The sequence below is a fragment of the Vanellus vanellus genome (genome assembly GCF_965231255.1).
Source record: "Vanellus vanellus genome assembly, chromosome: 17".
Taxonomy (NCBI): domain Eukaryota; kingdom Metazoa; phylum Chordata; class Aves; order Charadriiformes; family Charadriidae; genus Vanellus; species Vanellus vanellus.
The window spans coordinates 7,758,367-7,815,510 of record NC_138922.1 but is presented as its reverse complement, the minus strand read 5'-3'; the positions used below and the strand labels follow the sequence as shown (position 1 = coordinate 7,815,510).

The following is a 57,144-nucleotide window of genomic DNA, read 5'->3' as shown; positions in this document are numbered from 1 at the left end:
CCAAATCTACTGTGAATCCCTCCCTACCCCTACACTTTGATCCTCACAACCGCTTTGCACATCCACAAACATTTCGCAAGATGCGCTGTGCGTACGGGAATAAAGTTGCACAGCGTGGTACCTGATCAAAGACCCGTTAGGACTCGTTCCACAGGAGATGCTTGCTTTGAAAGCACACGGGAGAACAAGGGGGCTTGAGACTATGGGTACCAAATACAGAGTCTGATGAATGGAAATAAAGACAGATTGAATTTTCGTGTGTATCTTGTGAAATTTCTGCACTTGCTCTGCACTTGCCAAAGACCAGACTCAAAAATCAACTGACGCGGATTTACAGCACTCTTGGGTTCAGAGGTTATATGAGATCTAAGGGCAGGCCTTGTTATACAATCACTCTGTTTGTTGTTATCAAAATCTTTCATGACTCTTAACCAAGGTCAAAGTAACACGGCACAAAAGATATAGTACACAATCTAGGTTATTGCTTCTGTTCCTCTATAAATCAATCCCATTAGCAGTGTGGGTTTAGGATCAAAGCCTATTTATGGGTTGTTTTTTTTTTTGTGATTCCCTTGAAAAGTAAACTCTCTCAAGACAGTAATAGTGACGGCAGCTAGAAACTCCTGACCACACACATCCCACTCTCATAAGGATTCAGCGTTCAGGCAATAATAGCACCTTTCTGTGAAACTAAAAGTAAGAACAATTGCATGAACGTGAACTTTGCCCACTAAGTGGTTTTACTTAGGCCTGTGTCAACAGAAACATGTCATGAGAAATAACAGCTGGATAAATTAGTCTCCAATACAGTTATTATTCTCATTTCACAGTTTATACCAAAGGATCTACAGGAGACGCATGCCAAGGTCTGGCCCTTTCAAATGATGGACGGGACCTCAAACCTTCTTCCTAGTTACTGACAGCCTGGGGACAAGCAATAATGTACTTCATGGGCAAACCCATGACCTGGATTTTACCTGCAGTGTAATGGATAAAACACTGCTTACGTTACTGTTACTGAGACTCCACTGAGCAGGTGACTTTGGAGGTCTCCCACTGAGACATAAATACTGTCACATACGTACTACACACAAGTATGGACTAAAGCAAAGTCAGCTTGTGATTTCTTGCTGGTAAACAGGAGGGACTACCTGAGTACATGATTAGCACGAACAGGAATGAAGCCCACCACCTCCAACTCTTATACATAGCCACTGTAGGTCAGATAAGTGCTGAAGGCCCTCTGTGTCCTTTCCCAATAACACTCAGTTCTAACACTGCAGATGAAGGTAAGAAACACCACAACGGGCAACAGTAAAAGCACTCTTCCAGGCCAAAGAGAAATGTGGGGTCCAAAGTTTCAGCCCTTTCACTTTGGAGGGTTCTAGTTCTACATGATTCAAGCTCTGGACTGATTTGTGGCTACCTGCAGGAGGTGTAAAACCATGAGTACACAGTTTGTGTGAAATTAAAACTGACTTCAGCTCCTTCACTAGGCTGACAGCAGAGCTGGGGACAGCACTCTGAAAGCCTAGTGAGAAGCGAGGTAGCCATGACTCCTGGATCTGACACAGCCATGACATGTCAGTGGCCCACCTGCTCCTTTTTCAACTGCCATCCATGAATGACTTCCCAAGCTCTCCCAGGGCCAGGGTGCCTGTTTTATGGGTCCCAACTGCACAAAGGTTTTGGTACGCAGTTCACAAAGTCAGGAGACTTTATCCTGTTTGATCTAGTTCCTCTACTTGTATGCTTTGAGGCAGTTGCCTTGGATCGTGTCTCAAGCCATAAGCACAGAAATGGCCAAAACCACACAGTTCAGGCTCATTTTCTAGAGTTCAATCTTCATTTCCGATTACAAACAAAAATCCACACGCTGCAGAGGAAGCCAGCACACGGTCTCCTAGTAGCACAAATGACTCCAGCACAAGACAAACAAGATTATAAACCTCTCTGGGGAAAAAAAAAATAAGCAACCAACTGCATGTTTCAGATAATCTTTATCTTTCTCTCTGTAAGTAAGCAAATAGTTTACAGTGCAAGTTGATTTCCACAGAACAAGGATTAGACTCCAAACACCAAGAAACAAACAAAAATGTTTCCAGAAAAATTCACAAAGAAACAAAGCAGAAAAGAGAGGACGGAAGAGATCATGAGAACCAGCAGATCCATGGGAGGGAAGAGGCAAGCGCGTGGGACACAGGATGCCCCATTCCAGCTGTGAGGTGCAAGTGCCATACAATCAGAGGCTGGCCCCACCAAATCACATTCTGATATACGAGAGATTCCAAGTAAAACACAGACCTCCCCCTGTTTACATCTGAACAGAGATGGGGTCAGGATAGGAGTAGTGCTAGATGGCAAAGTGGGTTAGAGATGTGGGGGGGAAAATAAACCTCTCTATTTCACGTATTTCTTATCGTTCTGAAAACCATTCAGGTTTTATTTCAGCTTTCAACTGTCCTGGGCCTCCAGTCCCCTTTCAATGCCCAAAGGAGGAAAACACCTGACTACAAGCCAGCAGTACACCAGAGTAACATTCCCTCTAGGAGAGAATGGTCACGTTGCTATCACTCTAGCTTCAAAACTTATACAAGGGTTACAAGACACAGAAGTGTGTGCCATGCCCGACCCCTTACTTTAATGTGCGAGACCAGTTTCTATGGAGTGACATCACTGGTTCTAAACTGTGGCAAACAGCTCATGGCCAGTGATCCTCCTGAGAGCCTGAACACCAGAGCACCAAGGACTAGGCTTTGGTGGAGAGGGAAAGGTCTTCGTTCACGACAGGACCCCTCACATTTCATTGTCTAAAGACCACAAGGTCTAAGACAGCAGCCCCTCTCAGCAGAACATAAAATCTGACTGAAACCCCTGGATGTCTCCACCTACCAATGCGCAACCCCATGCAGCCGAACCAAGCCAGCAACAGCAGGTCTCCCACCAGTTCTAATTCCGGCTTCCTAGACTTCGCATGCTTGGGACCCAATACATTCAAGATATAACTCGGTCACTAACAAAATGCCCTGAAGAATCGAACTTTGCCTCAGCACTCTCCACTCCCCAGTGACATGGAGGTGCTTTTCCTCCTACAACTTCCAAATTCCTCCTACAACTTCCCTGAGTGCCTCCCCAAGTCCCCTGCCCTAGGCAGTAGTGTGCAAAAGACCCTTGTACTCCCTGCGTTGCATCAGCCTGCCAGGCAAAGATGGAAGGATATGGTTCCTTTCAAACCCAAGTGACGCTGTCCTTTCACTCAAAGGAGAAGACTAAGGGAGTTTAACAGTCACATCTCTTCTTGTTGCTCTCACTGAGCCAGTCCCTTCCTCCCTGTGTACTCACGTGGATTAAGCAGGGCTTTCCAAGGTGACACACACTCCACTGCAACAGCCCACCATGGAGGACAGGCTGCCGGGCCTGAAACCCAAGGAAAAACTTCTTATGCCACACTAAAGCACCAGCTACTACAAAACTTCTTAAGCAGCTTTCCAGGAAAGGAATAGAGAGATTCAGAACTGAGACACAAAGTTTTCCTTCAGCAACTTCTCCTTTCGTTTGGATAGGAAAGACTTCCCTACCAATATGCTACTGAGACACCAGGGAGACACCTGCAGCCAGAAGGGATGCCCCGGAAACTTTATACAGAGCCACATGAAAGTAACTGCAGTTTCCAAACCCTATCTCCTGCAGGAATAGCAGCTTCTCCCTTGCACCCAATTTACAGCTAGTCTTTTTCAATTAAATGCTTACTCTGACCAGGGCAAGGACAGGGTCAGATTGGTTTCCAAACCACATCCAAGAGCAAAAGAGGAACAGAAGAGCTAAGAACGGTCTGATTTCTAGTGCAAACACAACAATGGACAATCCCTTAGACATCTTTCACTCAAGGTTCATGGTGAAGGGTGAGGGGAGAGAAGTGAGCTGGGGGGAGGGATGTCCAAGCAGGTCCCAGTTAAAGCTTTAAATGACGGGGAGGTAAATGAAGTGATTGTCCTTTTGGTCTCTCAGCTGGATGTGAAACGCAGGAATAGCTGTGACAAAGCAGCACACAGCAGTCCTTAGATCCAGTGTGTTTCTCTTCGTAGAGGTAAGTGCTCTCTTAGACCCGTTGAATTTCAAACAGCTTCACATCTGTGTCATACCAGATAGGGGGATCCACATTCCTAGGAGAGAAAGACAAGATCCACTTTACTCTCTGTGGCCAGGTACATGAAACTCAAATCTCAGAGCCAAGATTACAGGAGCTGGCTACACAGAATGCCTTCAACTTTGCAAAAGAGGAAATCACCGGTTGAGAGACAATGGGCCTTAAAGGGATGACAGTATCTACAACATCTCACAAAGCCAGAGCTTTGCACGAAATCTCTGCACCATCCCCTCTAAGCAGCAGCAGGGAATAGAAAAGCTGCCAGTTCCCAAACAAGCAGTGCTCCCAGAACAACTCCCTTCATGTCTTCTGCTCAAACAAAGTTTTGGAGCAGCTGATTCACCCTAGTCTCTTCCAAGGGAACAACATCTTTCTATCCTGTAAATACGAGACAATCCAGAGCTGGTCAAGTGCATGCGATTCTCTCTGTAGGCCCCCACAATAGTTTGGAAAAGACAGAGTTAAAACTGCACCCAGCTGGTTTACCTCAAATAAATAACTCCCCACATGTAGGTCCGGAACCACATGGCAGTGCCCGAGTTAGCCTGGTACTTGCGAATGAGGATGGGATGAGGGACAGGTAGCAGCCCCACCAGCGTGCCATGCTGCAAGAACTTGAGGATCTCAGATTCATCAGTAAGACCCCTGCAAAGAGACAGATCAGGAACATCCTTAGCATGTCCCATAGATACCCCCAAAACTGCTGCAGCACAAAATATCAGTCTAAACACACACAGACACAGTCAGTGTGGCTGACACAACCATGTCCACCAAGAACTCACTCTCTCCACTGAAAAAAAAAAAAATTGAGAAGGGATGAGACAAACAAGAAGCTTGGCAAGCAAAATAACACTTTTGCTGAGACTGTGATGCTTTCAGTTATACTTTACAAGGTTTCCCCTAGAGGCCCTCCAAATTCATCAAACTCTGCCAACCTCACAGAGCTCTTTACACACTGCACAGCCCTTTCTCTTCAAAAATGTACTTACTTGTCAATGCAGATCTTCTCCACCTGAGGGACCAGCACCTGTAAGAGCCGCATGATTGTCTGCAGGGGAAGCTTTGACTTCCAAGACATGACCTGTAAGTAGGAAAGCCCACAGGGAAATCAGTGCACTGCATTAATAGTTTTTCTACAGTTATCTCCACTATCTCTACAACAAATGAGGTTTACAAAACCCATGAACTGAGTGCACAACAGCAATACAATAAATCCTGAAGCACTAGAATTATGAGCCACTCAATGAAACTAGCAAGACATTGACTTAAAACAGGTAAAACAAAATACTTCTTCATAGATGGTAGTAACGTCTCAAGTTTTGATCATAAGTCAAAGGCATTCCCCATGGGGAAATCCTGCTCTGGAAGAGTCTCTGCTTTGGGGTGGGGGGAGAAGGAAGGCATTTCTGCCACAACTCTTTTTCCTCATTATTTATTTCCTCTGTCCCAATTCCCTTACCCAGTCAGGAGTTGGGGTCCACTGTCCACTGGAGGATGCACTAGAGAGACGCCTTCGATCTCGTCGGGGATGTGATGCCTCCTATCAATAAACATTATTTTAAAAAAATACCACCAAAATGCAAATTACACAACAGCAAGAAATAGAACCCATTTTCTGCTGATTCTCCCCCCCCAGCTTCTCCAGAGCACTGCTGGGAAAAAACATCTCAGCCTGCTCCTGGAACAGGTCGAAGCCACCAGACCTTCTTTCACTGAAACCACATGGTTTGACCCAATGAGTGTCAATATTTGATGGTGTTAAGTTGAAAGACCCTGTGGCAATGTCACAACTCCAGTCACCATTGCTGACACTCTGTTGAAACAATCCACAGTGGGAGAGTTAAAACGGGACTGACAAAAGACTGTCCAGGCATGTTTCTTTCTTCTAGCATGGAGATTAAATAGCTAAAGGTCACAGGTTATCAGAACTCTGCCTACTGAGTATCTCTATGATTTTTGGTACCCATCCTGGAATATTTTAAAGAGCATTTTTCCAAGGGTGAGCTATCAGCAGCTCCTACCTAAACAACCCCTGCCTCTTAAGGAAGCATACACTAATACCCCCATACACCATTGCCAGTCACTTTTTTGAAAGCTCTGGTCCAAAGTCCAAGACCAAATTCTCTCATTATTTTTCCCGCCATCACTCTCTTTTAAATGCTCTTATACTGAAGACATTACTACCACCCTGGCTTTCCAGGTCTGCCAAGGAAAGCTCAGAATATTCACGGTGAGAAGGAAGGAAATAACCCTTTAAAATCACTATCAATTTCTGCATGAGATAAAAATGGAGAAGCTTTTTCCTTTTGCAATGCTCCCTGACCATTCATTACTGCAGCCTACTTTTCTACTACTACAGCTGACTTTTCTACAAAACAAATGGGAACAGCACTTCCTTCCAACAGGCATCCTGCACCTCCACATGCATGGACTCATTCACATGTCACTTTTGCAACCAGAAACAGCAGGCTTGGGACAGAGCTGCGCTGCAATCCACTGGAAGCTGACAGTGCTGTACCAGTCTTTTTCTGACTGGGGAACAGCTCAAGCCAGCTGCTGGACACAGAGATGTAATGACCTGTGATTATGTTTCATGGGCTGCTGGAAGGAAACCTTTCTTCTGCAAGTTCTCAGCAAAGATTCTCACTTAATAGCAACATAGTTGTGTGCTTAAGACATTCTGCTGACCATGGGCCTTCATCTGGTACCAGGGAAGGCCAGGAAGGATAAGTAGAACTGGTCCTGGGATATTCAGGAATTCTGTTCATTCCATTTTTTTTTTTTCAAAGCCTGAACAGCAATATTATTTTGCAATGTTTGCAGCTACAGCCTTATCCTTCAGTCTGTTCAGCTTCAGTGCAGTGTCTTCATCAAGCTTCTAAAAATAAAATTCTTAAAAACATAAAAAAAACTCTGATTTCCTTCAGCTGACCCCAACTTCTTCCTCTTTCCTCCTCACTCTCCCACAGCCATTGCCCCCTCACAGCAGCCATCCAAATGCTGGCAGTTAGCTGACAAATTTAGGATAGGCAAGATGGAATTACACTGAAATATGAAGGCTGTTGAACATTTCACGAGACACTTTTGAAATGGTTATGGCTGACAAGGGGAGAACATTACAACAGATAGAGGAAGGAAATTAAATCAGTCATAAGGGTGGCTATCCTAAAATTTACCCAGTACCGCTTATTAGTTTATCTTTACTCAGTAGGTTGGAATCAGGTTGGAACACAGAAAGACAACAATGTTCAGACAGTCTGAAACACCGCAAACCCTAGAGATAGGTGTGTGCTACCTAGAGCGCCATGCGATAGCAGTGATGATTCTCCCCACAGCATATCCCACACCCATTGCTTTATTGCCCTTCACCTCCTGTCTGCTTTTTGGCCCCCACCCACAAATATTCTGACATGCTGGAGCCAGGTGGGGCAGCTAATGGGCTACTGTCTGTCTGAGACCAAAGGCCCACGTGTGTATATATGTAAGCAGAACAAGCAGAGAGGGTCAGGACATAAGGGTAGAAATACCTTCAGCCTGCTCTCCTGGATTGTGATGCCTTTGCAAACATCCCCTGTTTGCAGCCTGATTCTGTGGTACCATCTCAGCCAAAAGCATGTCGAGAGCAAAACAGGCTGAAAGATTCTTGTAGCACCACCACAGTCTATAGCAGCCCATGATAAAATTCATCTCATCCCAACTCACTGCCTCCTGTCCAGTTTGCTCCACACCTGGCAAGAACTGATAAGTCAATTTGGCCATTCCAGAGAAAATTAAGAGAGGAAAAGCTGGGAATGTTATGCCTTTCACTACCAATGCTTCTCTGTTTGAATGGATGCAATGTTCTCTCCGCAATGAAATGGCTCAGTGGACAGTAAATGCTTAGGCAGAGCACGAGGCAGCGCTGGGTGTACAAAAGGGGCCTTGCTGAAGGAGGAGAGGATGTGCAGGACAGCCCTCCTAATACACTTCCTACAAGACCACCTGGAGGTTTTTGATACTGGCCAGGAAAGGACATGGACTGAGAAGCTATAGAGCAATAAAAGACTGCTGCTCCACTGAATCTGAAAGACAGCTGTTTTATAGCTCTTGATGGGGAAAAGTAGCAAATACCAGAAGGCCGATGTTGCCACCAGAGCCTAGGAGGACAGCACAGCCTTCATTCACAGACTGCAAAGCCTCTGTGTCAACTGCATGGCAGCATCTCAGCCAAGCCCTCACGGGGCCTCATTTTTCACAACACCCGCTAGCCAGAAGATTCTGGTAGAGCTCTCCATCCCAGAAAGGAGGGAGAGGAAAAAGAAGCAGTAGTCAGAACCTGAGTTGAAAGCCTCTGGATCAGGAATACATCCCTTTGCAATTACGCACTTGCTGCTCTATCAGTAGCTTTCAAGGTGGAGAAAGCTCACTCCTCTAGTGTCCTAACTCTTGTGTCACTAGCACAAACATGAAACACCCAAGATGATGCAACAGTACTTCTGAACCATGGTGTTTTCCAGCATAGCACCTGTGTGCATATTGCCTCTAATACGATGCCTTTCTTCAGAGGGCCAGCCAGACCTCACCTAAAGTCCCCAGTTTTAGTTCTTTCACACCAAGCCCTAGACCTTCCCTACACACTAGAATGTCTGCCCTTACCCCGCTCCAGGGCTCCCCATCGCTCACAGCTGAGGGCAGGTTACCCTCTGGTGAAGGCTGTGAAGACTCAGGCTCCAGCGAACGCATGGTCCCATCCTCTGATACCTGTGACTTCTCTGTGAGCTTGTCAATTCCTGTGTTTAAAAGATAAAAAGCTCAAAAACATAAGTGAATTAAATACACGTAAAAGTAGGGTTTTTTTTCTCTGCCCTACCGTGCACAGACCCTATGCATCTGCTGGCAACTGAAACGTTCTCCTTTCACCAGGAGAAGCAAGATCTAGCCTTGATCTCATCATCCCAAAGGAGTGAGTTTGTCTCTAGGAAAACGCTCCCGGATGTAAGAGGAACACAGGTTCACATGGATATACTTAAACTAAGCCAAGAGGTCAAGATGAGGACAAAAGACTGTGTGGACACTAAGTCTGAGAGAAGAGAAACTAAAGGCAGTTTACTTTGACTTGTTTGTGATCAGCTTGGACAAACTGATCTAAGACTGAGAGGCAGTAAGTTATTCACAGATGTAAACTCTTAATCTCTCCCACGCCCAGCGAAAGGGTGAGTCGACACCATATCTAACAGAGAAAACAAACCTCTCTCCTGTTAAAACCAAAGCTGACCTGGAGTAGCCACCAAGCTTGTCTTCAGTGTCCCCGGTTCAGCAGGGGCAGCAGGACGTGATCCTTCCATGGAGACCCCATCCTGGGAGTTGGTGCGAGAAATAGGCTCAGGAGTTTTCTTCTTGCGCTGCAGACCTTTCTGGATGGACTGTGAGTCCGTGGGTAAGTTGGCCAGCTGGTGAAATACGTTCCGCTTGCGAATAACAGCATAGACCAAATTTGAGTTCCCTGGGAATCACAGCAACAAAATGAGGAGAGAATGAAGACTTAAAGAGCTCTGCCAATACAACACAGTTCACTGGGTATGTGAAGCACGACTGCAGAGACCCTGCAGGTTCAGAAAGCCATGCTTCCACCCACAAAGGCCATGGCACAAGGAAAAAAGAGCAGAGCTCAATATCTTCTTATCCATTACAAAGCAGTACAGGAAATTTGGTGAAATCCTTCCTAGGCTGGAAGGCTGACAAGAAATGGCTTAGGAACTGACATTCAAATAACTGAGGGGGAAAAAAGGACAGTTTAAACCACATATTAGCACCTATTTTGGAGGAAAAGGTTGTTAGCCAAGATTCAACATTTCTCCACCTTCAAAAGAGCTCACAAAACAAATTGGGGGCGTTCCCGTCAAGGAGAAACAGGCTTGAAATAGGAAAGCCAAAAGGCCAGAATTCTTTCTGTCTGCAAAGTGCCAGAGAACAGAATGAAACCATCACCTAAAATAACACACAAATCACAGCCACAAAGGCTGTTTTAGGATCTGGCAACCACCACTTGCTAGATTTTCAATAGGGAAGCAGAATGGCCACTCTTGAATTGCAGCTTTAAAGTAAAACATTATATTTTGAGCAGAGACAAATAACAGCTCCTAGCAGGTTAAGGGACCTCACTCTATTATTTCCTTGAGATAAAAGACTCATACTTTTAGGAGTGAAAGGATAAGGCATTTCCTGGAAAGGTAGCAAGTGCTAGAACTTTGTTTGGATTGGGACTTTTTGGTCTTCCGCTCCAGAGACCTGCCAGAGCAGAATGGAGAGGCACTTTTAACTGTTTAAGGAGATAGAAGTTGTTCTGTGCCCTCACCTACATTGCTGAGCAACATGGGCAGTTTCACAGCAGCATCCAGCCAGTCACAACTTCAGCATTACACACTCACTTTCTCTTCTCCTTCCTCTACCCATTTCATTTTCTGGTCTGCAGGAGGCTTATGTTATGTTAATAATTAGCTGCCATCTTGTTTTGCTCTAATGCAGCCTGTCAGGGTCAGGACCCAACACTAATTAGCTACCAACCCAACTTCTCAATCCTAGGCAAATCTCCGTGTAGCTGGTTTCCACACTTGTCCCCTTCTCTCATCTGCTTAGACTTTCTCTGAACTTCCACTTCATGTTCTCTTGGACTAAACTACTGCAAACCCACTAAATACAGTAGTCAGGCTCTTACCATCAAACTGGTACTGAATGATGTTGTTGAAAACTTCCAGCAAGAAGAAAACAAGATGGTGGTTCTGGACAGCAGAGAACAGGAACCAAGTGGTGGAAAAAGCCTCAAGGAGATGCAATAACTTGTTAGCAGCCACCATGGAGAGAGACTTCAGGTATGGAGACACTGTGGAAGGCAAACAAATGAAAACTGGAGCCACTAAAAATGTTGCTCTTAAGCACCCTGCACTTCTGGGAAAGCCTCATGGAATAGCTGAGCCCTGTTGGGTTCCACAGAAACACTTCCAAAAAAAAAGTTAAACAGAGATATTGCCTAGTAAAAGCAGGCATTTCTGCTTTTAGAGGGTCTTATGTAGTTTTAGACTAGTAATATCATCTCTGGCGTGCCTCCTGAAAAGCTTATACAACTGGAGCAACCTGGACACACACTAAGCCCAAGGGAAGCCACTGCCATCACAGAGAGGTGGCACACCCTGCTGGAGAGGGACAACACTGCCACCACCCTCACCAGGCCTTCTGGCAAATGCCCTTCTGCCACCCCAGCGGGGCTCTGCTGTCCCACCCTCTGCCCCATCTGACTGAGACCAGGCAATAACGCTGCAGGCAGGTCTGATCTGCAGCACAGACTAGAAAGGATCAGTTTCCAGCAGCAGTCACTGACGCTGGTCAATGTTAAGGGGCACAGGAAGGAGCACAGGGAGAGGGGAAGTGAGAGGCAGCCAGAGCTGTCCCCTCTGTTGGCTGTGGTTTCACACTGCACACAGTGCTTACCGTTCACAACGATGGTGAGCAGGCAGTCAAAGAGAGGTTGCAGCCGCTGATGCCCGCTGGTTATGATCTTGTGAAAGACCTACAGTAAGGAAGGAGTTCTTGAGCAAGGTACCTTACTGAAAGCACCTGCTCAACCAAAACCAGTGCCACCCCCATACTAATCGCTTCCTGACACCATTCCTTCCTAGGCAGGGCCCTGCACACTCCACAATTACACAGGTGGGGAAGGCTGCTCTCACTGCAGACTTGTGCTCCAGGAGCATAGGCTTTCATTTACAAGGAATCCTTTGGGGACCTGATTAGGGCTCTACAACACTGCAAACAGAAACTGTGAGCTGTTCCAAAATGCACAGGCATCTTGAAACAAAAATAAACCACCAGGAAGTAAGAAACTTCTTCACTTCCAATGGATTTTGACTCTGAACCCTAATGACAGCTGCCTGAAATGCCACAGAACTAATTATTTCCCATTTTATTTTAGTGCAAACGTTTAACTCAAATGTTTGTCCTACTTTTCTTAACTATACTCTATGACATGGAAAGATTCAACTGCCTCACAACCAGTTCAGACATTCCCAATCTTGGCCTTCCCACCTCTAGCTGGCATCCCTGTAGAGAAGACCTGCAGCATAATTAAAATACAGAGATGATCTAAGATTAATGGAACGTAATAGCAAAACACGTAGCATTAGGAACTGTTCTGGTGGGCACATTTCTTCCTACTCCTTCTAACGGGAGTCTCCTTTTGGAGGTTTATCAGAAACTGCTGAGAGACTCTTCTCTGGCAAACACGCACTAACATGACAGGAGGGCACCACCTGAGGCTGGTACTGGAAAATACACAGCTGTTTGTAGGCAGTGTTGTGACCCTCAGCACTACAGACTGAAAGACAAATGAAATCTTGCAGCAACCCAAAGCTACAGGGTTGAGCTTTGTATCACTGGAGTTCCTATTCTGACAGAGGTGCTCCACGCAACTCAAGTTACTTGGGACAGAGCCAGCAATGCAGTCAGATCTCCTGCCTTCCCCACCTGCAACCAAGTCTGGTAGAGACTATGCACACATCCCACTCATGCCAGTCCCAGAGTCCTTTGGACACCAGTCCAGGACCATCTGGCATCCTGTTCTTTGGGATCATCTCATGCAGACAGAATTGCACGTCATGCATATGCACCCTGCCAGACACATCACCTCAGGTTAACAGCATGCAAAGATCCCACCAGCGCTTAGATGCATCCCACACACTTTCTAGCTACTCAGTGGGCTGGAAATCTAGGAAGGATGAGTATATTGAAGGAGGAAAATTATTTGTGGAGGTATGAAACAAGAGTTAGGAGGGTCAGAAAAGAATCGCTAGAGCTATACTCACTATGATGAGCAGATCTGCATGTGTCCCAGTGAAGACAGGGATGTCCATAGGCACTCGTACAGAATACGGCTTGTTCAGTCGAACCCCAAAGTTACGCTCCCCACTGAGAAGCAGGAGGATAAAAACGCCAATATGCATCAAGCCCACTCGCGCTGCAGGAAAAAAATTAAAAAAAAAAAAAAACAACAACAAAAAAAAACACACATCACAGTGAGGCCAGTGGACTCTTAAATTAAGACAGAAGGGCAGTGAGGAGAGAGGAGAAACACTACAGGACTGAAAGAAGCCTGCTTCTAGGCTGTTACAAACATCAACACCCAGCTACCTGAACCATTCTACTTCATGCCTCCAGAAGGCTAGGAACACGCACTTGAGATGCTATCACATCTCAGTAGTAGGCAGGAAGCATCTTAAAAACATTCTAGTTCAACTGTCAAGCATAGATCATCCTAAATATTGAAAATAACCAACTTACACTGGTCTGCTCTGGCATCATTGAGAAAATACAAGATTGGGACAAGGATGTCCAGAACATCACTGCTCTTCAGCACAAAGAAGAGGAATTTCTGGAAGAAAGGGGAGGATTTCAGACAATCACAAGGATATTTGGTTTTCTGCACCGTCCACAAAACTCAGGCCAGGTAGCCTTAAGTTAGTTAGTCTCTCAAGAACATTAGAAAGGCTGGTGTATGCACCAGCTCTTCAACTCCAGTGTTATCTGTAGAGCTGTTATAACATCTGCTCCTGCATTTACCTCAAGCACTGACCTTCAGGAGCTACAGCCTGTCACAAGCTCTTCCTGGAGCCAGACCCGACCCCCTCAACCCACCCAGCAGGGAGTAGTGCTGCTGACCAGAGTACCACAGCGTCACTGCTAACTACCTGCCTACAGCTCTTAACCAGGGCTCGGTCCAGCCAAAGCCACAACAGGCTCTGAGCAACAGGCAGAGAGCTGATGGCAAAGCTCAACAAGAAGCAGATCCACACCTTGTTGAAGTCACAGAGTTTCCAGAAGAGGACAAGGAGTTCCTGATGGAATTGGATCTTCTTGGCAGAGTTTGGCAGGTAGGTCTGGACCAGCGGGTTTGATAACAAGCGTGCCACTCCTTTCAGGATGAACTGGAAATCCTGCCGACAGACCAGGAAAGAGACCATGGTGGGCCCAGGGCTAATGCAATCAACATGAAATCAGACTGGAAATAGTTCAGGATAAGAGCACATTACCTCCTCTCGGTGTATTCTTGAGAGGTAATTCACAAACAGATTGTCTGGTCCAGGAGGCTGTGTTCAAAGACAAGGAGTGAAATGCTTACTGGCAGCAAGGTTTACTCAGGAAGTCAAAGCATAACCGCTGGCTCTGAGGGCTAATGCCTCTCATTTCAGATTTCATCTCTGAATGATCCTGTTTTAAATGCTAGGAGGCAGCGCACCTCAGGGAACAGTAAAGTTGGGGGCTTTTCACTTACATGCTCCTGATTCAAGTCTGACCAAAACCTAGTGGTTTGGTCATCTACAGCTGTTTAGTGACCTACAAGAAAGAAGCAGGACTCAGCCAGAGATGGCAGACTGCAAGGAGAGCAGCAGTGCTGGGCCCTAGAGGTCAATATTCAATGCAAGCTGGCATAAGACGACCACAGGGAGTTCAGGAGAGGAGCAGAGACCCCAGTGTCACTCACATCCACGTCATCCATGGCTGTGCCAGTGGTTGTGCCATCCACAGTGGGACTTGAACTGGTGGAGCTGTCATAGTCCAAAGTGACAATCAGCACCTGGGCTGCCTCCTCCACCAGGGGCTCACGGTAGTCAGAGAAAAGCAGGTGATTGTAAGGAATCCCATAACCCACTGGGTCGTAGGCACAGACGACGTTCAGAAGCGAGGTGAAGAGTGGTAGTGCATGTCTGGGGAGGTGAAAACATTCTCAGAAGGCAGAAGCAGGAAGCAAAAGGTGCTGCCTTGGAAAGGGACAGTCATCTCTTTCCCCCAGAGTATGGGGTCACAACAAAACACTAGCATCTTCTCTAACCTACAACAGTGGCCCATGACTGAGCAGTCCAGAGACAAGAGCTGACAGCCCAGCTCCCAGCTGGTCTCCTAGACTACAGCTGAGAGGGAAGGGGAGGTGAAAAAAGCCATTTGGCCTCCCAGAGGAATCCTGTGCAGCAATGTGAAAAAGTGGACAGGATCTCAAAGCTCTCTAGACTCTGGTAAGACAAAACTGTCTGCCTTCAGCCAGGACTGTACTCCTCCAGATAAGCAACTGTCACCTGAGGAGCCGAAAGTCCCAGAGAAGACAATGTCACTAGAGGGCAGCATTCACCCGCCACCAACACCACAAACCACACACTGCAGTGCCACGCCACCATCCCCACCAGGGAACAGGGTCTACAGCAGGGAACAGGATCTGCTATTTCACACAAGACAGGGATCAGTCCTGCATCAAATTCCAGTAAGCATCACATTCAGTCTCTCCTTTTGTTGCTGAGGAACAATTCTCACTAAACAGAGATGCTAATGGGGTGTAAGCAAGACAGGGACAAAGAAAAAGGACAACAGCCCCTAGATGTTGGGGGAAACAAGTGCTGTGATCCCCCCTTACCAACACACTCCATGGAAGAGATTTGAAGGTATTTCTCCCCCTGGCACCCAGTCCCCCACCTTTCACCATCACCTGTTCTCCGTAGAGCAGAAGAACTGCACCCAGGGGTTGGCGTTGCTGCTGTCTGAGGAGGGAGGCAGATACATGGCCTCAGAGAAACAGGTCAGCAACAGCTTAAGCAGCTCTGTCCTGAAAGAAAGGAACAAGCAGTTAAAGCCTGGAGCCATTCAGGAGCAGGAACTGGGCACAGGAGGCACAATCACTTACCACAACAACATATAAAGAAGGCTCAGTCCCATCTAAAAAGTCCTCCCCACAGAGAGCTAAGGCTATTTCATTTCACAAGCAATACAGCTGTCACCAGCACAAAGCTCAGCAAAATTGCTGCCTTATGCAAAAGTATATTACAGAGCTTAGGCATTTTCAAAGCAGCAATGTTTTGCCAGTTCCTGTTGCAGACACTCTGACTCCCATATCATATTATAAAAAGCTATTCAACAGGTCAGCTGTTTGGTTTTTTTTCACGTTGTCAGTCCTGTTAGCTCAGAAAGGAGCAAGTAGAAAGCCCCTTGGGAATCACAGATACCCAAGGAGGCAAGGAGAGCCCACTCCCCCAAATCCCCCTCTCCTGAGCCCAGTTTCTTTCCATTCTGCCTTTGCAGATCCTCTTACCTATTCAAGTCATGGATGTAGTTAGGCTGTGGAGAATGAGCAAAGCCCACTCCTGCCTCCCAGATGTACTCACAGCTGTCGATGGAGTGGATATCTTCTGCTGTGTCCTGTGGGGAAAAATAAGAGGTTGGACCACAGAAGGCAAAAGCAAGAGTTGACAGCGCTAGTGGTATCCAAGGCAGTTCAGCTGCTCTCTTTAGCAATAGCAAAGAAACCAGCAGAGAAGCACCCAAACACTCAGACTATACATACCAGCCCCACCCACGAAGCACCTCCAACCAAGGGCCTCTCATCTTCAACAGGTACTGAGCACCATGCAGAATGAGGGCCTTCCTTTAGCATGCTAAGGAGCAATGCTAGCCACCCCCACTGGGACGTGTCATCTAATGCCAAAGGATCCAAAATACAGAGAGAATAGTTTCATTACTGAATGCATCACTGTCTCCTCTCTTTTCCTCCACATCTCATAAACACAGCCCAGGTCAGGGCTTTTCCTTTGCAGATCAAAAGCACCACATAGGGTTTCAGTCCTGCTTGACACCTCAACCTTATCTCAGACCACATCATGTTGAGTTTACCCACATATTGGTGACTCGCAATGGCTGCAGCCCAAAGGCTGGAGAAGCACAAATTAACCCTCATTTATAATAAAAACTGATATGGCTGTGACTTGCTTTTCAGAGGGTAAAGCAAGAAGGTGACTGCAAATATGTTATTTCTCCTAGTAAGAACAAGGAGATGAATCGCAGCAGTTTGCCCTTCTTTGTCATGGTTGGTCAAGTCAGGGTTGAAGCAGCTTCAGAGACAAGCAGCCATTGAAAACCACCTGCCAACCCTCCAGGAATGACCAGGAACAAGGGCCCAGATGAATATGTTTGCACCAAGTGCATTCGGCACACTTCGGCTGTCTCTTTTCTGGGGTTTAATTAAGCGGATTCTACTGTCTACCTTTTTTCCTCTCTGTACTTGGGGAAAGCAGATCAAAGGACTGTTTCTAATTGTTCTGGGTTCCCATTGCATAACCTTCCTCTCTTCCTCCCTCCCACGAAGGCACTGATCTCAGGACAGCAGGGCTTGAGGGCAACCCAGATTTACTTACCACCCCAACCACGACTCCCACAAAACCAGCATGTTGACAGCAGCTACTGCTGACACGGAAGCTACTGCAGCTTCCTCCACAGTCTGGGCTTTTCCTGCCTTGCTACTCACTTCCTACAGATAGGCCGGAGCTCACCTGCTGTCAGGTTTCTCACCAAGCTCCTCAGAACAACTCTTGCTGAGACTGGAGTGCCCAAGACCTCCCTGCACAACCAAATCTTGAACACCTCCTGCCAGGCACAGGCTTCATGGAAAGAAATGCAATTACATCCAAAAACCTGCTTCTACCACATGTGACTAAGTAGGAACACTAGGAGGAGACAGAAGAAAGAAAAGACAGCTAAGCAAAGTCTGCAGAGGCTGCAGGCAGCAGACAAGCAACTAACAGCAAGGAACATAAAGCATTCCCAATCCCATAATCTAATTCAACTTGCCCAGAGCTCTGGAAAGCCAGGCTGGCTGCTGCTGAGGGAGAAATCACAGGTGCAGTGCGCAGGGCTCTCCCAGGAAAAAATGTTGTCACCCCCACTTGTGCAATCCATCCCAAGTGACAACACCAAGACAAGACCATGTCTTTCACTCCCACTTGCTTTAGCACAAACGCATGTGGCTCTGATCTAGCCTCACCCCTTTATCCCCATATCCCCAGGTGACAGACCCCATTTCTACTGCCCAGAAACTTCAAGCAAGCAACTTAGTGCTCAGGTTTGTCAGGGAATTTTTCAGCCATGAAATACACAATGGTTCAGCATGTTCATTTCTAATTTACTACATAGCTACACAAAAAGGAGGGCTGCTCACTTTTGTTTATAGACTGGACCTACATGAAACACAGAGTCATTGGGGGGGGGGGGGGGGGGGGGGGGAGAGAGAGAGAGAGAGAGAGAGAGAGAGAGAGAGAGAGAGAGAGAGAGAGAGAGAGAGAAAACAGCTGCTTCCTGCCCCAGACTACACCAAACTGGCAGTGAAATGAACAAGGTGCTAAAGGTCTCTGCTCCACTGGCAACAATAGAAGAGCAGTTGTTTGCCAGCACAACCAGATTTTCCTGAGGGGTGAGCTGTAGTGCGGGGGTAAGTGCCAGCCACTCCAGCTAAGGTTCACCCAGCTGCCTCAGAACATGTTTTAGATGACACAAACACCACACAGTGAACCCAAAGTGTTGATCAGTATTAGTCACTGTGGGTTCAAGCTCAGCAACTCAGTATTTTCCTGCATGGAGGTTTGTAGGAAGCTGATGAGTTTTTCCAAAGTAGCCCCCTCCATGCAGCTAATTTGCCTCTATGCAGATAATCTCATGATTCAACTTACCACCGTGCTCCTCCGGTGGCTCTGCACAGTGAAATCAGGACAGAAGAGCAGATCTGCGACAGCAAGGAGCAACGACTCAGCCAGTGGCCGGGCATTTTCATCGTCTTCATCTCCCTAGAAGTGAGAAACATTGAAGAGTATTGTCAGCCCAGGGTTAGTAAAGAGCACACGGTAACATTAGTATAACACAGCAAAAGAAGATATGCTCCCAAAGAACATGCAGGGAAGCAAGAAGTTACAAAGGAACAAAAGGGAGAAACACACAAAACCCAGACAGTCGAGGAAAGAAATTCCCTCCTGGAAGGTGATAACTAAATAGGAACAAGCTCTTTAATGACACCAAACTTAGCAGACAAACGCCTAGAGATGTTGGCAAAACAGAAGAGTAGCAGTGGATCTTGCCACATGGAGATGCTTGACTTACTGAAGACAAAAGGAAAGGAAACCATTTACAGAGAAGAGGGTTTTGCAGTCATGAAGGAGGGCAATTTGGATGGTGCACAGAGACAGCAACAGGAAGAAGCCAGCCAGCAGCAATAAGGTGTAAAATCTCTCAAATTCCTGCAGTGGGCTGCCCAGAACTAGAGATGACAGAACTGGGAGAGGCTGCGTGCATCACACAAGGGGCCACCTCAGCCTGCCATGGTGAGGCAAGCATGACAGCAGAGGGGATTTTGCTGTCTCCAGCATTCAAAGCAATCACTTGAATCATGCATGGCTACTCCTCTGCAGCCGTTGCCACAGGAAACCTTGCCAGATCCTGCCTGTCAAAGAGCATCCTGGATGGGAGTCCTTCCCCACCACGCACTGGTGCTGGAGGGAAAAGCAGGGAACAGGAATGGAAGGAGCTTATCTATCTCAGCCAGGCCTCTGTCAGCCTGTGCACAACACATGGCTCTTAAATCACAGCAGGCAGCTAACAGAGATAATAGCCTGTATGGCTCTGACGTCTGTCTCTGCGACAGCAGGAAGATTAGTGTCAAACAGACCCCGGATGTAAGGAGAAGCCCAGAGAGGATGGATGGAGCTAGCACAGCAAAGATGCTTTTACTTGTGCTCACAGAGATTAAATGACAATTATTAGTGTCCAAGGGGATTTCTTTTCCAATAATTATCTTTGCTAAAATCACCTCAGCTACCAGAAAAAAGTTCCTGCAGGCTCTGGATACCACCACATCCAAAATGGGTGACACACAACAAACCAACAGATCTGTACACAATACAGACTCCCTTACAGGAGGGAGGCACCCATGCTCCAGGAGCACTGCCATCCATCACTGCATCATGAAGCAGGCAAAGGATAATCGCAGAGATATTTACTAATGGTCCAGGCATATCATCTTCTTCCCCTTCAATTCCCAGAGAGAAGTCAGCCTTCAGACAGCAAAGCTGTTGCCCCTAGATTAGGCATGACCCCTGCTTCCCTAACATCTCTGGGCTTTATCTGTTATCCCCTGCCAGACAGCTCAGCCGGCCTTACAGCTGCTTCTGCACATGGTAAAACGTTGAAGTATGCTGAACCACAACAGCTCCACTGACATTCAGGAGGCACAACGCAGCAGGAGGGCTCCTGAACCCAGCACATGTATACTGGGCTGGATCAACTTGGGGTGACCCCAACACTCTAAGGCTGAGAAACTCTCTCTTCCAGGTGCTGAACAAGGTGGAAAACAGTAGTAAGAGCAGCCTGGCTGGATCAGAGCACCAGGCACCCCACATGTTCTTTCCCAAAACAAGCTCCTCCATTGTTAAGCCTCTCCAGCACTCCCTGGCCCCTGGAGGGATGAAAGGATGCACAACCACCACCCTCCCAATCACACAGATCACATAACACAGCAGGGCTAGCAAAGACTTCTCTTTCCACCACCCAGAATTTCCCCTTGAAGTGGCCTCAGGCACAACAGATTAGAGGTGACAGGCAGAGACAGCACAAGGTGCAAGGTTTGTACTATACCAACCACTGCCAATCCTATATCACCTTCCCCAAAAACACCACAGTACACTTAACGTTCAGAGGAAACCACATTCTTCAAGCACAGCCATGCTGACCTGCAGATTCAGAAACTCATAGGAGAGTGCTCTCTATGCACACGCAGATGTTCCTGGCCTAATTCAACTGTGTTTTCGACACTATTTCTTCTAGTTGCAGGAAACTGTAAAGCACTTTCAGCCGTTCATCTGAGAGACACAGAAGAGCACTATTGTGCCTGCTCTCCAGACAGAGAAAAGTAGGGAGGTTCAAAGACTCCCCTGAGGTTATACGCATCACTGAAAGCCAGAAACAGTACCTAATTCTTTAACCACTCTTGCTCAGTTGTGGGCTTCACCTATCAGGCTAGGCGCTGGTTAAAACTGTATCACTCAGCTCATAAGCAGGGTATTGAGTCATGATGCCGAGAGCATCTATTTGTTTTAAGTGTGACGTAAAATCAGTACAAATTACACCCTATTTCAGTTTGACTTAAAACTTAAATCAACTTTAGTAAATTGAAATGACTTTATTCTATTAAAGAAAGTCACACAGCTTTTAGTACCACTCTCATTATCGTGGTTTGGCCTCACCCAGCAACAAAGAATGACGCAGCAGCTCGTTCGACTCCCAGAGCCGTGGGAAAAATCGGCAGAAAAAGGCAAAACTCGTGGGTTGAAATAATGTAATTTAACAGAACAGTCAAAGGGAAGAAGAAAGAAAAACAATAACACCGATAAAGGAGTATAAGAACGCGATTACAGTACCGCCGCGCAGCGCACCAACCGGACCCGCACCACCGCAGCCCGCCCCCGAGTGGCTACTGCCCCCCTCTCCCCGGCTAGCGCCTCTTATAGCCGGGCATGGGTCACGTGGGATGGAATACCTGCCTCCCCTGCCGGCTCCCTGAGGAAATTAACCCCATCCTTGCTGGAACCAGGACACTCATGTTCATTTCAGTTCACACCTTCAGTTATACTGGAGAAGTTTTCCCTCATACACCAGCTCTCTCCTACAGCTACACACTCAAGTGAAATATTCAGATGATACAGCAACCTGTGCTAAACAAAGCAGCTGAGGATGAAGAGTAGCAAGAATTAAAGGAAGGAAAAAAATTTAGAACATGCCACCTAATTTCTGACCAAATAGAAACAACTGGAATAAAGTTGCCCTCAAAAGAACATAGGATCTCCTTGCTGCAGCCTCCCCTTCAACCCTCCAGAAAGAAGAATAAGTGCCAAGAGACAGACCCCTCCTCGGCCAGCCCCAGGGACGGTTGACCAGAAGAAACCTCTCCAGTCTGGGTCCTCAAAGATGTAAGGCAGGATACGGGTGAGAAGCCGGCAGCAGTTCAAGACGATTTGCCTCTCCTTCTCCGTGTGGCAGCCGCTCTCTGCTCCCTGCACCAGCTTCTCCACAGCCTGAAGGAAACAAAACCAAGGCAGGTAGCATTAGCCTGGACACAAGTTAGCAAGAGTTAGGCAGGTCCATCCTGCCACTGACATCCTCACATCGTTATAAGCAGGTTTTGGAGCCCATATTCTCCGAGTTCAACAGTACAGGCACTGTTGCTCTTTGAAACACTGCAGAAATAGGGTTAATGATCTTAAACAGACCTTCTACTGTCCCACTGCAAGAGACTCGCATGCCAGGGCTAATCCATGCAGCACATGTGTTGCGCCACGTGAGACAGAGAGCCACAGCACCAGAAGGCTCCTTCCAGCTCTGCTCCATGACACTACACACTGCAAAGAGCGGATCAGATTAATCAGCCACATCAGGTACACGAGATGCAAGCAGAACCAAGGTAGCAGTGCTGTGCTGCACAGTGTCAGGTGCTGGCAGGGGAAGATTGCACAGAAACACAGAGTCTGACAGATCTGTATGTGCTGTTGCGATTGCAGCAGGGACCTCTCCTGACTCAGGAGGTGGGAGCTAAGCTGCTGCCTGTCACTATTAAGTGCACAGATACAGCCTTCTGCAGAGCCTGTCAAGATCCTGCTGCAGATGAGGGTGGTAGCCCAGGTTTCCCCCACCCACCCTGTGAATAGGATTGCTGTTCTGGAAAGGGCTTCTGGGCTGAGTCTCTGCAGTCCACCCAATCACTCCTGAAACAGCCACACTGGGTTTTTCAGAGTAGGATGTGGGTCTTGCCAGGCAGCAACCATACCCCCAGGAGGCAGCAGCAGGAGGTTTTACCCGCAGATAGAAAAGGGCAGCTCCTTCACCCAGGAGCTGCACCCACTTGCTCTTACTCCCCAATCCCAAGGGGAAACAGAGGGGGAATGAAAGACAAAACATTTACCAAGGAATCACCTTGCTGCTTTTTAATTCATGAGGTCATGTATCCCTGCTTATTTTCATAGCAAACTGTCTGGGTCACTGACTCTGCTAGCCTGCGTCATTGCCTTAATGGGTATTTAAATGCTGTTTGTGTAGTCTGTCCGTCCACACACTACTCTATGACTGAGCTTAACTATTTTTTCAGGCATATTTATGACTCTGTACAGTCTGAGTCTCCAGCCATGACTGCAAATGACATTTCAGCCATGCTGTTCTGCTCTCCACAAGCATGCAGCATTGCTAAGTCCAGTGGCACACTGCATCTGGCACAGGTCAGGGTCCTGAGCCCGCAAAAGCACTGCAGGAGTCTGCAGGCTCCTCTGACCCTGATATCCCAAGATCTAGGGCTCCTGGATAAACAGCCCTGCAATGACCAGGTCTCCCAAGACATCTGTTTCCAGTAGGGAGAACAGCCCATATTTTAAGTCTTGGTTCGGGGGGAAAGAGGACACAGAGACAAAGAGGTTTTGTGGTCAGTACAGGTCTCCTCGGCCTTTCTCAATTCCCAAACTGCTGATTGCCAGGAGACAGCACAAGGGAAGAACTATTGCATTTTACCTCATTTTTCCTTTTTTTTTTTTTTATTCTTTCACAAGTATCCACTACAGGCATCTGTCTGAGGCACAATTCCCAGTCAGAGGTACCTTCAATATGATTCAATAGGTCTCATTCACATTTTGTAGAGCAGGAAAGAAAAACAGGATAGCAATAACCATTTAAAACTGGGAAAATGCCATTCCAAATGTTTCCAATACTACAAATTCAAGGATAGAAGCATTATCTTTGCGTGGCTCAAATCAGAAGCATTATCTTTGAGTGGCTCAAATCAGGAGGCTTAGCATCCTGAACTCTCCCAGGCAGACTAAGTCTCAGGCTGTTCCCTGAGCACCATCAGCTGTTGCTCACCAGCTTGACATTTTGCCAAACCTGGCAGGGTAAGAAACATGACTCAGTGTCCCTTGTGCTGCACATAAAGACACAGCAACACCAGAAGCAGCATCAGAGATGTTCTGATGTCGCAGCAGAATGAAAAAAAAAAAGTCTTAAGATCTCCCTCGAACTTCATCCAGTCTCTTTTACAGTGAAAAACACCACATCCCTCTGGGATCTATGAGCTTGAGGCCAGACTGATGCATGGTGAGGAGCAATTAGATGCAGACAGGGAATCTGATGTTTCAGCCTTGCCAAAAACATGCAGGCTTGATACAAAATCACCTAAGTAGGAAGTAGTTTACATAGCAGACAAGACCCAAGAGGACAGGGTGAAACACAGGAAGGGGACAAGATGAAAAAGGCTCCATAGTGAGCAAATGCCAGCTGTGGTCAGTGCTAAACCAAGAGAGTATGGGCTGTTACCATCAGGAGGAGACACAGATAAGCAAGCACTTCATGTGATACAAGGAAATAATACGGTACCTGTCTCCCCTTGGGAGCCATAGGACTGCTGATCCAGGGACACTCCCTTACTAGCATAGCACCAAAGAAGACAGCACCAGCCTTACCTTATAACACAAAGTTGCCAAGTTTGAAGGTGATTCTTCTCTCACTGCCCGGATCTCTGCAGCTGGTACAAGGGCAAAGACATCCTGCACTGAAGTGGCTGTGTCCGCCCAAAACTGGTCCCAAAAGGCATCATCCGTTGCCTCCACAGGCTGTGGCGACAAAAACACAGTTACAGATGCAGAACTATCGTTCCGTGAGGTCCAAACTTCAGTGATTAAGCCTGGCTCAGGGATGGGACCAGGCACAGAAGAGGTTCACTAAAACATACTGGGACTGGGTTTGTACCTCAACCTCTTTGTTACCAGGGCTTTGGCCGATTTGATGTCCCAGACAGAGCATTACCTCAGCAAGAGGGTAAGCAGCAAGACATTTATGGGACCAACTCTATCAGACTGACTCTCCAAGTCTTTCATGGAGTCACAACATACACAAGGCCTCCTGCTAGTCTGCAACCTAGGGCACGTATTACAAGATCTTTACCAATGCGTGGGGGCAAGGCTGCTGTCATGCACTCTGTCACCTTCAGAGCAAGCCAAGGACACCCTGAGTATGCACTGGAATTGTTTCTATTGTAACCGAAGTCTCGAGGAAGCAATCAGGGACATCTCACATTAGGCATGAACAGACCCACGGAACTGACAGACCCACCCCAAAGCACTTACGGATGCAATGGAATTGATCATTCTGAATCAAATATTTATGGGGAACTGGACTCAGTGCAGCTGGTCGCTGCCAAGGCTTTGTTCTTAAAAAGCACTAAGCGTGCAATTCAAAGAAGAAGATGGAAGGAGGAGACTGATATACCAAAAAAAGCAATCCATTTCAGACCTGTGGTCTGAGAAGCCCACATGCCTGGAAACATACCTCTCCGAATTACCTCTTCTGGTTCTGCAGGTGCAGACAGCCCCCTCTTTTACCAGCACTGTTGTCTCCTTTTCACAGTGAGAGAAGGAGGATTCTTCTCACACCCACCCTGAAGCCCCAGTGCTAGGGATGTTCACCGTGAGAATGGTCTGTTTGCCAGATTGCAGCTGGAAAGACAGCTCTGTACAGCTGGCTGCAGTGTCCCAATTTTATTTCCCCTAGCTTCCTCCTAACAGTGTGGCATCAACTTAGAAATCAAAGCAACAATTATGACATTCCAGGCGTCAGGTTATATGTGGCTGAACAAAGCAGACTGGACCTTGTTTTGCCCTTTATGGCTTTGCAGAGCCAGAGAGCGGTGCTGGCCACTCAAGGTGAAGCAGAGGCTCAGACGCATGGGGCCAGGGTTGCCTCCAACCCTGCGGAAGCCTGGTGATGACCTGCCCCTCCCCAGAAGGTGAAAATGCCAGCGATGTTTGCTGAACAAGAAGGCATCTCCATTACACAACACCTCAGGCATACAAAGCCTGCAAGCCCTTAACAGCCAGGAAAGACTTAACTTTTCAGCCAGCCTAAAAAAGAACACAGCTCTTCCCATCTAAATGCTGATATCTGCCAAGAGATAGGCATTGCCCAAACAAGGCTGGGAGTGCTCATCCAGCCCACGGGTCCTGCTACAGGGCTGGGATAAATACATGCATATTTATGCTGAGCAGTGTGAAAGAGATGGATCCACGATTTCAGTCAGAAGAGGAAAATGGAAGCTTTTCCAGAGGAGTTTTTCCAGCCGTGCTGAGGTGTGGTGGCACGCTCGGCAGGTCAGAAGAGCCTTCCGCCTGAGCACCCCCAGCGCTCGGCTTGGGGTGAGGGAGAGCCTCCTACCTGCAACATGCAATGGCTCTAAAGCAAACAGCAGCTCTCACCAACTGTGATAATCAGCACCGTGGGCGGGTCTACCATGTCAGATGGGAAAGGGGCAAAAATATGAATGTGTGTTTAACTTAAACAATTCCTGCCCACTCCCAGCTCTGCTGTAGTAGGCAGAAAACTTGCCCAGCTCTATACTGTTGCTAAATGCAGCCAAGGCGTGACTCTAGGGAGAACATCTCATTCACAACTCTGACACCAAGAAGTGCTGCACTTCCCCCTTTGCTACCACCTCTTGAATTAACAGCCACAGTCTTCGAGCAGATGGTATGTCACTACCACCCAAAGGGCAAAAAGTGAGAGGGGCAGGCAAGCAGTCCACCCCCAAACTGGTATAGCAGGTTACTGCCCTGCAGCTCTCTGCCTTAACGCTCCAGTGCCGTGGAGGCTGAGTATTCTTGTCCAGGTCCTTCCAGCCATGCAATGAATCAGCCCAAGTGACTCCCCAGCCTTTAGAAACAAAACCAAAAAAAAACCCACGCATGTTTAGGCACCTTCTTAAACTCTAGTGCTGAAACACTCTTCGTTTTATCATGTGGCCACCAAAGCAAGTTCCCAAACCTCTTTCCAAGGGAAGAACAACTTTTTTTTTTTTCCCCCAGAGTTCAAGACCACAGCTCCCTCAGAGGGGATCTGTAGGAACAGACAAGTGTTTACAGCCTGACTTTTAGCTTCCAGATTGTGCAAAGGAGCTGTTCTCTTTGTAACCTGGGCATTAAATGCTTAATTGGAAGCAAAGCTATTTTGAAAATCTCATCTCTAATAACACTCCTTAGAAAAAGCCAAGTATTTGGAAATCCAATCTATGTAATGCACGAAACATCCTACACTTCCTACACCCCCTTTCAAACCATGTACCACAACCACATGTATAATTGCCACATGTACCTACTGGCTGCCTGCCACAGCCACTCCCAACAACAACAGTGAGCAGCAATTGCTGCTAATTGGAGATCATGCATAAATGATGGGCTTCACTCTCATCTAGAGGAGAAGGAGAAAGCCATTTCCCTCCAGTAGACACAAATCCTTTTACCTCCCACTAGCCTGAGGCCTCCTTTGAGGTTGAACACAGCCGCTATTTTACAGATGGTAACACAACAGCGAACATGGATTGAAGAACACTGTCTCCGACTAAAATTACATAGAGGTAAAGAAGCATAGCAGCAATTACCCAAGCTGCAACATTGGATGCTGCAGCCACATTAATGTCACGGCTGCCATCTTGGCAAGCAGATTACACTAAAACACCATTTCTTTCATTTTTAATAGCTGCAGCAAGTCAGCTCCTCATCCAACAGATGGTATCCCATATACAATCCTGGGACATGGATTCAGTACTGAGTCACTCACATCCTCGCAGCCCCTCTGTTTTAATTAACCGTCTGGCATCATGAAGCTACTCAATCCACGTAATATTCATCTCCTTGATAGAATATTACTGGATGTTTTTAAGCTGATTGTATTCTGCACACAGCATCTCTTGGGATCTAAATATCCATTTCCTCATGCTGAGCTCACCCAATAACCTGCATCTAGTTCACAGAGAAGGGAAATAGAGAGACCTAGAACAGTCTTGTTCACCAGCTACAGATATCTTCATTTGGAATTGTCAAGATTTAGTTACAAGTGTTGGTACTGCACGTGCTGCAGTAACAAATCCCACAACACCGCAGCTAGCCTTGACAGCACTTTAACCAGAAGAGCTCACAAGGAGCTGAATCCTCACTGGCAATGCTGTAACCTGGGGCCCCTCCAGATCCTCCAAATTAGCACAGATGTGTCCTCTCTTGGCAAGGGAGCTGCAGCACACAGATAAGAAAGAGCCTGATGTTCCTCCAACACAGTGCAGACAACCAGCTCTGCACCAGCGATGCAATGAGAACAAGAACTTCACCGTTGCCACAAGAATCAAGGGATTGGTAGCGCAACTCTACTCTGAAAACACAACTGGCACATCTGGAGAGCAAAGGAAGTTCCTGACCCCCCACGCACCCCACCACAGAGGCTTCTGAAGTTACAGAGCTAACTGGCAGACAGACACTGCTGCCTGAATCAAGCTCTCCACATCAAAGGAAAGGGATGACTGTAGTGCAGAGTGGTCTCTGAGAGCACAGTGGGCAGAGCTGAGGTGATGTGACACCTCAGAGTGGGCAGAGAGGGATACTTCTGCCTTCAGTTCACCTGGGCAAGGTGTAAAGACCTTCAACCTGCATGCTGGCCACACAAAGGTAGAACCAGTCCTACTGGACAACTCCAGGTTTTATTTCCCAATAATTAATAAATGTTGGGTTTCAGGTTCTTTAAAGCACACCACAGACATACGCTGCTGTAGGAGTCAGAAAAGAAAGATGCTCGGTTTGCAAGCATCTTACCAGTTACTGAACAGAGAATCATAGTCCCAACCAGGCAATCCCCAGGCAAACAGGATACGTCACAGGAAACAGGAAAACAGAGTGGAGCTGACCATGTCCTATAAACAGGAAAAGGTCCCAAGGCACAGCCTCCCCCATTCAGTACTGTCATCAACTAGCACCACCTTTGCTTTCCCTTTCAGATAAAAGGCCTCACAAACTCAGACAGGGTGAGTGTTTGCACCCTCCTCCCAGTCAAGAGCTCTCTGCACCTTTAAATCAAATGCCTGTTCCCAACAATTCCTCCAACGTGTCCCTGCCAGGGGACTGTCCTTAAACCAATTCTGAGGTTGCTGAAAACTGCCAGCAGACAATCAAGGGGGCAAGCAGCCACTAGTCTTGCGCACTGTATTCTCCTTTCGCTTCTTGCCAACACAACTGAGCATCCCATCAGTTGAGGTAGTGAGGCGTTTGGGGCAGGGACTATCCTTTTTCTGGGACTCGTCAGCAGAGCCAGTCCCTCGTCCCTCTCCAGGGTTTCTAGCCAGTACTACACAAGCTCAGATAATATGTAACAGCAGCGTGCTCCTTTCCACCCCAAATGAGGCAGAACCGTGGAGTGTAATGACCACAGAGCCATTCATGCAGCACTTGGTCCAGCTCTAGGAGATCAGGAAACCCTGCAGGGCCAGCGGGTTAGTTTGAGGCAATTCACACAGCTTTGTACCACCTGTTCGTGAGCCATTGTGCAAAAAGAAAGCCTGAGGACAGATTTATTTAAAACATTAATAACTAGCAAGATTTCATCCCTGCTGCCAAGGACAGCAGCTCCACAGAAATTTCAGAGCAACAGTAATGTTTTCTATAGGACCTTTGCAGTCAGCAGTGCAGAATCAAGGAGAGACTCCACACGAGCGCGCCACCAGCTCTCTGCTCCCACAGCAGATTGTGTTGCAAAGGAAACTGGAAAATGGGATTTGTGGAAGTCTGGCAGGGAAAGCCTAGGACAAAAGTCAGCTGGGTGAAGCGTTAGTTACAGCTCTGCTTTTAAGACAACAACTTTGCTTTTGATCACCCTGAGAGACTTAAGATACTTGAATCAAGCTTGAACGCTATCAGAAATAGGCTACCAGAAACCGACCTCTCTCTAAGCTCAAGATGTACTTTTATCAGGTTCAAATTAACAGCCTGTTGTACTACTGCATTTGCACATCAGGGATAAAGAAAGGACTGGAGTTTGTCCTTGTGTTTGATCCTTCCTGTCTCTTTAAAAGCAGAGGCATAGCCAGCATTAAAATCTAACAAGCTAGTTCACAAGATCAAAATGTCTTATCTTCCAGTCAGTTGCTTGCAGAAACCGTTTAATCACCAACTGGCTGAGAAAAGAAAGTGTGTTTCTCCAGCAGTTAAGACTCCCAGCTTCAGTTCCCTGCTCTGCCACTGACTAGTTGTTGTGCTTGCAATCTATGTTTGCCTTCACCTGTTAAGTAGGCAGCATTTTCATAGGCAATTTGGGTGGGCTCACACATTCTTTATGATAAAGCACACTTGTTTTATTATTGAAAGGGTGGGCCCTATCAATGTAAAGGTGTGCAGGGTAATGTAATATGTAAGTATCTCAAAAATCCTAAAGCCCATTTATCCATGTGCAACTACAAATATACATCTGTAGCATAAGCTAATTCCTTCCTTCTGGTATGACTGCCCTTTTTTAATCACTGCAATAATACTGAAGTGTTTTTTCTTTTTTAATACTGTTACACCTTCAGAGTTTCTCTTTGAGAATTAAAAAAATCAATTAAGTCAATTTCATCTGTGTCCGGGCACTTTGACTTCCAAGTTCCAGGCTTCACGTGTGCATACAAGCATTCAAGTGTTATGTTCCTTACAGATTTATTTATTTTAATGTTCACATGGGAACACTCATATTTTTTAATTCATGAAAGCCTGGAGATTATAAGAATTTATATTTTAAAAAAATTTAACTTCAGTGCCAACTCTGAACCTTCACCAGTGAGTGAACAGTGCTTTCTGCTCAACCACTTCCTTCCATCAGAGCCTTAGGAAACACCGCAAAGTGCATTACTAAAGTCACGGTTTCATGTTACCAATAATCTGACAAAAATCTATTTGTCCAGCCACCTAATGTCAGAGGAGAAGGCTGCAAAAAAGGAGACACGCTGCTGAGAAAGCAAAGCATATTTTGAGCTAATAGGGTTGAAATGGGGATTTGACTCCGTCCATTATTGCAGCCTGGTTTTGAACCCAGGGTCTCATGGACTAGGAGGTTACACAGAGGTTGCTGCTGGTACAAGCTCCGAAGGCCCCAGGAGAGTCCAGTCACGCATCCTGCACAAGCAAACACCAGTGCCCTTCTACAGTATGTAAATATGGGAGCGCCAACACCCCACCCTTTTTCCACATGGCAGTTAGTCTCACCTAGACCACAAAGAGGCAAAATGAATCCAGCCAAGAATGAAGCTTTTTCTCCTTCCTTTATTTGGGGCCCCAGTAAACCTTCTTTCATTACACACATCGATAAACCGGGGGAGGGGAGAGCTCTCTTCTTGGCTGGCTATATGAAGGATTGCCTCATACAGGATTTTCTTTGTGAACAGCAGACTGAGAAGAGATCCCTATAGCTAACACAGGCATGAGAAACTAGGCTTAATTTTATTTTTTCCCACAATCTCACTTTATAAGCATGTTTCTCAGTGTAGGAAGGACAATCCAAATCTGAAGACACTCTGAACTATTTGGCATCCAGAAGACACTTTGGAAGAATCCCTTCAAACAGTAATTCATCCACTTGTTTTTGCCTAGGGATGCTGTGGAACATCCACAACTGGAGGTTTTTAAGAGCATGTTCACAAAAGCTATTCCTGAGCAATGCACGCAGTAGTGATACTGCTTTAGAAAGTATAAACATGATATCTCAAAGACTCTTCCAGCCTTACTTTCTAGGATTCATTTCCTATTCATAGTCTTCATTTCTTGAGTTTTCACAGATTTTCTCCTATTACATTTTACCCCTTTTGCATCCATACCCTTTTCTTCTGAATTCATACCCTATCATTAAATATCTTTCTGCCATCATCCCCAAGTTTTCTTAGCAGCTGTTATTCCCTTACCACCAAAGGCAGCTCAGAACAGCAGTTCTCCACTGTAGCTCAGAAGAACCTGAGATGCAATTTCTCAATAGAGCAAAATCCCTCTGCTCCTTAGACAGAAGGACAGTCGACTAATTTTCTGTCAGCATGCTGCTGAGCTCCCAACTTAAGACAAGAACTCAACTAGCTCCCAGGACATGAGCAACATCTGTTAGACCTCTAGGCAACCACCCTTCCTATATACAGTCCTGACTCACTTTCACTTAACTCCTTCTCCTCTTCAGCCTGCAGAAATAAAGCAGTATTTCACAGGTCACGGCTAGAAGCTGCTTCTGCTGCAGAAAGCACTCTCGAACAGCATGGCTGGCCAACAGCCCTTTCGATCTCCACTAATTACTGGGGGGAAGGGGGGGGTGGGGTAAGATACAGAAAAGGGGGCAATGCCAAACCTTGTGGTGATGTAAACCTGCAGCTGAATACATTAGGAGCTGTGGACATCCCTGACAACAGCAGCGTCTCAGTCTGCTACCACAGGACGCTGTTCAGCAAAGCGCAAGGTGTCAGGGGAGGCGAGTGCGCTGCTACAGGCCCCGAGGCAGAGCATGGCCTTATGGCGTTACCCGTGCCCCTCCAGAGACACCAGCCTGCCCACACACACACACACAGACCCCGCCATCAGCTCCCCATCCTCAGGGCAAGGCCTCACCGCGACGGCCTGGAGCAGAGCCAGCCGTAGCTGAAGACCCCGGCGATGCTGTCACCTCCACCCCGAGCCCACCGGGTCCCCCCCAGCAGCGTGCAGCGCTGTCCCCCACACACACAAGGCCCCGCTCAGCAGGGTCGGGCTACGGGGGGCAGCGGCCCGGCAGCTCCCTTCCCTCAGCACCGGGGGTGTCTCGGGGCAGGGCCGGGGGAGAAGGGCCTGTGAGCCCGCCCCGGCTGCCTCCGAGCATCCCCGGCTCCCTCACAGCCGGGGGAGGCCGCGCCTCAGGGCAGGAGGGCGGCTCCTGACATGGCGGGTCCCGTCGTCCCCCCCGCCTCGCCTCACCTCACCCCCCCGCCCGACATGGCGGGCCCTCACCTGGGTCTTGGTGGTGAGCTGGATCACCGCCTTCCTGAAGTTGAGCTTGGAGTCGGCGCTGCCCATGGTGCGGTCCGGCGGGGCTGCGGCTTGCCAGCCGCGGCGGGCAGGGCCGTCCCCTCAGGCCGCCGATCCCGCCTCTCCTCCTCGGGCCGCCGCTGCTGCTGCTGCTGCCATTCCCCTTCCCCGCGCCGGCGGCTCTCCCTGCCTCCCCTCCTTCCCTCCTGTCAAACCCGGCCTCGCAGGTCCTGGCTCTCCCTCCCCTCCTCCCGCATCCCTTTCTCCGCCCACGGCTCCTCCTCCGCCAGCCCTCCATCGCGCCCCGCCGCCACCTTCCTCCTCTCCCTGCCCCAAGCTTTCCCATCTCCGTCTGCCATCCCTTCCCCTCTTCACCCGTTCCCTCTCACCCTCCTCCTGGCAGCCCCTTCCCTCCCTTCATTCCCTTTCCGCCCACACTTCGCTGCCCATGGCCGTCCTCCCCCTGCACCCTCCCTTGTCTCCCCTCTCCATAAGGGCCCATGGCAGAGCTCGGCTTTCCTCATTTCACCCTCTTCCTCCAGCCCTTCCTCGCTTTCCCTCTGGCCTAGGCTCCCTCCATCTTCTCTCCGCTGTCCCTCACCTTCCCCAACAGCCCCCTTCTCTTCTTTCCCAACCTTTGCCTTCACCCCCCCCATCAGCTCCCGCTCCCTCTCCCCCATCTTGCTCCATTCTTTCTCCCCTCTGCCCACACCTTTTGTCTCCTGAACGCCCTTTGCTCAGCTGCTCTCAGGCACAAGCCCCATGACAGCTCCCGCTAGCCACAACTGGAGAGCCCATCAGCCTGGCCTAGAGCCAAGATGGTCGGGAGGTACTGCAGGATGCGGGGGAATGGCTTCTCCCTGGTCCTGGGTTAAAAGGAGCCAGGAGGGAGCAGGCTTGTAACAAATACCCTCCACAAGCACCTTGTAATCAGCTCATTGCACGTGGTGGCCCATTAACCCTGATTAAATTCTACCCACCTGCAAGGAGAGGATGTTTTATAACCCCGGGGACCGGGTATTCAGGATTTGGCCCTCAATGAACACCTCAAAGCAGCTGTTAGAGGCAGATCAGTGTTGCCTTTGAAGCTATCACTATTTTCTGCACCAAGCAGCTCTATGAACTGCAAGCAGGTCTTTTTGGTGTCGCTGAGTTACATTTCACATGTTCAGCTCTGCAAACCTCCTTTTCTTCAGAGGAAATGAGGTAATTCTAATCGTTTTGCAAAAGAAAGCAATGTGCTGACTCCCCAGCTGGGGCAGACTGTGGGAAATCTCATTTGTTGGCATATAACCTGTACAGAAATCACCAATGTTTGAGTCTATCGAGTGACAGGTCAGATCTGAGACATTCTTGTAAAACCTACAGGAAAAAAATATTTTCACAAAATCATGTCACCTGGCTTTTGCTGCCAAACAGCCTAGGGCTTTGCATCCATGCACACACTCACTCAGGATGGCTACACTATACCTATAAATGAAAATAATTTATTCTTAAGAACAGAATATTTTTCACAGGCAGTTATTTTTCACAATTAATACAATAGTTCGGTTAGAGACATACAACAACCATCTAATCCAACTGCCTGACCACTTCAGGGCTGACCAAAAGCTAAAGCGTGTTATTAAGGGCATTGTCCAAATGTCTCTTCAATACTGATAGGCACAAGAAAGTCAAGATTTTTCCCATTTCCATATTAAAATTGCTTAGAAAAAGATCTTGGAGCCAGTCAGAGATGGCTTTCTCCCAGACACACTGAAAGTGCTTGATTATCTTTGCAGAGTTATAAATGCCAGGTTAAAAGAGACTGCTCAACTCTGGTCTGCGACTGCATTAAGGCAGAAGATTTCCAGACAGGCACTGAATTTTGGGAGTATGTAGATGTGTATAGAGAGGTCTGTGAGGATAGAAGAGAAGAAGAATCATCTATAATTTGTCTCATTCCCTGCTTCATTTCCCTCCTCTGCTGCTGTACAGGAGAGCCGACTACTAGCTGTTGCTTTAACCATTGAGGGGCTCTCAGCTGCCTGTCACTGCTGGATTGAACAGAGTTTTCTGACACAAATCCCATCTTTTCTGGATGCACAGTCTGCTGCTCTTGCGTAAACATCTTATATTGCCTTTTCTGTAGGCACCACTGCAAGGTAATGCCATCAAGAATAAATCCAGGGAGTTCCATCACACAGAAGGCAAAAGAAAAAAAGAAATCATCTAAACCCACTGTCACATGAGTTAATTTGGACCTTAGAATCTCTGGTGGATTTCAGGGCTGACAAGGACAAATACACCCCCTTGCACCAAACCCCCCTTGGACTTGTCCTGTGAGGACAGGCTGAGAGAGCTGGGGTTGTTCAGCCTGGAGAAGAGAAGGCTCCGGGAAGACCTTATAGCAGCCTTTAAGTACTAAAAGGGGGCCTACAGGAAAGACAGGGACAAACTTTTTAGCAGGGTTTGCTGCAATAGGACAAGGGATAATGGCTTTAAACTAAAAGGGGGAAGATTTAGATTAGATAAAGAAGACATTTTTTACGTTGAGGGTGGTGAAACCCTGGCCCAGGTTGCCCAGAGAGGTGGCAGATGCCCCGTCCCTGGAAACATTCAAGGTCAGGTTGGACAGGGCTCTGAGCAACCCGATCTAGTTGAAGATGTCCCTGCGCATTGCAGGGGGGTTGGACTAGATGACCTTTAAAGGTCCCTTCCAACACAAACCGTTCTATGATTCTATTCTATGATTCTAAACTCCACACTAGCAAGTAGGAGAAAGGCCACCCTTGTTCCCTTAAGCTGAAAAGCAAGTACCAAAATCCCAAGTCTTTTCTGAACTTACTTGTATCTAACAGACACATTTCCTCCCCGGAACTCTACAAATCCTCAATTTTAAGCTCCTTCCACCCTTCAGAAAGAAACACAAGAGTTTGCCCTCAAAAATAAGAGAGAAGTAAGTGTGCATCAAAAGCACTGATTTCTCCTCAGGGTGCAACACAGGGAGGACATAGAGGCAGAGGAAGAGCTAGTGAAGACACAACGCTAAGGTAAAGCAGTGGGGCAGTTTGTATGGGGTTTCCCTTTCCACAGCCCCACTAGGGAGCTTAGAAACACCCCCACCTTGAAGAGCAACCCATCCAAACCCACCGAGGCAGAGAAGGCACTGACATCCCCACTGACAGGTCCTGAGGAGTCACCGAAAATCCCATGGCAAGGCCAGGACACCCTCCGCATCCCAACCGGCGCTGGAGCAAGCCTTGATCCTTGCTGACCTCCCCGGGGGCGCAGGGACTCAGCCGGAGGCATCACGGCGGGGGGACCGCGGGGAGGCTCCCTCCACTTTGCCCTCCCCGAACCCCGCTCCGCTGTCCGCGGCAGGGCTGGGCGGGGACGAGGAGGAGGAGGAGGAGGAGGAGGAGGAGAAGGAGGCCGGTCTCGCCTCGCCTCCCCCTTCCCTCTCGCCGGGTTTCCTTGCAGCATTTCCATGCTAGAGGTCTCCACCGAGCTGCGGAGAGAGGATCTGCCTGGCTGCGCCGGGCCCTCTTCCTTCCTTTGTGCATCCCCCAGCCCCGTACAAGCCGTGCCCCCCCCCCCCGCTCCCCCGCCCCGGCCGCCACGTCCCCGCTTCATCTCCCCCCACCGGAGCATCCCCCGGCCCTGGCGGCAGGAGGAAGCCGCCCCCCCCGGGCAGGCAGAGCCGGGGCAGCGGCGAAGCGCCGGGTGCCACGTCGTGCCATCCTCCCCTTCCCGGCCCGGCCGGGGCACCGAGGCCGCATCCCCGCCCGCATCCCTGCATCCATCCCCGGCTCCGCGTTTTCGGCGGCGGCGGGGTTCCCTTTGACGGATGCTTCGCGTCTCCCCGGACCGCTGGTGCTAAATGCTGAGCGCCGACAGGATGGAGGAGTTTCAGAGCGAGGAAGAGGAGCCCTGGTACGACCAGCAAGACCTGGAGCAGGGTAAGGATGGGGGCACCCCGCAAGATGCCAGGGATGGTGGGCCAGGGGGATGCGGAGGCAGAGAAAGGGGGGAAATCCTGGGTGCAGGAGGGTGGGATACTTTCTATCACCACTCACATTTGCTTGGCAAAGCCAGCGCCTCATCCTGCGGCGGCACCTCTGTGGAAATCTTGGCTCTGCTGCTCCAAACCACTGTCCTGGCTGTGGAAAGTTTAAACCCAATGAATAGAAGCAGGGAGCCCAAATCTGTCCTGAGCACCAAGCGGGTAAAAAATTTGATGTTACGTCCACAGGGAACCTGGTTCCCCAAAAAACTTGCTGCAGGCAGAATCAAACATGGGTAGTTATGACATTGCTTTCATCTCAGAGCAGTTGCAGGTAGAGTTAGCGGGCACACTAGTTAGAAATTAATACATCAGAAATAATGTGTTGCTAAGCTGAGGATGCTGAAAGTGTCTCTCAAAAGCTTTTGCTGTCCAAACCCAAATCCAAAGGGATCTTCAGCTTCTAAGTCACCTAATTACTTCTGGAGATTTTTCCAATCAGTCATAAAAGCAAGAGAAATTGGGAAGGAGAAAAAAAAAAATCAAGGCCAAGTTTCAAACAGCAAAAATAGCCTTGTTAGAGGATAAACGTTCACTTGTACAGTTTGTTTTGAAGTAACTGTACCTATGTTTGCACTAGTTCTATGTAATATGTAATATTTATCCTAAGGCTGGACAGTGGCTGTGGGTATTTGGGGCTTTTCTTTTTTTAAAAAAAAAAATTATTTTGCTTATCGTAATATTTTGAGTCAACACGCAGTAAGTAAATAACTGGAAGAAGTCCTGTTTCAGGCCAGTGGCCCAGGAATGAACTGAATTGATTTGTCAATGTGCAGGGAAAATCATCCCTACCTAAATATGGTACCCCTTGGACACATTGCACTATAGGTATGGTATAGCTATACATTTGTTTTAGCCAGCTGACTGTCAGCAGGGACACGCGGTCCAGCTGCAGTGCCTCTGCCCACCGTCGCTCCAGCACATTATGTCATGATTTAAAGTTTACACAACTTCAGCTGCAGGGCAGAGGCCCAGCAAGGAATGATAACCAACCCCCCAGGGATTGTTGCAGCTGTTTTTTAACCCCAGTTTCTTGGTTAACAGGAAGTATCAATAGCGAGATACTGGGCCCCGTTCTTTGAAACACAATGCTCAAATTAAGCCAGGGCAGAGCATGGAGATGGAGCTATCAGCTGAATAAACAGTGCAGCCTTTGAATGCTCAGAAATTCACATTTCTGCGTGACGTCTTCCCATGGCTTACAAGGGGCCTGGGCACTGGTCCAGGGGCAGGATGCAGGCTGAGGAAGAGCAGAAGTACAGATGAATATAGGGAGTGTCAAACAACACCGGACCAACAGATTTTTACCCTAACGCTGTCCCTGGTGTCAGGTTCATGAGTCAGCACTGGCACTGTACAACTGGCTCACAACAATAAAAACCACCTTTCTGAATCAGGCCAGGTTCCCAGCTCTGTCCCAGCAGTGCAAATGCAGAATAACTGCCTTCGGATGACTGATGCTGGCGGTAGACTCCACCTTTGAGCACATACGCGACTGAAGGAAAACACAGACCCAAAACAAAGCCCAGCTGTGGGGTTTGCAGCCTCCTGTACGAATGGGGGCTGCACAGGCTCGCACGAACTCAGGAGGAGAGATGGGGAAAGCTTTAACTAAAATCAGCCAACTGGAAAGGTCCTACGGGGTAATTACAATCGTAATTAATTTGCATGGTGCACAAAGCATCATGAAGGACAGTGCTGGACTTTGTCCACATACAGTGCGCCTTTGCATTACAGCCATAGCAGTATTCAGAGGTCTTTGGTGACGGCACATCCGCGGAGCTGTTGGTTTGGAAATGGGGGGTGGAAGTACGGTGGGAGACGTCCAGCATAGCACAGTGTCAGGGGCCGGCATTACTAAGAGGATCGGCATGCCAACAGCCCGAGGTCGCGCAGAAACCCACGCCTGGCAGCAGCGCCAGGACAAAAGCATAGGCTTAAAGACTGTTCCTTAGGAGCCGGGGTGGGAGAAACAAGAAGCAACCCAAGCGAGGAGAAGGTTCTTCTGTGAACCAGTTGGTTGCTGGGCCTTTATCGTCATTTCACAGCATCATCAAATATTTATTACATTTACATCCAAAACTGTTTGCTAAGCAACGGATGGCTTAACTGGGAGCTCTGTGATGATTATGTTAATTAACCATTTTAGCACCACAGAGGAAATCGTGCCTCTAGCTCCACTCCGAGCACCTGTTACTTTCTTCCCCATCCTCCACACAGCTTGGGCTTGCTGAAATAACTATTTTTTTCAAGAAAATATGCCCAAATCACTCTTCCCCCCCCCCCCCCGAAGTGCCCATGGCAACTGACTGCATTGACCACTTGCCTTGGAGAGAGCACGATCTGGTCCCCAGCTTCAAGGCCCTTCCAGCCTCATTCAACCGAAGCTGATGCCTTCCAGATTCCCTCACCCGTTCCCCAGTGTGCTGTAAGTCTGCGTGGTTCAAGGCGTTGTACCGAGACACCTTAGCACATAGAAGCAGAGACACAACTCCCAGCTAGGAGACTTAATGACAAGGAAACAGTCGTGGTGTCCTCTGAGGTGTTTAATTCTTACGACGATCCCTCTGAGAAGGCTTTCTGATTTGAAGAAAGTGTTAAAAATGGAGCTCCGATTACTTGGTAGCATGGCTTTGCTTATTGCTAGGCTTTCTAAGCATGAAGCAGTCAGCACTGCTTTAGATTAGCCACAGCCTCACCTTCTGTGGGCTGGGGAATCTGTGCCTCTAAGCGTTAAAACCAGAACACAGTGATGGTGAACCTTTTTCCAGCCATTGGGAACTGATGATGTGGCTACAGTTGCATCATACCCTGTGCACAGGGTGTACGTGCAGCCAGATCCCAAGAGAATGAACGAGCTAAAATTAGAGAGTCTGAGCTGGGGATAAGTGGGGACACCTTTTCTGTTCATCAGAAGCATTTGTGTTCAGAACAGCTGCGTGCCAACTCAGTCACATCTGGATCCAAACAGAGCAGAGACCAGAGGCAGCAGCTATCTCTGCCAGCTACTTCCAGCCGTCAGCTCCCCCACAGCAGTCTCCCAAGAAAAGTCCTCCTCGCAGTCACCCCACTGCATTCCCTGATCTTCCCAGCCTCCCTATCCCCCTGCCAGCATTCGGGTCTAAGCCAAAGAGCAGAGTGCAGCCCAAGAGGAGGGCTCTCAAAGCCACCTTTGCGGTCCCTGGAGCCTAAATACGATCTAAGTGCTGGGGCAATTCCTCCCATGTAAATAAAATGGCCTCATGCTGCTGTGAGTTATCCAGCAGGACCAGAGGCAGTACAAGAACCAGCATATCATCTCATTGCCACTGCGAGACCGATAGTCCTCTCCTCCTGGGCAGCCATAGAAACTTTTGGGCCAAACCATCTGCAATGCAGGCTTAGGACTTTATGGCTGTAACCTCTAAAGGTCTCTAGATTTAAGTATCTTATTTTAATTCCTCCTCCTCCTGCCAAGCATCTGATTGCTTGCATGCTAAGAAGGAAAATGACACGAGGTGCTGAGCTTGCACCACTCCCAACTCATCCGTGCAAAGACACAGGGTCACCAGCGCTCCAGTGATCATCCCCGGGCGTTGGGATGAACCCAGGGCATCAGTGCTAGCACCCGCTGGCACCCATACCCGCCTGCTTTCTGTATCACCCAGCCTACACGGGGTGGTCCATAGAGCTGCAATTCACTATTGGCTTGCCCAAAGGATTCACTGCACTGGGGAGCAGGTGGTACCCCAAATTCTGTCCCTCGTGGTGCAGTTACCCCAGCAGTCCAGCTCAGGAGACAAGCCAGCCAGCTTGCCCGTCCTCCAGGAGCACAGAGGTTAACTCGCTGTCCTTCCTCCCCAGTGGCAAGCCAGAAGGATGGAGTTTTGCCTGCAGTAGCTGAGCCACTTACTTATTTAGCAGTGCAGTACAGCAGGTAGCTTATGGAAGTGGAAAGTTTTCAGTGACTAATTGCTGAGCCGCTTGGGAATGACAAGAGGGACTAGAGAAGTCACAGAACACAAGGAAATAAGATGACAAGTTAGTTTGAGGAAGGGATGAGAGCCTCCAAATCTGAGGAGGGGAAAAAAAAAAGGAGGATGTATAGATAGATAGATGTATTTTCCTAGAATAAAAATTCCCCTGTTATGTGAAGGCAGCAAGAAAGCGGGGCATAAGAGAGCCCCACACAGCAACTTCCAGGATCTCCCTCCTGACCTCTCACAGAAATTCCTTCCTACATCTGCTGAACCCCAGGCACATAATTCCAGCTGTGGGAGGGAGCAGAATTATAGGAACTGCTGGAAGGGAAAGAAGGAGAAGCAGAGGGACGATGGGGGGGAGGAAAGAAATCAGTTTTTTCTATATTTCCCATCCTGAAACAATCAGCTAACAATGGCATTTCTCTTTGGCATTTCTCTTTGGCAAAGCTGCGTGCGAAGGATTTACGGTCTGAGTCCTGAAGGACATTCCCCCCATGGCAGCCCTGAGCCCAAGGGGCCGGGAGCCGAGGCAGCGGCCGCTAACGCCCTGCACGTGGAGGCTGTCGCCCACCCCTGCGTTTTTCAATCCTCTTTCTTTCCTGCTGTACCAGCCAGCACTGGCTGGTGACAGGGCGGATGCACTGACTCAGTGTGACAGTCAGGAACCACTTAGAGCTGTGACAGCATCAGGGTCCGATCCTCCTCCTGCTAAAAGCAGTGCCAGCGCTCAGGCTAACGCACCGCTTGCTTGCTCCCGCACACACTCCATCTCCTCTGCTAAAAAAGGCCTTTCCCAGAGCGGCACAGTGGTAAACCGCTGCCTCACCTGTGTGCTCACACCAAACACATCATTAGGGCTTCCAAAGCTTCTACTTGACACACTCAAAAACACATATGCGGGCCAAGAATTTAGGAAAATATCTCCAATACGAAATACCCTGGAGGAGCAAGACCAGATGTTACACAACTGCCGGTCTTTGCACAGCTGAGAATTTTGGAGTGATTTTATGTTAGAGTTTGTTGTTTTGGTTTTGAGGTTTTTTTTCCTCTATACTTATTTAACAAACAAACTATAAACATTCTCTCCAAGAGGTGACAGTTCTTTTAACAGTTTAAACAGCCTGTTCCTCTGCAGCCTTCTGGGAAGTGACTCCAGTTTATCCTGTGTGCAGTGCAGCTGCCCCAGCACTGCCCAGTTAACTTGTCTCCTCCCTGAAGATTTCGGTCCTTTGAGTGGACAGTATCCAGGTCCACGCTAACCTCTTCCAAATCCGCAGCTGCAGCGATGGCAGTTGGAGCTAGGACAGTCTCATGCCATCCTCCAAGTTTTCTTGGCCCACGAGCAAGTATTGAGTCCTGGGAAGGATGGGAGGTCGCAGCTGAGCGCCGGTGTCTGCAGGAGGAGGCAGAGCACAGCACATCATCTCCCCGAGCATCAGTCCTTGCGGCAGAGCTGCTCTGGGGACGCGGGTTTTGGTGTTGAACTCCTGAAAGAGGTATTGCTCTGCATCCTGCTCAGGACTAGCGATGGACATAAATAACACTATCTTGGGAGCACATCAAGTATTTCATCACCCCCTTTCCTTGCAAACTCAGCCTGGAAGGGTACAGCACTGTGTTCCTCCTGCCTAGCTCCACGAATGGCACCCTGAGGTCAGGACCTCTTTCCCACGCAGGCAGCATCTCCAGCCAGTACCAACAGCCAGGCACAAGGCAGCCAGGCTGTGTGTGAGCTTAGCACCTGGAGGAAAGGGGCTTCAGAGCATTTTCCAGCAGTGGGTGGGAAGGGAGCAGTATTGGGGCAGCAGTGTGCAAGATGACATACTCTAAAGCCAGGCAGAGGGGCTGCTAGAGAAGGGGCGGGCATGTTTTTGGTGTTGCTGCAGAGGGTCAGGCTGGTTTCTGCATTTAGCTGTACCACCTGGCTGCGAAGAAGGATCTTCTCTGTACCTACACACCTCTGGCACATGAGAATCATAGAATTGTCTAGGTTGGAAGGGATCTTTAAGATCATGGAGTCCAACCATTAACCTCATGCTGCCAAAACCACCACTAAATCATGTCCCTCAGCACCATGTCTACCCGTCTTTTAAATACCTCCAAGAGATGGCGATTCAACCACATTCCTGGGCAGCCTGTTCCAATGCTTGATAACCCTTTCAATGAAGAAATTTTTCCTAATATCCATCCTAAACCTCCCCTGGCGCAACTTGAGGCCGTTTCCTCTTGTTCTATCAGAAGTAGCAGACAGCAGTAACCGACAGCCACAGTGCTGGTGGTGGTCTTGGAGGCTGCCACAGGTGGCAGTTGTGCTGGAACTTGGTTGCTCCTGGAGAGACGAAACCACTCAGGATCAGCGGTCCCTCATGCCTCCCCCCAGCAAGAGGACAGCAAGGGCGGACGAGTTGGCTGGCAATGGCTCAGAGTAGGAGAATATGTTGTGTGAGCACGAGCAGGGCTGGAGAGCTGACATGGTTGTGGCAGCCCATCGCTGTGGGCACCGTGCTCTGCGTGCTGCACACTGACCTGTCCTTCGCAGGTCACCTCTGCCTGGGGCTCCGCACACACACGTGCGCAGTACTATGGTACAGCAGCAGCAACACACACGTAACGTCCCCCTGGAGCTAATCCTTCTTGTCCTGGGTCAGTTACAACCCCCTGGGGAGATGAGATTCCCACATGGCACTCAATCCACGTGTCTGTGTCTTTAGCTTTTACGGAGTAAAAACCTCTTTTCACAGTTTGCATCCCAACATAATTAATTAGTTAGAGCTTTGCTGCCCAGAGGAGAGGAGCATGCAGCAAAGCACTGGCTGCCTTTCCCCCTCCTCTTTCCTCACTTCTTCTCCCAAACAACTCTACTTGTATGTATTTATTTAGGACACTTTCTGATCCAGGTGCACTATCAGAGCCTCCCAGCCACCAATCACCAGCTCTTTGAAACCATTTTAGCCGACAAGGCAAACACAGGCACCGAGGCTGTTTAGATAAGAGAACAGCAGGGAAAGATGCAGATGGGGCCCCAACGATGGTCTAATAACATACTCCGTGTTATCGTGCTCTAACAACTTGGCAAAACGCACATTGATTACCGTGAGCACAGGGATGGGACTGCTGTGTATGTGTTTGTATAGACCCATACAGCTTATAAGCAGAGGTAACCATCTTAAGTCTCAAATGTGAGCATACAAAGGAGGCTTTGGGGCACAGAATGTTAGAGGGCAGAAATAAAAAGGTGAGCATCAATTAAATAATAATAAAAAAAAAAAACAACTGATGAGCATCCGAGAATAATAATAATAATAATAAAAGTTGATAGAAAGGAAATACTGAATAGCACTGAGAAATACAGAAGGCCAGAAAGGGAGCAGCAGGGGCTGAGAAGGTGGGCGGGCTTCCCTGCAGCACAGCACGGTACGGACAGTGCACCTCTGAGCCCCTCGCCGGGGTTTTCCACTCGTTGGTGGTGCCACTTTTGCTCAGGGGACTTGAGACAGCACAGGGGGCTGCTCTCATTGCACTGTGCTTGCCTCGACCGCCTGCGAACCGCATCTCTCCACCACCACCACCAGAGCTCCCCTCCCCTACCCGGAAAGCCTGCAGAGCCAAAGGCAGCCCAGGGGTACGTCACAGATTACACGAGAGAAAGAAAAAGGAAAGAAAAGGAAGAAAAAGAGCAAGCAGGAAATCCAGCAAATCTCATTAGGCTAACAGAAATGCCCGTGCGCTGAGCCCAGCTAGAGCCACGGTTCGAAACGAGGAGGGGAAGAGGGAGGATGGGGCTGTGCTGCCAGGGGCTCCAGGCGCTGCCCGTGCCTGCGCTCACCCAGCCTGGCAGGGACGCCTTTCCCCCGGGCTGCACTGGGCTGCTCTGCAAAGCAAACCCTGCCTCCTTGCTACACCTGATCACACCAAAACAGCAGGTCCCCACAAAAAACACACAGAACATCAAGCGCAAAGCTGATTTGGGTAAGAATGTCCAAGTTATGCCAGTGTAAAAGGGATGGAGAATCCACGCCTCAGCAGTAACACTGGTGGCTCTCTGAAAGCTCTGCCTGGCCATGGGAAACGCTATCATCTGTGGAATGGGCATTCCGCATCCAGCCATGCCTGCAGGTTGTTTGCGAGATGCTGTCAGATGGCACTTGCTTCTCTGCACCCCAGCATGTTCCGTTGCACAGGCTTATAAGGGCTAAGAACACAGATTGCCTCCATCACCTGCCATGGAGCAGCACTAAGTGATATACAAAAGCTGATCTTCATTGTAATATACCCAGACAGCACAATCCCTTGCACCTAAGAAGAAAAATAAATGAGTAGCAAGTATACCCTACCCTGGGGTAAACCAGCACAGCATCATTTATTTAGCTTTTGAAAGGGATAATTGCACCTACCCTTGATTCTAAGTACCCGTGTGTAATGGAGCAGACAGCAAATGCAATTAAATTAAACGTCAACAGCATTAAACATCAGTTCTTAACTCTCAACATACCCCATCCATCAGCTAACAACCACCCTGAACTTCCTCCAGAGACCTCCACACCAGAGCTCTGCTCGCTGCTCCTCCCCACACTTCAGCAGGTGAATTCACCACCTGCAGCGGCCCTTGCTGTAGACCCAACCCCAAACCTTTAGGAAGGGACAAATAATTCCTTAACAGCTGCCTAGCTGAAAAGAACCTGCACGAATACGCACCATAAACCCCTGCTTTTTAGCTCTATGAGCCAGAGGGCTTCTAACACCCCATTATGAGCCTGCCTGCCTTGCAGAATGGGAAGATGGGTGGGTTATCTGAAGGTGAGGAGCAGAGGCATGTTCTCTCACAGCCTAAGCACATGAATCCCTCGATGCAAGAGAGACAATGGGGGAAAGTCCAAAGCGGCTGCTCCAGATGGTGGCTTCCTCCAGAAAGCTGTATTTATGAGGACCATCTGAATAGGTACCAGATCATCACTGTGCCAAGAGCAGCCGAAACCTCCCCTGCCCAGCACCAGCCTTACGCTCCCCCACAGCCACAACCAGGAGATGCTGCAGAGAAAGAAACCCTTCTGAGAGCGGGCTGTGGCAAAGACCGCTCTGCCCAAACAGATGCAGGCCAGCATCGGGAAGGGCAGAAACTGCTCCAAACCCTCTTTGTGCCTCGTTGCGAGCTGCAGCGAAGGCCGGGGTGGCCAGGAAGCGCTCGGCTCGGCAGCAGCCCTGTGTAGTGCACATCTGCCTGATCCAGCACTGCCACGGGATGCTGCAGCAGGGGAACACCCCGCAGCTCGTTCCTCAGCCTCTTTCAGTCAAAGACAACCTGCTACAGCTTTTGGATCAGTTGGTTTTTTTGTTTTTTTTTTCCTCCAAGTTTCCCCAGTGACACAGAGCTAGCAGAATTATCGCTGGGCTGATGACGATCTCTGCCGCTCCAGGATGGCTGCCTCCTTGATGTGCTCTGGCCACGCTCCCCTGTACCGAGCGCTGCTTGGATTCAACTCCCGCTCCCTTCCCACCATATGGTCTCTCTTCTCTTCCCCTCCCTCCTTGCTCAGGCGCCTTTCCCGCGGAAGCTTGCAGGGAAACGCAGCCTACGTCCCTCCCTCCGCTTTGCTCTGTAGGCGCAGCTCTTTGTTTGGGGACGCGGGGTGTCTCCTTGGCTGGTGTTAATTAGAAGGGTCACATCAGTGCTTGCGGTACTGAGAGCCAGAGGGTATGGAGGTGGTGTTGCCCAGGACAGTTTGCATCTGCAGTCCTCTCCCAAATAGGATTTGTGCAACATTGGGCTCCCCAATTTTTAGGTTGAATGTTGGCTATTTCACAGCGGTGCCGTCCGCGCAGGCAGTGCTGCAGAGGGACCGGGAACATCGAGTGGACACACAGCACAGCTGCTCCCCATCACTTTATTTCTCCTTCTGTGTTGAGAGGAGAGGGGGAAGGGAGGCATCAGCTTATCTGCTAAATTAGGGCAAGTCCTACAGCACTGGCTGGCTGATCTGACGGCAGAGAAGCAAAGAGGAATATAAAAAATTGTGGGAAACCACAGTGTTATGCAGAGAGAATCTCCAAATTCCTAAATAGTTCTTTCCCCCCCACCCCAAACAACTTACTGAAAAACTCACATTCAGGTTTCTGAGGTCTCAATGGTGTGTGCCCAGAGCCCATGCAGAGCCACAATTAGTGCAAAAATCAAGAGGGATCGAGTCTAAAGATGACATTAAAGCACTTCCACGCAGCATCTTCTCCCTCCCAACAGTCCCACAGCCCTGGGGGAGACCAACAGGTGGGGAAGAGGACCCAGGCGCGAGGAGGATGGATGAGACGGGATTACCGAGGATGCTCTGGCTGGCAGGCAGAGAATGAATGAGTGTGTGCGTGACGACGGCTGAGGCAGTTAAAAGACACTAAAAGTACCAACTCCCCCGTGTCCTTCAAGCCTGGAGTCTCCCAGGCCCTTACGCTCAAAATGGAAACGAAGAATCAATTTCCTCCTCAGAGCTCAGCCCCGTTCTTTCCTCTTTCCCACTCGTCCCCAAACGCTGCCCATTTCCCCCATTAAATTATTGCTGACAGAGCCCTTTAAATTACAACCCAGGATCTTGCGCTGCCTAATCCACTTAACTCAACCCCAGCTGATTAAATTGGATGCCATATGGTGGGAGAGCACTGGTGTAATCCGCAGGGACGGGGACACACTTGACTCATTACCTGGAGTGCAGCGCGGAGCCCTCTCGCTACACGCCTCTGTGCCGGGGCCCCGCTGGCTGCAAGGGATGCCACTTGCAAGGTGCCGGTCTCCAGCAACACCACCGGCTCCGGCAAGCTGGCGGTGCCATTAAATACAGCCCCAAGCAGCTTAAAAGCACAACTTGTCCTCCATCTCTGCTGGCATCTGGCTGTTCCCCCGTCCCCAGCTGGTGTCGCAAACACTCAGTCTCCCAAGGGCACTTTGGAAACTGGGGAGATTTGGTGCTTAGGAAAAAAAAAAATAAAATAGGTGGAGGAGATCTGTCCATGGGGAAGCGTGCCAATATCTTGATTGCATTGATAGCCGGGATTGCAGCCCTCAGACCAGGTCACTGTGCAATAACGAGGATTATAATTAAAAAGGTCACAGCCTAGAATAACACCCTGCAATGCAGGCCACAGCTGGAGAGCACATTCCCATGGTAAAGAGGAGATTCGAGGACACACTGAGCAGCTGTTGGCTGGACCACATCTGGGGAGCCGCTCCTCGGGCACTGCTTAGGGCCACACAGAAAGGAACACAGCCATCACCCAAATGAATAACATATCAGCACTTCCCCCAGCGCACTGTTATCCGTCAGGAAAGCCCACCCCAAGCACTGACAGCCTTCCTCCCGGCGAGCACTCGTGTCCCAGAGGTCGGTGTGAGCCTCATTTTGTGAGATGCCGTTCGAAGTAAGAGAGATCAGTGATTTTCCCAGGCTCAGAATACCTCCTGAGGCATCCTGGTTCCCCTTCTTCTTGTCCCAGTGACCAAGTATCACTCTTTCCCAATCAACTGCATAGCCAAATTAACTGCTGGAAGAAGTTATAGCTGCTCTCAGCCCTGGCAGAACCTTTGCAAAACACATCATTAGCTGCAGACTGGAGAGAAACGTTACGACAGGCTGAGAAAATGCCAGGGCAGGAGACCCAGGTCCCCTCACACACTGCAGGTTTGCCACTCTGTAATTATCTAAACCTGCACGATAACTATACAGGAGAGAGAAATAACACCCATCAGGATCTGTTTCCTTACCTTTTAGAAGGCTTAAGGTCAGATTTTGAGTCTGCAACTGTAAGAGCAAGAAACTCACCTCTAAAAGCACCGGGAAAACCAGGAACCCACAGGAGGGGTCAGGCTTTAAGAAGACAACCAATTTCTGTGAAAGCAAGGGGTTGTTAACAGGGCCAGCTGTGCCATCCCGGGCCCACAAACACCATCAGCTGAGGTGCTCAAGCTTTGGCTGATACAGGACTCATCGGGTCCTGGGGCTTTTTCTTTACCCAGGAAGCAGAAAACCCAGTATTTTAAGCCGGCCACACTGTCAACATCTATTTTTCCATACAATTCTCCTAAAGTCCAACTATTTCAGTAGCTTCCTAAGGGCGTTTGGAGGTGGCAGAGAGTGAATACAAAGCGGTTTGTCCTCACCCTGGAGCTGCCCCAAGGAAAGAGCCGTGGACGCGGCCAACGCAGCGCTGCCTGGGCGGCACGTGCGGGAGGTGCTTCCAGCCCCCTCGGGCCACGCGTGGTTTTATTACTCATGTCAGTCTATTAGCAAGTGATGGATAGAGGCTGACGGGGGAAGGGAAGGCATGGCACTCCCTTCATTAGATAATTTCCAGAGCATCCCCAAGGCCCTGCAGGGCTTTACCAACCCTCGCTCTCATCCTGACACATGCTGAGTCCCTCTAAGCCCCACGGGTCTTGGCAGTAGGGGATGGAAGTGCGGAACACCTTGCCACAGCCAAGCCCCATGGGCCTGATCCTGCCTATGCAGCACATAGTGCGGCACACAAGGGTTATACAGCCACCCGGGCACCAAATCCTCATTGCGTGGAGGAACTGCAAATGTTCTGAGCTTAGCCTCCCCTTGCTCCTGCAGCCCAGCAAGACGAAGGAGGCCAGATCCTGTACGTCCCATAAGCATGCATCCATGTCAAAACCTGCCAGTAAAACCAGCACTGTGCAAATGTGCCACTGTGTTTGGTGCAGTGGCATTTGGGGACCCCACCGCATCCACCAGCGGAGCTGTGGGAACTGCAGCAGCTTTGTCCCATCTGCTTTTCAGACTTGCATTTGGCCGCGGAGCTGGGGAAGACGCTGCTGGAGCGCAACAAAGAGCTGGAGGACTCCTTGCAGCAGATGTATGCCACCAACGAGGAGCAAGTGCAGGAAATCGAGGTAGGGACACAGTCGGGCCAGAGGTGGGGACGGGAACTGCTCGGCCACCGCTGTCACCTAAGGACGGTGGTGGGGAAGGGGCACTTCCAGCAATGCCAACAGCTCAGATGGCCAGGAGAGAGGAAGGGATGGGCCATAGGGGTGGGAGCTAAAGCCTATCCCAACCCTGGAGAGGATCCTCTTTCCCCACTAATTGGGATTTTCTCCCTTCTCGCATCCCTTCCCCCTCCCACCCCAGATGTGCACACCAGATTTTGGCACCAGGTTGCATCTGGGGCACGTTTGGCCTTTCCCTGCCCATCTGCCAGCCTTCACACTTGCTTCTCTTTGCTCTGCTGCTGCTTTCCTTCGATTCTAGTTATTCATAATCGCGTTTGTTCCCAGCTGGCCCCTCGGCACCCCCAAAACACAGCCCCCTTTGTTAGAGGCATAAAATAGCTCTTTCTCCAAGAGCTGCAATCTAAACCACCGTTTCAAGCATCCTTTGGGGTCAGGGCAGTGTTTCTAAGAGCCCACAGAACTAAGCTTAGAGGCTTAAACCTGCTGTGCCGGGAGGGTTTTCATCCACTGGAAAACTTTTAGGGATCTATGAATTAAAAAAGATCAGAACCCCCCTGATCTAAAAAGACACAGGGCAGAGGAGAGCTGCGAGGTCACAACAGCACACGATGGCTGCGGGGACCCGACAGCCGATGGCCGAGGAAACTGGTGGATGGATTTAGCCAGCAACCCTTCAGGAGCGCATCCACCATAGGATTTGGGATCTGCCCTCAGGTGAGGGTGAGCACTTGGGTAGATGCCCCTCTGCCAGGTTAAAATCTTGCAATGACAGACTCACAAAAAGGGGTCTTTGAACATGCAGAAGCTGCGAGTCTCCTCACATTTCACGGACTCAGAGTTTTAGCCTGAATTCCCAAGGAAACGCAGCTTCTGCAATCGATCTGACACACGATCCAGTAACCAACCGGCCAATTTCAGTCAACTTTGGTGAAGGGACACAGTCCCAGGGATATCAACTTTCTTTGGGTGCTGGGAATTAAAAAAGCAGCTGAATAGAGATTGAGGGTAGTGCCCTTCAAAGAGGGCAGGGGAAGTTCAATCTGATTTTAGACACAAAAGTATTTGCAGTGGGCAGGGGTATGAATATTTCACCTGTGCAAGAGGGTTCAACCAGGCAGAGGATAAATCAGCCACAATACAAGTTATCAGAGGAAGCAAAGGCTGTAGGAATTTCTGCCTGTGAAACAACCCGGATTTTGGATGTGGAGTCTTTCTGTTTTGCTTTTTCTTGCAGTACCTGACCAAGCAACTAGAGATGTTGCGGCAGATGAACGAACAGCATGCGAAAGTCTACGAGCAGCTGGACCTGACAGCACGGGACCTGGAGCTAGCTAACCAGAAGCTCGTGCTGGAGAGCAAGACATCCCAACAGAAGATACAGTGGTACGGCCTCCCCTCCTCCCACCGCAGCGATGCTGTACCCAAGAGACCTTCATCTCACCTTTCCCCTGCCCCAAAGCGCAGCATGTCCTTGCTGTTTAAGCCATTCTCTTATCACTCAGGTTTTGCAGCTATTTACAACACAAGCTCATCGCAACGATGCTGCTTAGCAGAGGTCAGCCACAGCGCAGACACCCCTGGGACGAGGACTGGCTAAAGGAGTGTCTGTAGCTGCCAGGAGAGAGGCACAGCAGCCTCTCCTCCTCCTCCTCCTCCTCCTCAGATGCGTTTGCTTGAAGGAGAGGCACATAATCATATCGCGGAGGTCCCCAGCACACAGCCCAGCAGAAACCCTAGGCACAGATCCAGCATTTAGCGAAACCCTGGCTAGCCCATGCTGAAACACCAGTCTGTCAATAACAATTTCTTTCCTAAAACAGGCTCATGATCAAGGTCATCCCTGGAAACAACAGACCAAGCCGTGTCCTTGCGATGCGGCATCTTTTGCAAACAACTGTGCAGAGAGGGTGTTTTTTGGAGCAGAGAGTTTTACAAACTGTGTTCACAGCCAGAACAAAACTAAAGGTCTGCCCAGTCTCTCTGTGTTTATCTCTAAAAGAGAAACAAGAGGAAGAGGGTAAATCGCTCGCCTGCTTGCTTTTAGAGCAGAGATATTCCAGGATAGTGCTTTTGCCCCAGGGGTGACTGTTTTAGCCCACTGATTTGAGGACAGAGGGTCTCAAATTAGTACGATCCCTTCCCACTGCTTCAATCCCCCACCCTGTTCTACAAGCACCCCCATCGCTCAACAGCAACCGCACAGAGCAAGACCAACCGCTGCCATGAAAAGCAAAAGCTGTCACGCTCCCAGGGCTAGAAACTGGAAGCACCTTCCATAGACTAGCTTTCTCTATAGGGAAAAAAACATCTTTCAAGGACCCGCGGTGTCTGGCTCCTCATCCGTGCTCCCTCCTCTCTCCACAGCTTGACGGAAACGATTGAGGGGCTGCAGAACCAAGTGGAGGAGCTGCAGAAGCAGGTGGAAGAAATGCGGAGCTTGGAGCAGCTCCGCATTCGGCGGGAGAAGAGGGAACGGCGCCGAACCATCCACACCTTCCCCTGCCTTAAGGAGCTATGCTCCAGCCCCAGGTACAGACCCTCGTCTTTATCAAGCCCCCCAACCTTCTCCCCCACCTCCTCTGCCCGTGAACAGGGGATGCGGTGGGTTAGCCCCCCTGGGGGTGCGCAAAACCCCACATACACGCCCCCAGAGATCTAGGCTCTGCGTCAGACCCTGAAACTCGATGCTGGAGATGAAGGGAGGACCTTCCTCTCTCCCACCCACACACCTGAGTAGGTGGCATTGGCAAAGCAGAGCCTTCATGATCTCAGCGTCAGCAATGCCTCGAATGGGGAGACATAAGTTCTTTTTCAGAGGGCAAGAATAGCTACCCAGGCGGATTGGGATGCCTCACGCAGCTGCACTGGGGCAGGGTACAGGGGCCAGGCGTTGCCTGGAGGGACTGGGACTGTCCTGGCAGGTTGGCCGGGAGCTGAGCAGGAACACTCACCAGACAGGACGCATTGCTCGAGCTCTAGATGGCTCAAACCAGCCTCTCTCAGTACAGCCCACCCAGCAACACATCATGTGAAGAGGACCATTACCTCGAGCTGCCACGCAGCATCCCTTCCCGAAGCAGCACAGCCCATTTTCCCTTTGCAGCTGCCTCCCAGCACAGGACCAGCATCTCTGGCACACTGAAACCAGCTGAGATGGTGCATTTTCCCGTGTACCCCCCGAGAGCAGCAGTCACACACCAAGACACGCCACGTGCTGCCAAACGCTGTACAAACACCTTCAGCACTATTGCACACTTGATCCTCCTTAAAACCCAGCCACTGTGTGAATTCCCTGACCTCGTGAGGGCGTTCCTTGCTCAGCTTTGTCCATAATAGAGGCTTCTTTAAATAGATAAGCAATCGATAAACTTTGTTACTGAAAGCATCCGCTGCCAGTGGATACGAACAAAAGACACTTTTACTGCAGCAGCAAAGGGGATGTTATGAGGCCATAACCTAACCCCCAGCAAAATCCACTTAATGTCTGTGTGGTTCTTTCCCCCCCTCCCCGTATCCCAGTCCCACTCTCCCCCCAGTGCCTCGGGACCTCAGTTCGGCTTGCAGCTCTGCAGTGGGCTCTGAAGGTCAGGCTGCCCTTCAGTAACTTGGAAATCTGTTCAATACCCCCCGCCACCAGTCATGCCTCCCAGGGGAAGCCACGGTGCTTGCTCTTTTCCAATCTGTTCTAACCGGATAGGATGCCATGGGCACTTCATCGAGGAGGAGGAAAATCAGATTTCCCGACAGCGATATGAGGGAAAGGGGGAGTGCTTGTTGCCGCTTCCCAGGCAATGAAGAAGGGGCAACTCTGTCAAAAGTCTCTGTCTGCCTCCCTTGCTTCTCCCACCCTCTCTGGAGCACCTCCCAGACAGCAGAACCTGTGCTTCTGGTTTTTGGCTGGGTGGGGGTTGGGGTTGTTGGCAGATGCAGTGAGTAGTTGGTGAACTCCGTGATGCAGCGAGTAGCTGATGAACTCCAGCAGGAAAAACTCAAAGCCTTCTACTTTTAGCTCAAACTGGTAGCACTTGAACATTCATCCTTGCTTCACGGCAACATTGGTGGCTTGTCCATTAACCAGATGAGCCTTTTACCTTTTAGGATTTCATTTCCCTCCTGTCTTTGATCACTGCTATCAAACAAGACTGCAGGTTCTCTGGGACAGAGCCTGGTCTCTGCGTCCAAAAGAGCCCCAGTCGTACCTTGTGGTCTCCCAGTACACAGGAGGAGCTGTATCTCACCCCATGAGCTCAGGTTACCTCCTTTTTGGGCATCAGTGGCCTTACTTACATGACAATAAGACATGAGTCCCTCATGGATTGTCACTCAGTCAGATTCTCTCAAGGGTCCTTCTTTTTCAGGTATGAGGATGCATTCCAGGTCCACAGCTCTTCCACAGAGTTCAACCAGAAGCCACTGGAGAGGGAGAATGAGCGTCTCCAAGCCATGGTGAACTCCCTGAGGTCCCAAGTCAATCAGGAGAAGCAGCGGAAGGAGAGGGTTGAGCGAGAGTACACCTCCGTTATTCAGGAGTACTCGGACCTCGAGCAGCGCGTGTGCGAGATGGAGAACTGCAAACTGCGCATCAAGGAACTGGAAGCAGAGCTCCTAGAGCTGCAACAGATGAAACAAGTCAAGAAGTATTTGCTCAGCAGAGAAGACAACTTGTCCGAGGCCCTACTTGAGCCACTGAATAACGCCCCAGAAGCAGACTACATCGACCTCTCTGAGGAGGAGGGAGGGAAAAGTCATGGGCCATCAATGACACCTTCCCCAAACCACCCTGTCCGCAAAAGCTGCAGCGACACAGCCCTCAATGCCATTGTGACCAAGGATGCCGTGAGCCGGCACGAGGGCAATTACACGCTGCACGCTAACAACGTGCGCAAACGCGGCATGTCCATCCTGAGGGAAGTGGATGAGCAGTATCACGCCTTGCTGGAGAAGTACGAAGAGCTCCTGAGCAAATGTCGGCAGCACAAGGACAGTGTGCGCCACACAGGAGTCCAAACGTCCCGGCCCATCTCTCGCGACAGCTCCTTCAGAGATTTCCGAGGAGAGGGACATGAGTTGGAAGAGCGGAAAACCATGGAGAAGACCATCAGCAAACACGTGGAGGCAGTGGACAAGCGGCTGGAGCAGAGCCAGCCCGAGTACAAGGCTCTTTTTAAGGAGATCTTCTCCCGCATCCAGAAAACAAAAGCAGATATCAATGCCACAAAGGTGAAAAACAAGAGCAGCAAATGAGTCCTGCCTCTCTGCAAACTCCCACGTGCAATCGCAACAGCCAAGTCTTCAAGTCTTCAGCCCCAGGAAACGCCACGTGGCCCCACTGCTTTGAAGGTTCGAGAGGTCTACAAGCAAGAAAGCGTCACGGAGACTCAACTCACTTTTTTAAGCTTGGGCTCTGGAGAACTCGTCGGGACAATTGTACATTGTAGTTAGAGGATTTCAGAAACTGTATGACGGATCTCTGCATGAGTTGCTGCCGCTGCCAGGTATCACAACAGCAACGTAAACCACACCATGAAAAAAGAAAACCGATCACCTCCTCCACCCTTTTCAGCTTGTCTTACAGCCCGGTTATCTGCAAGCGAAAGCCTGGATGTCCTCCAGCATCCTGCCACAGCTGGAGCACAGTGTTTCAAAGCAAAACAAAAAAGCCTTCGGAACTTCAGGGGCTGCTCCAGCACACCAGCCCAACCCTCCACTTTGGTTTTATGGCTTAGAACCTACGCTTGTACCCAAGAGACTTCCGTCACCCCTTCCCCTTCCCCAAAGGGCAGTATGTTCTTGCTGTTTAAGCCATTCTCTTATCAGTCAGGTTTTTCAGCTATTTACAATGCAAGCTCATTGCAACTGGAAAAACTTGAAGAGAAACATAAAACTGATTGTTCTGTCTTCATCTGCGTCGCTTAGTATTTCAGTCCATACTCTCCAGACTTTGTAGGCATATGGGATTTCCTTGCTTTAAATCTGCCCCAGTATTTCAGCCCAGGTGAAGCACTGTGCCTGGTAGGAACTTGATGACCAGAGCTTTCCCATAAGCTAGACAAGAAGTGCTATTACAGTATCAGAGACACGCTTTCATCTCATGGTCTGGGTACCAGCCCTCTGTGCTGTGCTCTTCAAGAGGTTGCCATTGCCCCGTTGTAGCAAACTCCTCAAATACAGCTCGCATGGGCTTGCAAAACTGACTACCAGTGACTCGCACACAAGCAGAAGGATAAAGCGTCACACTCATATGGCGTCAGGAGCTCTGGCCCTGGCAGTAGCGCCGATCACACATTGCCCCACACCTTTGCTCCGAACATCTCCCTAGTCAAGAGGACAGGTTTCAGTTTTCGGCTGAAAATAATCTTCCTTGGCTGAGATACTATCTCCAAAGGTTGTCACCTCTCATGTTCCAGTTCACTTTCCAGCACTGAAATCTCCTCGCTTTTGCTTCCACAGACATGCAAACACACAGCCAAAAGGCCACTGCAGTCTCAGGAATCACCAGTTTCCATTTTTCATGAACTAGATGTTGACCTTGAATGGTCAGACACGCGTTTTAGGCAGAGAAGCGGCATTTCATTACAGCTTAGGCAACACCCTGAGCATTGACCCACAAGAAACGAGCCGTTCAGTGTAAGCTACCTATTCTGTACCTGCCTGGAGACAAACTTCGGGCCAGAGTTGGATTCTATTTTCACCAGCTTACATCCCAAAATCTTGGGGAAATGATTGGGATTTTCGCAACACTGAGATAAATAAATGAGAATCTGGCTTTGGAGGGGCAAGACTGTTAAGATGTAATTAACCTCCAAGTCTAGGGCCTTGACATTAAGAGGAGCTACCTTTCTTTCACTTACCATGGAATTAGTGCAAAAATACCCTCCCAAAATACCTTTTTTTGTTAAGCTGAGCGCCACGGAGGTAAGTTGGCAGGAGTGCAATGCCCAAACCACACCCGCTCCAGAGGTCCCATCCTCAACCCACCCACCACCCACCACTCCGCTCTTCCATGCTCTGCATTTTCAGGTGCCCCGTGGCCCCAAACTCGAGAAACGTTAGGAGCCATACGCACGACTGTGGCTACCAGCTCTGTAACAGTATGGAGAACCTTCATGCCTTATTTATTTATAATGGAAAGCAGTTGTCTAATAAAATAAAATAAATAAAAATGAACAACAACAGCAAAAAGCATCATTGTTGATTTTCTCAGAGCTTTCACCACCCTATTAATTCAACATTTGTAGCAGGGGATATCTGAAGCAATGTTGGTTTAAGTCAGCCAATGTTTACTCTTGCAGTCATCTGTTTGCTGCAGAGGTGTGGGAAGAGGATCGCCTTCACTTTCCCTTTTAAACAATCCTGTG

General features: G+C 49.1%; 2 protein-coding genes across 2 annotated transcripts; one reads left to right on the top strand and one right to left on the bottom strand.

The window, feature by feature from the left end:
* Positions 1 to 1,981: 1,981 nt before the first annotated feature.
* Positions 1,982 to 32,974, bottom strand: HID1 (HID1 domain containing). The gene is made up of 19 exons (XM_082492152.1): positions 32,809 to 32,974; positions 24,472 to 24,621; positions 21,877 to 22,047; positions 18,658 to 18,771; positions 16,251 to 16,357; positions 15,651 to 15,767; positions 14,658 to 14,880; positions 14,206 to 14,262; positions 13,969 to 14,109; positions 13,457 to 13,547; positions 12,982 to 13,133; positions 11,612 to 11,690; positions 10,842 to 11,006; positions 9,402 to 9,629; positions 8,783 to 8,916; positions 5,607 to 5,687; positions 5,137 to 5,228; positions 4,634 to 4,792; positions 1,982 to 4,163 (listed from the first exon to the last, which is right to left on the bottom strand). The coding sequence occupies exons 1-19, from the start codon at positions 32,872 to 32,874 to the stop codon at positions 4,100 to 4,102; spliced, it is 2,391 nt and encodes a 796-aa protein (XP_082348278.1). The 5' UTR covers positions 32,875 to 32,974; the 3' UTR covers positions 1,982 to 4,099.
* Positions 32,975 to 36,688: 3,714 nt separating this feature from the next.
* CDR2L (cerebellar degeneration related protein 2 like) lies at positions 36,689 to 55,128 on the top strand (the record flags this gene model as incomplete). The annotated part of the gene is made up of 5 exons (XM_082492094.1): positions 36,689 to 36,767; positions 49,614 to 49,726; positions 51,021 to 51,169; positions 52,151 to 52,315; positions 54,145 to 55,128. The coding sequence occupies 5 exons, from the start codon at positions 36,689 to 36,691 to the stop codon at positions 55,028 to 55,030; spliced, it is 1,392 nt and encodes a 463-aa protein (XP_082348220.1). The 3' UTR covers positions 55,031 to 55,128.
* Positions 55,129 to 57,144: the final 2,016 nt, after the last annotated feature.

Excerpts from the sequence above, each read along its gene's own strand:
- HID1 (XM_082492152.1), bottom strand. The coding sequence starts at position 32,874 with ATGGGCAGCGCCGACTCCAAGCTCAACTTCAGGAAGGCGGTGATCCAG. Across the intron at positions 14,881-15,650 it reads TTCTGCTCTACGGAGAACAG|ACATGCACTACCACTCTTCA; the intron begins GTGATGGTGAAA and ends TCACCTCCCCAG. Across the intron at positions 13,548-13,968 it reads AACTCTGTGACTTCAACAAG|AAATTCCTCTTCTTTGTGCT; the intron begins GTGTGGATCTGC and ends CCTTTCTTCCAG.